This window comes from Oryctolagus cuniculus, chromosome 10 (assembly GCF_964237555.1).
Source record: "Oryctolagus cuniculus chromosome 10, mOryCun1.1, whole genome shotgun sequence".
Classification (NCBI taxonomy): Eukaryota; Metazoa; Chordata; class Mammalia; order Lagomorpha; family Leporidae; genus Oryctolagus; species Oryctolagus cuniculus.
This window is the reverse complement of record NC_091441.1, coordinates 58833710-58905798: the sequence shown is the minus strand read 5'-3', so window position 1 is coordinate 58905798 and position 72089 is coordinate 58833710. Positions and strand designations below refer to the sequence as shown.

The 72089-nt window shown below is 37.9% G+C and overlaps 1 long non-coding RNA gene and 1 pseudogene across 1 annotated transcript in view; one reads left to right on the top strand and one right to left on the bottom strand.

The window, feature by feature from the left end:
* Window positions 1-12680, top strand: part of LOC138844046 (uncharacterized) — a 23436-nt gene extending 10756 nt beyond the window's left edge. Inside the window, exons 2-3 of the long non-coding RNA XR_011379412.1 lie at window positions 901-946; window positions 11261-12680. This is a non-coding gene — a long non-coding RNA (uncharacterized lncRNA). The remainder of the gene's footprint in view (window positions 1-900; window positions 947-11260) is intronic.
* A 23423-nt stretch (window positions 12681-36103) lies between these two features.
* On the bottom strand, window positions 36104-36194 carry LOC127492514 (U2 spliceosomal RNA; annotated as a pseudogene).
* Window positions 36195-72089: the final 35895 nt, after the last annotated feature.

Below are 72089 nucleotides of genomic sequence, written 5' to 3'. Positions count from 1 at the left end.
GTTTACTTCTCTCCCAGCGCCATATTGTGGGAGAGCAGATGCATAGAATAAGTCTTAATTCCAGTAACAGTCTAGTCCGGTTTGCTCCCCACATAAGTAAAGCAATTTGTTGTCTGAAACCTGTGCTGTTTACTGTTAGTTAGAGATTGGCTTTACATTTATCTGGTAGTGTAATGTTTAGGACATTATACCAACCAGTTTATGTCCTAAAATTTTTACCACCAAATACTAAGTTTTATTCAAAATACAGCAGTGATATTGTATGTTGTTTCATAGCAATTCACATGGTTTAATTGAGATAGAATGTAAGTCAAGTGCTTTTTTAAAGATTTTTTAATATTTATTTATTTATTCTAAAGTCAGAGTTACACAAAGAGAAGAGAGGCAGAGAGAGAGGGAGGTCTTCCATCTGATGGTTCACTCCCCAATTGGCTGCAATGGCAGGAACTGCGCCTATCCGAAGCCAGGATCTTCCAGGTCTCCCACACGGGTTTAGGGGCCCAAGGACTTGGGCCATCTTCTACTGTTTTCCCAGGCCATAGCAGAGAGCTGGATGGGAAGTGGAACAGCTGGGTCTCGAACAGGCGCCCATATGGGATGCCAGCGTTTCAGGCCAGGGCGTTAACCCAGTGAGCCACAGCACTGGTAAAGTCAGTGTTAAAAGTGATTTTAAAAATCCTATTCCATCTAACAATTATTTAATATTTTATAAACTTAGAAATTATAAAATAAAATGGATGGCTGTTAAATTTTTTTAACTATATTTTTCTTTCTGTAACTCATTGCTTCTTTATTTGGTTTAAATGGAGTTTTAAAAAAATCATTGCATTAAACAGATATAATTAGATATAATTGACCATATTTCTAGTATTGAATTATTTCTTTCTTCTTGGCAATCAGGTTCTGATTTCCCTGGATTTGAACTACTTTGGAAGTGATCCTATTTGTAAGTCAAGAGTAACCTTTATTAGTTAGGTGATGATCACCTATCTCTTTGCTTTTGATTAATAAAAATGGATGTCTCATCTTCTTTTGGCCAGTGAAATCATAAGGGATCCTGTCTGGTTTAGATAATTTTGGTGATGTTTTTCAAAGGTCCAAGTGTTAAGGGTTGACCTCCAGACTCTTACATTAAAGAATTAAGGATGGAACTTAATTTAATTGTGTTGCCTGAAGGTAGGGGTGTTGGAAAGTGAATCAACTGGATTAAATCATAGGGGTGGAGCCCTGTGATTAAATAATGGTTGTTTTACATGGAGAGACTATATTGAGGGTAGACAAATATTTTGCTCCCTGTCTTTCTGCTCCTTGGCTTGCTAGGTGTTTGCCCCTTAATCATCTATGACCTTACCAGATGCCTGAATCAATGAGGCTGCCCAGTCTGGGTTGTGAGCTTCTAAAACTATAACCAAAATAAACCCCCTTTCCTCATAAGTATCTCCTTATATTTTGGTTGTAGTAACAAAATACCAATACAGATGTTTGATTGGAAATATTTCATTATTAGAGTTAGGAAATATACCCTGGGAGGGAGGGATTAATACTGCGCATTCTTGTGATGATAGCTGCGTGGTAGACCCAAAAAGCAGCTGGCTTAAATTCGACCAAAGAAATGGAGGTCCCTGGAGAAGAAAAGAGGTTAGAAGGAATTAGCGAATTTCCTTGAGAAATTGGTTTTATGAAGCAAATAATAGAAAAGAAAAAGGCAATTAGAGAATACTTTAAAATGTATTCAGAGTTTAATGAGTTCAAGAGCATCACTGGGACATCGCTTATGAGTCACTTCCTTCTTGAACATGTTGTCAATAGGTTTGTGACCCATTCACGGAAATAACCCTCTCTAGATTTTCACCAGATCTGATTTTTTTTTCACTCTGAGATAAAAATGGCTGAGATTATCTATTGTTTTGCTCCTGTGGTGAGGCCATCTTGGTAGTTTCCTGAAGCCTAAATCAATGTAAGACAGAGAAAAAAGGCAAGAGTCACAGGGAGATGGAAAGGGGCATAGTACCCTGCCAAGGGGTCTGCTTTTCCCTTAGGTTGATTATTATGTGAGATTAATAGTTAGCTTATCATTTATTCCAATTTGAGTATTGGCTTTCTGTTAGTTGCATCTGAAAGATTCATTCACAAAATCAAACTTCTGTTGAATTTCACAGATCATGTGGACGTGCTGTAACTGATGAGAAAATTAAACATATAAAGAATCGCTTAGGTGTATTTGAGTCCCATTCTCTTTATCCTGTTCCTCCAACTCCCAAGTCTTTGGGTTGGCAAGTTGGGTACCATTCTCTGTGGCTTTTTCTGATTCCTTCCCCTCAAAATATACATACTCCTTCTCCATGCTCACAGCACTCAGTCCTTGGATTTCTTATTTTTTTAAAAAGGGATGTTTTTCAAACATTTATTTTATTTATTTGAAAGACAGAATTACAGAGAGAGGTAGAGACAGAGAGAGAGAGGTCTTCCATCCGCTGGTTCACTCTACAGATGGTCACAATGGCCAGAGCTGCGCCCATCCGAAGCCAGGAGCAGGAGCTTCTTCTGGGTCTCCCACGTGGGTGCAGGGGCCCAAGGACTTGGGCCTTCAACTGCTATCCCAGGCCACAGCAGAGAGCTGGATCAGAAGAGGAGCAGCAGGGACTAGAACCGGCACCCATATGGGATGCCGGCACTTCAGGCCAAGGCTTTAACCCGCTGTGCCACAACACCGGCCCCTGGATTTCTTATTTTAATAACCTATGTCTCCTCTCCAGAAATTTCCATCAAAATTCATGATTTAAATGCTAACTACAAAGTAACAACTTCATCCTGGAAGACTTCTCTTAAATCCAGAATGCTGAATTTTTCTAGAATCAACAGATTTCTTGACGTCTCCACTTGGATATCTCATAGGCTGCTCAAACTTAGCAAATCAAAAACCATACTCTGACTCCCTCAAACCATCCCCTACAACACCAAGCAAATAAAGTTGTCTTCTATAACATCCTTCTCAGTTAATGCCAATACCATCCTTTCAGGTGCTAAGACCAAAAACCTTTGAGCCACATTTGACTCCGATGCATTTCTCTCATACTTCACATCTAAATCATCAATATATCCCATAGGCTTTATCTTCTACAGGTAACTGTAACCACGCATCTTCCAATAACTTGTATATTACTGCTCTTAACCCAGGGCCCACTTTCTCTTGTAAGTGAAAACTGGGCTCATTCATGTTCCCTCTCCAATCTCATCTTTACTACTCTCCTTCACACACTGCAGCCCAGACTTGTTGCATTCCCTGTATTTCCTGAGACATGGAGAAGCAGGGAGGCTTCTGGGTCTTCCTTCAGGGTGTTTTGCACTCACTCTTCTCTTTGCCTGTAGCTATTCACCCTCACTCCCATAGCCACTTGCTTGCCCCCCAACTTCCTTGCTCTTAAACTTCTAAATATTAATAAGTGAGGTTTACTCTGACAGTGTTTTTGAAATGACATTTTTTTATTTTGTCCTCAGATTCTGTACCTGTGCCTGTTTGATTTTACTTTTTAATAATTATCAACACCTGATATAGTACATATTTTCCAAATAATTTATTGTCTATTTCCCTTTCCAAAATGTGAGCTCCATGGGGGCAGGATTTATTCCTGTTTTCTTCATTATTGTACCTCCATCGTCTGGGGCAGTATTAAGTGCATTGTAGACATTCAGTAAATACTGGGAGGAGTCAATTCAAAAAGTTCATGGAAAAACTTTGAAAAGCTTTCAGTTTTTTGTATGAAAATAAATTTATTTTTAATTTCATTTTTTCTGTATTTTCCATGAACTTTTGATGTCTTCTAGAATATATTTAATCAAATAAACCCTGTCTCTAGGTGGTATTAAATTAATCTGACAAGTGGGTTTTTGCAAGTAAAGTAAAATGATAATATTTTGAAAATTTATGCCAAGAAATATGGCTCAATATACTTAAATATTAGATATAAACATGACTTATAGGTCAATATTTTAACAATTTAATAGTGTATATTTTAATAATTCTGAGAAAGTGGGCCTGCCATAAACCTTTGTATCAGATAGCATTCTTTCAGTTGTAAGTTATAGCAACCCAACTCTAACTCAAATTAATAAAAAACAAAAAACAAACAACATCAAAAATCCAGTATTGTCCAACTTAACAAAAGGTTTACTTATTAGTATTGATGAAAGTTCCTGTAATTTTGGCTTAATTTCTGTTTTTGAGTAGTCTCTTTTGTCTGTGTCTTTGCAGATGCTTGCTTTTTTGCAGGCTGGTGAAATGTCTGTTGACGATATGGTTCACGTCTGTGCAGGGCAGCATGCAGGAAACTAGAAGGGTTTTTTTTTTTTTTTGCCTTTTTTTTTTTTTAGAAAATTTCCCAAAAAATTCAGAAAAAAATTTTCCCTAGAAACTCCTAGTAAACCATTCCTTAGGTACCACGGCACATGTAAGTCACACAGCTATTTCTGAATGAATTATTGGCAGGCAGTTTGGGATTAGTACAGGCTATTAAGCCCTTCCCAGAGCTGAGGATAGAGAGCTTTCTCTGAGGCCCAGGATGTTTCTGAGAGAGTGGAGGGATTAGAAGCTTCTGATGAATTGGGTTCCACGAGGAAGGAGGAATTGGGGACTAACAAAATGTAGGAAATGTCTTTTATATATTAAAGTCCAGTTATTTCTATTCACCCAGGCTTAGGAACATTTCATATATTCAACATAACATTGGTAAAGTGTTTTCTTTTTTAGACTTCCTTTGAAATTCAGCTAAATCGATGTGTCTATGTAGTTGAAGAATTTAACCATTTTTCCCCTAAATGAATGTAATGTTACCTAGAGAGGAAACAAAAACTTTATTTTCCTAATTCTTCAAATGATTGGCATTACACAGCAAGTGTGATATAAAATGGTAAATGAATTTATCAATTCCTAAAACTAGGATTTTAACACGTTATTGATATATTATAGGTTTATTAGAATGATAAATGTACTTAGTAAGATTATGAAATAAAATGTGGTAGATGTTTTCTGTCTTCTCATCCTGAAACTTATACTGTGTATTCTTTTAAAAAAGATTGTATTGAAAATGTGTATTTGGATCCATTTAAGGACAACTAAAATAAAATGACTCAAATCTGTCTTGCTTCTTAAAATCTAGGATATAAAAAGAATTTTTTAGAGCATGTAATTTCATTTCTCATTATGAATTCAAAACCAGATCCAGGTTTAATGGAAATCTTCCAGGTATTTATAAATCAGTTAAAGTCCCAAGCGTTTTCATTCAGCCATTATTTGATTATGTCTGCACATAAATTTGACAAGGAATTTCTCCTTGGTTTCACATGGCAAGCCCTAGAAAATTGGTCTGTAGGGAAAGAATTCTTCCTAACTACATTGTCTACAGCTAACTCTGTGACAAGACCATTACCACAGCAGGCACTGAGGTCATCAGAAGTATTGCCAGGCACCCAGACTGGATGAGGACATAGGCTGTCAAAATGGAGCAGAATCACTCTCTCTCGGACTCTGTCTAAAAAGGAATTTGCATAACCTATGAATCTCACCTTTAGTGTATTGGTGAGCTAGCTTCCCCCCTATTACTTAGATTTCTCTGTAAAGAATCAAGCTTTACGTAGAGAGAGAGTATGTAGGACACTGGAAGAGTCCTTTGTGCAATTTCCCTCTGTAAAATCTGAGAATGAGGCTGGTGCCTTCTTTTGTCCTTATCTCTGTCGTAGTTAATGAACTCTGAAATATTAGATAGACCAGAGCTGATGACTAGGGATTCAGCCGATCACTAAAAGATGAGTGACTCCTAGTCTAAAACTCACACTTGAGATGAGCACCATTAAGCTAAACTCTCTGACTTCTTGTCTGACAAGAGAGACAGACCTGAATATGAAACAGAATGCTCCTGAAATCATGTCCTTTTGCTAACAGGGTCATTATCTTGGAAATAGACTGAGAAATTAAATATCATTTGCCTGATTAAGGACCACCTGTTGGGTCTCCTGAGAATTCGCATTGAGAAGTTTCTGAAGACTTGTGAGCATTTTACTGTAAAAATGGTCTCTTCCTTGCAGCTTCCTTCTCCCATTTCTTGTGGAATAGAGCTTGTTTACATGAACTATTCAGCAGACTTTGTGTACTCTTTGGTTGAAGGAAGTGACTGAATCTGATATTGGAATAGATTGAATAATCTGGGGCATGAGAAAACACTCATTCTAATAATTCAAATCAGCTGATGTAAGAAGTGGACTTCTTTTAGTCTTCACAACAATGTTGGTCTCTGGTGCTACTAGATTGGTTAAGTACTGGGAACTGATTTTCTGAGTGATGTGAAGATCTCTGTAGGAGCAAATGGGATGAGTACAGAGAATAGTCACTATATTTTTGCTTCATGAAAGCAAATTAAAAAATATATGTGAATATATATATATATATTTCATAGAAGGATACATGGATAGCCAATGATAGTTTAAAGTTTGCTGATTCTTAAGTCTGCTAACATTTTTCAGTTTCTTGTCAAGGCTAGAAAACCTTTTCAGTGAACAAGGAACACAAAAAATGAACTGAACATGCATTTCTCAAGATAGGAAATTCAAATGGCCAATAGACACATGAAAAAATGCTCAGGATTGCTAGCCATCAGGGAAATGCAAATCAAAACCTCAATGAGGTTTCACCTCACCCCTGTTGGAATGGCTCACATACAGAAATCAATAAATAACAAATGTTGGTGAGGATGTGTGGAGAAGGTTGTCTTAATTCAGTGTTGGTGGGAATGTAAACTTGCACGGCCACTGTGGGAGATAGTATGGAGATATCTCAGAAAACTGAATATAGACCTACCATATGATCCAGCCATCCCACTCCTGGATATTTATTCAAAGGAAGTGAAGTCAGCATATGAGAGTTATCCATACCCCCATGTTCATTTCAGCTCAATTTATGATAGCTAAGATCTGGAATTAATCCAGATGTCCATCAACTGAAGACTGGCTAAAGAAATTATGGTGTATATACACTACAGAATACTACACAGCCGTAAAAAATGAAATCCTGTCTTTTGCAATAAAATGGATGCAACTAGAAATACTTATATAGTGAAATAAGGCAGTCACAAAAGTACAAATACATATGGCTTCTCTGATCTGTGGTAAATAATAGAATACTTGAAGTGTAATCTATAAGAATAAAACTGACACTTTGAGATGGAACAATTTTTAGCAGTTCTTGCCTTGACTGTCATGGAACAATGTTTTTATTGCTTGTTTGTTTTTGTTCTTTTTTTTCTTCATACTAATCAACCTGAGCTCTCTACCTGATGTAGGGTTAATGTTATGAATATAAAAATTAACTGAAAAATGATCACTGTAAAGAATAAGAATGGGAAAAGAAGAGGAAGGGGAAAAGTGGGAGGAGTATGGGTGAGGTAGGGGTGGAGAGAAGCATCATGTTCCCAAATATGTGTATATTAAATGTATGAAGTTGTATTCCTTAAACAAAAATTTTAAAAAAGGATAATAGATAAGCTATCAAGAAGAAGAGTATTAAGCTCTCACGGGAATGTTGGCTCCCATGAGGACACGGCAGCTACTTTCCCAGATTTGCTTATGTAGTCAACCAAGTCACAAGGAGCCACACCAATGTGATAATCATGTTCTGAAGATTATCAAGTAATGTTACAAGCAATCTTAGAGTTATATAAGCTCATGTAGGCACTGTACAAATGGCTGATGTAATCCTTGTAAAAAATAAAAGCAGCATGCTGGGAACTTGCTGGCAGTGTTTCACAGAGGAAGAGCTCCCGTGTCTTGTGTCTCCTTGTGCTTGCTACACCCCAACATTCTGAGCAGTCTAAACCGATGCAGTGGGACATCTGCAAAACTCCCTTCTTTATATAATTCACTGAACCATACAACAGAGTAGAGCTGAATGATTGTGATGGGATCTGGTTGAAGTTTGTTACCAACCCTACTCCAGGTTCTTTAGCTCACTTGTTAATAACAATCAGTAAGAGGCCAATGTGCAAATCCTAATGTTTATCTGGGGTTTGTGCTAGAGCATAAGGGGGAACAAAACAGTGAGAAGAGGTTTTGTCAACTGCCACCCCAATAGGAGCTGAACATGTACTTTTACTGCATTGGGGAGCCATGTTAGTTACATTCCACCACAAGACACTTCATTTTGCACCTGGCTCAATGGTCTGCATGGACACTGTGGTTTTCTTGCACAGAACATGCTGAAAATAGCAGTGTTGCTCACTACCAACAACTCTGGAAGGTCCCACATTGGAAACACTGGACTATCCTGGGCATGCATGCAGGTTGGGGAAGTCCTTTACAGCCCATAGGGGAGGTCCTTTTGTAGTTAAGATCCTGATGCACCTTGCTTCTGACTGGTTTGGAGCTATAGATGGATACATACATTGGGAGAGGGATACATGTAAGGGGAGAATTTGATTAAGGAGTCCTGTGTCTTGTCTCAGTGGTAAAGGCAGCCTTCAAGACAATTCTTCAGGATCCCTAGTACTCCATGGTTTAAACTGGAAAACTAGCTTTCTATGATCCTTTCTACTGTTAAGATTTGGTGGCATTAATTCCTATATGCTTTGTGAGGTTACTTCTCTGTTTGACTTGACATTGTAAATTTTAACGTGATTCATATTTTGGGAAACAATTCTAAAATCAAAATATTTGATTTATTTTATGGACATAGAAATAATCCTATTGGATATGTGTGTGTGCATGTGTGTGTGTGTAGTAATGGATTAAATTAAAAGCTTTTTAAAAGCAAAGAAGTGAGATGTGGGCAGTCTTTATCTTACCCACTTAATAAGTGGGTAATAAGTGCTTAATAAGAAGGAATTTCAGCTGATAAACTTCTCAGTTTAGCAGTCCAGACAAATAATGAATTCAATAGTTTCTGAAACCTTGTGCTGTTCATCAGGAAATATTATTTCAATGATAATTTTCCCTTTTTAAAGAAAAGTCCCTAATTAATTCTTCCATCTTCAAATATTACAAGAAGTCAAAACAGTTTGAAGAAGGGTGAAAATTGTAGGACAATGTTAGCAGGACAGATGTTAAATTTGAAGATGTTGGCAATAGACATATGTCCTCATGATGCCCCCTTACTACTAATTATTTTGCATCTTTCATTATTGTGTTTTGTGTACATTTTATATAGACTTGCATGTGAAATTATGGTACAATGAGTACTATTTAGGAAAGTAATTTATTCATGATGGCAGAAGACAATCTTTACTATTAGTGATAAAATTATGTCAGTTTTCATTAAGAATTATATAATAAAGAAAAGACCTCACAAATGAGCTTTTCTCCTTATTTTAAAGTGATAAACTTTCAGGCAAAAAAGTTCTAGCAATAATTAACCTTTTTTTATGAGAGTCATAACTAGTAATAAGGAGTGCTATATAGTTTAACATTGCCTTGAAATATCTTTAAAATATGTCATAATATGGGGAATTCCCCAATAATTTATAATAAGGGTACATAAGTAATGACATACCATTGGAAGAGAAAAGAACTTGTTCTTGAAATATTTAATTTGTAAGAACAGCAAAGCCTCTTTCTCACCCATAGATGTATAAGTATAATGAACCAGTGCGTTACTGTCTTTCTTGAAGCAAAGCTTGTTTATGGCAAGTGACAATTTCTCTCTAATTTCCAATTTGTGAAATAAAATTTCTTGACTTCTGTAGACCATTTACCTTTTCTGTAAAAGCTCTATGTGTATCCCTTAAATTTACTGAGCTAATTGTAATTTGGGAAACACAAAAAAAGGGTTTGTTTATTTTACCACTACCATCATCATGAAACATGATCTCCACTGTTCCAAACTGCACCCTGGGGAGAAGATATGTTCCATGACTTCCACTGAAATTGGATGCTCCTCTTTGGACAAAATATCTTTACTTTTTCTTTGCTTACTCTCTCTTGATTAAAATGTATGTTTTCTTACATATAACTCATAAGAAAGTATTCTTAGAAGCTAAGAGCTTCTTGCTAATTGAGTTACCATGGGAGTGACCATGTGAGAAACTAGCAATTTGATGTTCAGTGGACCGACCAGTAAACTAATCTAAAATTAGTATTGATGTCTTACCTTTCCTTCTGTATTGTATATTCAGAAATGTGCAGGGCTCTAGCTATAAATTTTAAATAATAGATCTAAATGAGCATATTAACAGAGAAACAGGATTAAGATACAGGTAAAAATGTTGCTATGGCTCTAAATAGGCTGGCAGTAAATTGAAAACAGATGTTTTTGGGTTGGAAGTGGGGGCTGTTAATTACTATTCATAAGCATATGATACGTTTATGGAATACTTTTCTAACATTGCACATGATACTGTAAATCAGGATTCCTGAACAAAAACATTGGATAGATAAATGGATGCATTTTTATAAGATGACATTTTTCAAAGATAGTATCAAAATTAAAAAAAAAAACAGAATAAATATCCACATATATTTGAATGGAGGCAAAGTCTAATTTTAATGAACACATTCAGATGATGATCTTAAATCTGGAATAGATATAATAAAAAGAAAACAGGATATTTTGCCATGGGGGTCCTTGCTTGGTCTTTCAGGAGGTGTGACACAAATCCTTCAGGATATTTTAACTGAAACTGCAATCTATAGAAGTAGAAAGTCCAGATGTCTAAGGACACTGTAATGACAATGAGGCCCAGGAAAATAGCCAGCTTTCTTCACAGAACTGGGTTTCTGTGGCACTGGGTACATGACAAGAACAATGTCTGTAAGAGACTTCCCTGGTTGTGACCTGGTGAGCAGGAAAAGAATGGCCTCAGAGGGCAGAGGAAACAACACATGGACATGGAGCAACTGTATTCAGGACAAAGTAAGAGCAATGACCATTTCTAACAGAACAATAAGGTGTGCACCACTGACACAAGCCAGGTGGCTCTGGGGACATGGATGTCACTAAAATAAAGTACCACATTCTTTACAAGCCTAGCTGTTGACAAATTAGCACATAATGAACCCATAGCCAAGAGAACTTTTAAACTCAGTTCACTTAATTCAGTATAGCATCTAATAATCTTGAAGTGTAGTGCTGGAGTCTTTGATGAAATTCATGTTTATGGAAACAAACTGGTAGCAATTCGTGTTTATCATTGAATTGCTGAAGGCAGCAAACATCAATTAGAGCATCAGACTAGGAGTCATAAATATAGAGTCAAGTTTTCTTTCTTCTATTTCTTTGCAGGTAAGCTTGGTGACCACTTCATCATCATCATCATCATCATCATCATCATCATCATCTGCATTTATCATCATCACTTCCATGAGTTGAAAATTAGGCTCTGTGCTAACAATTGAAACCTGTTATTCCATTTAATCCTTGCAAATGAATTATGCGGCTGTTATGGCCTCTGGTTATCTAAGTGAAGAAAATGAGACTCATCCAGTTTAAATAACTTGCCTGGTTTCAATTAACCAGTACATAAGCTGTATGCCCAGGGCTTAGAGTCTAGGACAAGCAGATCCAGATTCTGACCGGACAGAGAACAACTCAGAGCCATTTGTGGGTTTGAATCTCCTTTACTCACAGTGGCAGTGAGAAACGCACAAGGAACAGCCACTTGCCTCCTGATAGCAGTGTGGCCACAGGAGATGTCCTCCTTTGTGTTTACGGTGGCGGTTTGCCACACATACAGACATGTACACACATCCACACATAGGCAGCTGCATACACCCACACATCCATCCCCAGGCAGCCGCACCTAGCCGTGCTCCCCAGTTGCTCATGTGAGTTTATAAACAAAGGTGGCTTAAGCCCAAACTGTTACATACCAGTCTTGTGGGCAGTGAGTCCAGCAGGTAGACCTGTCAGTTGCCAAGGAGAAACAGAGATATGGGAACACAGAGATAAGGGGGCAGGGGCAAAAAGGTGTGAGAATTTAATATCTCCACCTTCCCAGATTCATCATCTCAATAGCAACGACAGCATTTGATTGACTCCAAAAGTCCATGCTCTTAGTCTCTCTACTATAGTGTTTTACTTTTCCCTTCTCTGAGCTTCAGTTCACTCAGCTTGGTGAACGAGGAACAGCTTCTCTCTACTGCTAAGTCTGGTTCTTAAGTTTCTTCCAGCTTCCCCGCCACTACCCTACAACAGCCCTGAGGATATCTCAGATCCTGGAAATACTTCCTGCCCTCCAGTGCACCCCCTCAATTTTCATTTTTTTACAAAGATTATTTTTATTCCCTTGATAGTCTTTCTAGTGTCCACTTAGGCCTTATTATAATTTTTAGGACTGCCTCTCACTCCTAGGGGCTACAGTTAAATTATGAGATTTATATAGTTTTAGGGTCCATCTTTGGAGCAATTTGGATACTTTGGCAGCTGTGGAAGTTCGTGTGCTAACCCAGCGAGTCCCAGAGGGCCAAGGGCTGAGGAATGCCAGGATGGAGCACATCTGTGTGTCCTGCCAGATGTGCAGCCAGGAGAGGCTGGATCAGTGATTCATGGTAGTGTTTGTAATGAAACTAAGACACTGGAGAAGCAGGTAATTCAGGTACAATGAGCTGAAGTCAAGGAAACGATTATGAATTATTATAGTGAATTTAGCTACAGAAAGTTCTGAAAAGTCTAAATCATAGCATCATTTTTATAATTTTATCAGTGTAGATTAGCTGAATTCACAGCACAAATTTTCTCAATGACACTTAAGTGTCGTTTGGCTGTGTAGACTCTACCGGGGGAGTCTGGACAATGTCATTTGCATATTTTATATATGATTATGCTAAGAAATGATGGCTTGGGGAATCTCTTATGTGTGCTTCAAATTACCAACTATCCTTGAAACATATGGTGCTATGTAATTTCCTGATGTTAGAACTGAAAAATACAGATGTGATAGTCTATACAATTTGCCTGAGAATAATGAATACAAATAATTATAAAATGAGATTTTCTTAATTATCACACTAGACTCTAAATTGAAGATTGATTTCATTAGATGTTTTTCACTAATCAGACAAGATTATATGAGAAGTGGTACCAGACACTACAGTTTATAACCTATCATGCTAACAGAAAGTCCCAGGGCAATGAAAATGTTCTGAATCCACTAGGTACAGGTGGCTCTTAAGCATTTGATAGGTGGCCAATGTGATTAAGAAAGTGAGTTTTTAATTTTACTTAATTTAAATTTAAGGACTCACATTCACATTTAAACAGCTTATTAGCTACTGCATTGTGAAGTGCAAAGTTAAAAAAATGCTCATCTTAAATCTGTATCTGAGCTATGCTTTGGATTCAAATTGAGAAAGCAATTCATTATTTTATTGCACTGACATGTGTTTACAGATGATATCAATAATAATCTTGAAATCAAACAAATAATCCTACATTTCAAAATAGCCAGTAGAGAGAATTGTGAAAGTTCTCAATACAAAATATAATAAACATTGGAGGTGATGTGTATACCAATTACCCTGATCAGTTCCTTACATAATGCATGCCTGTATTTAAATATCACATTGTACCCCATAAATAAAATTATTTTGTGTCAATTAAGAAAATTAAGCAAACCAAAAAGAAGCATAAAATGCTTTTAATTCAAGACTTAACTGCTTCATGCCAAAACAGCTAATCCCTACATGCACCTCCAAGTTGGTCTTGCAAAATCTGCTTTCTCTTTACAAAACACAAAGAAATTATTTGAAATCATATGATTAAAATGGTTGGTTGAAAGGACCTCAGATAATCCGACTGTTTGCATCATGTGGAACACAGAACTTTTTTTTTTTTGAAAAGTTATAACTTCTTTCAGAAAGAAGAATAATAGTATTCTTCAAAATATCAGATGTTTAGATAACCTATGAAACAGCTAATGTTTATTGAGGGCTGCCCATTTTCTTGAGCACTGCAGTTTCACAACAACCCTATGAGGGAAGATTTTTCCCTTTTGATAGATAAGGCTGCCAATGTCTAAAAAGAATACTTTGCCAAGGGTCAAAAAGCTGTTAAGTGGCAAGGCCAGGATTCTGAACTCAGGAAGTGTGGCGTCTGAGGCCAACCTCTTAACCACCAAGCTATTGTGCTTTTCACCTCAGGGTAGCTATTTCTATGTATTTTCTACCTTCTATTCTTTTCACCTCCTCTATCTTCGAGTATGTCAGGTAGAGAACGATAGTAATATATCTAAATATTCTAGTACTTGCGCCATCTATTCACCATATTGATGAGTTTATAAGCCTATTTCCACCTTCTATTTTTTTTTTTTTTTATTTTTTTGACAGGCAGAGTGGACAGTGAGAGAGAGAGACAGAGAGAAAGGTCTTCCTTTGCCGTTGGTTCACCCTCCAATGGCCGCCGCGGCCGGCGCGCTGCGGCCGGCGCCCCGCGCTGATCCGATGGCAGGAGCCAGGAGCCAGGTGCTTTTCCTGGTCTCCCATGGGGTGCAGGGCCCAAGCACCTGGGCCATCCTCCACTGCACTCCCTGGCCACAGCAGAGGGCTGGCCTGGAAGAGGGGCAACCGGGACAGAATCCGGCGCCCCGACCGGGACTAGAACCCGGTGTGCCGGCGCCGCTAGGCGGAGGATTAGCCTAGTGAGCCGCGGCGCCGGCCTTCTACCTTCTATTTTTAACATATGAAAGGAAAGTTGTACTTGGGGTTATCCTGGATGCCAACATGCCAACTGGAAATACTTGGGGATATTCTGTTTACATTGCTGCTTGGTAGAGGTATTACTGTATTTCCTTGAAGTGAATGTAGCTGACCTGCTATCTCAAAGGGCTGTGGGAACCACAGGTTTGGTGTCTCAGCTAAGATAGCCTGGACTGTATTTGGTGTTCAGGTTTTGTGGTTCAGGCAAAGCACAGAACCATGTTTCTACATAATGGTACCCTGCCCATAGTGTTAGTGGAGCCTTCAATAAGAGTCCTGTTCTTTGTTTGTTTTTGTTTTTGGAGATTTGTTTATTTATTTGAAAGAATTATAGAGACCAGGGAGAGACACAGAGAGAGACAAAGGTCTTTCGTCAGCTCATTCTCTCTCCAAATGGCTGCAACAGCCAGAGCTGGACCACTCTGAAGCCAGAAGCTTCATCCGGGTCTCCCATGTGGGTGGCAGGGGTACGAGCTGTTGGGCCATCTTCTCTTGCTTTTCTCAGGCCTTAGCAGGGAGAGGAATTGGAAAGGAAGCAACCGGAACATGTGCCAGCTGCCATAGGGGTGCCAGCATTGTAGGCGGAGGCTTCTCCTGCTACTCCACAACACTGGCCCCATCAATAAAAGTTCTTCACTACCTGCATTCTGAGACTGAAGATTTCTTTAGCAAACGGAGATAAGTTAGTAGGAAGAAAACAAGATGCAGGGGGAAAGGAACCAACATAATGATATTAAATCAAAAAGAGCAACAATCTTGTTATCTGAGTTAATGCTGTGGGAACACCACTTTCATGACTGATGTGCGTGTACGAATTCCTCTCTAGGTGGCAGTAGGTACCACCCTTCTCAAGAAATCCAAGCAATCCAAGGAGAAGGGCCAATAGGCTTACATCAATTAATTAGGAATTAGGGAAGAAGCGATGTTACTCTATAGTACTTTTAAAGTACTTGGAATTTTTAGTTTCTGATATTGAACTGTGAAATGGCTAATTTTAATTATTTTTGACTTGGGATAAAGGCTATGATATACAGCCCAAAAACTTCTCATTGGTCCCAAGAGAGAACATGACATTCAGCAGAAAATCAAGGGTTTAGTTTATGTATCTGAGATAGGAATAAGATGTGATGGGGCAGTAAATGCATACAAGATTATTTATGGTCAGAATCATCCACTATTTATTTTTCTAGGTTAAGAAAAGTCATGTTTATAGTGGTTCAGAGGCAGGTAAGTTTGATGGTAAATTAGAGAATGTCTGCTCCTCTGGGTTTTCTCAAAATGATTGGATTTTTAAAGATATTGGGCTAAAATTATCTTAGTTAAAAAACATAAAAATTCTGTCTTTAATTAGAATGTATAAATCAATTAGGGAGGAAAAACATAAAGAGCATCAAAATTGGAAAGGAAGAAGTCAAAATATCTATGTTTGCTGTTGTACATAGAAAAACCTAAACATTTCATGAAAAAGCTATTAGAACTACTGATTCAATTCAGTAAAGTTACAGGTTACAAAGTGAACACACAAAACAGTACCTATTTTATACTCTAATGAAGAATTCACTGAAAATGATTTTTTTAACTTTTATTTAGTGAATATAAATTTTCAAAGTACAGCTAATGGATTACAATGGCTTACTGCCCATAACGTCCCTCCAACCCGCAACCCTCCTCTCTCCCACTCCCTGTCCCTTCCATTCACAACAAAATTCATTTTCAATTATTTTTATATACAGAAGATCAATTCAGCATATATTAAGTAAAGCTTTCAAAGTTTGCACCCACACAGAAACATAAAGTGAAAAATACTGTTTGAGTACTGGTTATAGCATTAAATCACAATGTAAAACACATTAAGGACAGAGATCCTACATGAGGAGTAAGTGCACAGTGACTCCTGTTGTTGACTTAACAAATTGACACCCTTGTTTATGGCGTCAGTAATCACCCTAGGCTCTTGTCATGAGTTGCCAAGGCTATGGAGGCCTTTTGAGTTCTCTATGGTCTTATTAATACAAGGTCATAGTCAAAGTGGAAATTCTCTCTTCTCTTCAGAGAAAGGTACCTCCTTCTTTGATGACCTGTTCTTTCCATGGGATCTCACTAGCAGAGATATTTCATATAGGTCTTTTTTTTTTTTTTTCTTTCCCAGAGTGTCTTGGCTTTCCATGCATGAAAAACTCTTATGGGCTCTTCAGCCAGATCCGAATGCCTTAATGGCTGATTTTGAGGCCAGAGTGCTGTTTAAGGCATCTGCCATTCTATGGGTCTGCTGTGTATCTCACTTCCCATGTTGGATCGTTCTCTCCCCTTTTTAATCTATCAGTTAGTATTTGTAGATGCTAGTCTTGTTTATGTAATCCTTTGACTCTTAGTCCTATCATTATGATCAATTGAGAACAGAAATTGTTCACTGGACTGGTTAGATGGCATTGGTACATGCCACCTTGATGGGATTGAATTGGAATCCCCTGGCAAGTTGTAACTCTACTATTTGGGGCAAGTCCGATTGAGCATGTCCCGAATTGCACATCTCTTCCCTCTCTTATTCCCACTCTTATATTTAACAGGGATCAGTTTTCAGTTAAATCTCAACACTTAAGAATAATTGTGTATTAATTACAGAGTTCAACCAATAGTATTTAGTAGAACAAAAAGATAATAAAGTGGATAAAGTGTTAAGTTATTCATCAACAGTCAGGACAAGGGCTGATCAAGTCACTGTTTCTCATAGTGTCCATTTCACTTCAACAGGTTTCCTTTTTGGTGCTCAGTTAGTTTTCACCGATCAGGGAGAACATATATTTGTCCCTTTGGGACTGGCTTATTTCACTCAGCATGATGTTTTCCAGTTTCCACCGTTTTGTTGCAAATGACTGAATTTCATTATTTTTGACTGCTGCATAGTATTCTACAGAGTACATGTCCCATAATTGCTTTATCCAGTCTACTGTTGATGGGCATTTAGGTTGATTCCAGGTCTTAGCTATTGTGAATTGAGCTACAATAAACACTAAGGTGCAGACAGCTTTTTTGTTTTCCAATTTAAGTTCCTTTGGGTGAATTCCAGGGAGTGGAATGGCTGGGTTGAATGGTAGGGTTATATTCAGGTTTCTGAGGAATCTCCAGACTGACTTCCATAGTGGCTTAACCAGTTTGCATTTCCACCAACAGTGGGTTAGTGTCCCTTTTTCCCCACATCCTCACCAGCATCTGTTGTTGGTAGATTTCTGTATGTGAGCCATTCTAACCGGGGTGAGGTGAAACCTCATTGTGGTTTTGATTTGCATTTCCCTGATTGCTAGTGATCCTGAACATTTTTTTATGTGCCTGTTGGCAATTTGTATTTCCTCTTTTGAAAAATGTCTATTGAGGTCCTTGGTCCATCTCTTAAATGGGTTGTTTGTTTTGATGTTGTGGAGTTTCTTGATCTATTTGTAGATTCTGGTTATTAATCCTTTATCTGCAGCATAGTTTGCAAATATTTTTTCCCATTCTGTCTGTTGCCTCTTCACTTTCCTGACTGTTTCTTTTGCAGTACAGAAACTTCTCAATTTGATGCAATCCCAATTGTTAATTTTGGCTTTGACTGCCTGTGCCTGTGGGTTCTTTTCCAAGAAATCTTTGCCAGTGCCAATATCTTGCAGGATTTCCCCAATGTTCTCTAATAATTTGATGGTTTTGGGTCGTGATTTAGATCTTTAATCCATGTTGAGTGGATTTTTGTGTAAGGTGTAATGTAGGGGTCTTGCTTCATGCTTCTGCACATGGAAATCCAGTTTTCCCAGCACCCATTATTGAATAGACTGTCCTTGCTCCAGGGATTGGTTTTAGATTCTTGATCAAATATAAGTTGGCTGTAGATGTTTGGGCTGATTTCTGGTGTTTCTATTCTGTTCCATTGGTCTATCCATCTGTTTCTGTACCAGTACAATGCTGTAAGATTACAACTGCCCTGTAGTATGTCCTGACATCTGGTATTGTGTTGCCTTCAGCTTTGTTTTTGTTGTACAAGATTGCTTTACCTATTCGAGGTCTCCTGTGTCTCCATATGAATTTCAGAATCATTTTTTCCAGATCTGAGAGGAATGTCTTTGGTACTTTGAATGGTATCGCATTGAATCTATAAATTGCTTTTGGTAGAATGGTCATTTTGTTGATATTGATTCTTCCAATCCATGAGCTTGGAAGATTTTTCCATTTTTGGTATCCTCTTCTATTTCTTTCTTTAAGGTTTTGTAATTCTCATTGTAGAGATCTTTAACATTCTTGGTTAAGTTTATTCAACAAGGTATTTGATTGTTTTTGTGTCTGTTTTGAATGGGACTGATCTTAGTTCTTAATTCAGTCATGGCATTGGCTGTGTATACAAAGGCTGTTGATTTTTGTGCATTGATTTTATATCCTGCTACTTTGCAAACTCTTCTATGACTTCCAATAGTCTCTTAGTAGAGTTCTTTGGATCCCCTAAATAAAGAATCATATCGTCTGCAAAGAAGGATAGTTTGACTTCTTCCTTCACAATTTGTATCCCTTTAATTTCTTTTTCTTGCCTAATGGCTCTGGCTAAAACTTCCAGAACTATATTGAATAGCAGTGGTGAGAGTGGGCATCCCTGTCTGGTACCAGATCTCAGAGGAAATGCTTCCAACTTTTCCCCATTCAATAGGATGCTGGACGTGGGTTTTTCATAGATTGCTTTGATTATATTGAGGAATGTTCCTTCTATACTCAATTTGCTCAAATTTTCATCACAAAAGTGTGTTGTATTTTATCAAGTGCTTTCTTTGCATCTATTGAGATAATCATATGGTTTTTCTTCTGCAGTTTGTTAATGTGGTGTATCACATTGATTGATTTGAGAACATTGAACCATCCCTGCATACCAGGGATAAATCCCACTTGGTCTGGGTGGATGATCTTTCTGATGTGTTGTTGTATTCTATTGGCAAGAATTTTATTGAGGATTTTTGCATCTATGTTCATCAGGGATATTGGTCTGTAATTCTCTTTCAGTGCTGCATCTTTTTCTGGCTTAGGTATTAAGGTGATGCTGGCTTCATAGAAAGAATTCAGGAGGATTCTCTCTTTTTCAATTGTTCTGAATATTTTGAGAAGAATTGGAGTAGTTCTTTAAATGTCTGGTAGAATGAATTCATCCAGTCCTGGGCTTTTCTTTGTTGGGAGGGCCTTTACTACTGTTTCAATTTCTGTTTCAGTTATGGGTCTATTTAAGATTTCTATGTCTTCCTGGTTCAATTTAGGTAGGTTGCATGTGTCCAGGATTCTATCCATTTCTGTTAGATTTCCCTGTTTGCTGGCATAGAACTCTTTGTAGTAATTTCTGATGATTCTTTTTATTTCTGTGGTGTCTGTTGTTACATTTCCTTTTTCATCTCTGATTTTGTTGATTTGGGTCTTTTCTTTTTTAGTAGTTGGGCTAATGGGGTGTCAATTTTATTCATTTTTTCAAAAAAACAGCTCTTCATTTGACAGATTTTTTTTGATTTTTTTTTGAATTCAATCCTGTTGATTTCTTCTCTGATTTTAATTATTTCTCTTCTCCTACTAGATTTGGGTCTGGTTTGCTGCAGTTTTTCTAGAAATCTCAAGGAAAAATCCTTGAGATGCATTGAAAGCTCATGTATTTGGTGCCTTTCCCATTTCTTGATGTAGGCACCTATTGCTATAAACTTTCCTCTCAACACTGCTTTTGCCATATCCCATAAGTTTTGATATGTTGTGTTATTATTCTCATTTACTTCAAGAAAATTTTTGATTTCTCCCTTGATTTCTTCTACAACCTTGTGTTCATTCAGGAGCATGTTGTTTAATCTCCATGTGTTTGCATATGCTCTAGGATTTCCTGAGTTGTTAATTTCGATCTTCATTCTGCTGTGGTCTGAGAAGCTGCATGGTATGATTCTAATTCTTTTGAATTTGCTGAGACTTGCTTTATGGCCTAGTATGTGGTCAATCCTAGAGAAGGTTCCATGCACTGCTGAGAAGAATGTAATTGTTTAGATGTCGGATTGAAAGTTCTGTAGATATCTGTTAGATCCATTTGGGCAACAGTGTCGATTAAATCTGCTGTTTCCTGGTTGATCTTCTGTCTGATTGATCTCTCTATTTCTGAGAGTGGAGTATTGAAGTCCCCCCAATACTATTGTATTGGAGTCTAAGTCTCCCTTTAAGTCCCTTAACATCTCTTTTCAATAAACCGGTGCCCTGTAATTAGGTGCATATACATTTATAATAGTTACATCTTCTTATTGAATTGAACCCTTAATCATTATATAGTGCCCCTCTTTGTCTCTCTTAACAGTTTTTGTGTTAAAGTTTATTTTGGCTGATATTAATATGGCTACACCTACTTTTTTTGGTTTCTGTTGGCATGGAGTATCTTTTTCCAACCTTTCACTTTCAGTCTGCATGCATCTTTGTTGGAAAGATGTGTTTCTTGTAGGCAACAAATAGATGGGTTTTGTTCCTTAATCCATTCAGCCAGTCTGTGTCTTTTAACTGGAAAGGTGAGGCCACTAACATTCAATGTGACTATTGAGAACTAGTAACTTTGCCCTGCCATTTTCCCGAAGATATTTTCTAGTATATGCTTTGAGCTTTCTGTTTTTTTTTTTTTTTACTGGTAGGTTTTCTTCCTTTACCTTCCTACATATTGATGGCTGTGTTTCTATGTTTCTGTGTGTAGCACATCTTCAAGCATTTTTTGCATGGCTGGACGAGTGGAGACAAATTCTTTCAATTTCTGTTTGCTATGAAAGGTCTTTATTTCACCTTCATTCACAAATGGGAGCTTTGCAGGATATAATATTCTGTGCTGGCAATTTCTCTCTCTTAGCACCTGGGCTATATCTCACCATTCCCTCCTAGCCTGTAGGGTTTCTGATGAGAAGTCAGCTGTGAGTCTAATTGGAGATCCTCTGAGAATAATCTGACTTTTCTCTCTTGCACATTTTAGGATCTTTTCTTTCTGTTTCACTGTAGTGAGTTTAATTACAACATGTCATGTTGAGGTTCTCTTTTGGTCATGTTTACTAGGGGTTCTATGAGCCTCCTGTACTAGGATGTCTCTGTCCTTCTCTAAACCCAGAAAATTTTCTGCTAGTATCTCACTAAAAAGGCATTCTAATCCTTTCTTCCTCTCCATGCCTTCAGGACTCCTAGAACCCAAATGTTGGGTTTTATAATAGTATCCTGTAGATTCCCGACAATATTTTTTAGATTTCTAATTTTCTCTTCTTTTCTTTGGTTGATTGAATACTTTCCTGTTCTCTGTCTTCTAAGTCTGATATTCTCTCTTCTGCTTCACTCATTCTGTTTTTAAGGCTGTCTAATGTTTTTGTCTCTCTCTCTCTCTCTCTTTTTTTTTGACAGCAGAGTGGACAAAGAGAGAGAGAGGGAGAAAAGTCTTCATTTTGCCATTGGTTCACCCTCCAATGGCTGCCGTGGCCAGTGCGCTGCAGCCGGTGTACCGCGCTGATCTGATGGCAGGAGCCAGGTACTTATCTTGGTCTCCCAATGGGTGCAGGTCCCAAGTACTTGGGCCATCCTCCACTGCACTCCCTGGCCACAGCAGAGAGCTGGCCTGGAAGAGGGGCAACCGGGACAGAATCCAGCACCCCGACCGGGACTAGAACCCGGTGTGCCGGCGCTGCAAGCTGGAGGATTAGCCTAGTGAACCACGGCACTGGTGTGTTTGTCTCTTGATCTATTGAATTCTTCATTTCATTATGATTTCTCTTCTCTATCACCGTTTCATGTTCTACTACTTGCTTCATTTCATTTTTATTCCTCCTTAATATTTCATTTTTGTGAGAGAGATTTTCTACCCTGTCCAATATGGATTTCTGTAGTTCAAGAATTTGTTTTTGAGAACTTCTTAATGTTCTTACAAATTTTTTGAGTTCCATTTCTTGCATTTCTTCTATCTCATCATCTTCATAATCTTGAATTGGGGTATGTTGTTCACTTGGGTGTGTCATAATGTCTTCCTTTTTCTTGTTTCCTTGGTTTCCGTGTTTGTTGCTTGGCATTGTGGAGATATTCTTTGGTTTCTTCTATGTAGTGGTTTTTCTCATTATACTGTGATTCTAGATTAACTAGACTGTCTGCTTTTGATGGATCCTTAGAGGCTTATGATGGATGTGGCCAGAGAGCTCTGTTTGGTTCTTCATGGTTAAGGGTGTGCCAAAGGTGACTCACCCAGGTTGGGAGTGGTAAATCTTCTCTCTCTCTCTCTCTCTTTTAATTCAGAGTGGAAGAAATTCCACACAGCTGAGCAGAATTGAGGGTAGTCAATGTATGAAATCTGGCCCCTGTGGACATAATATTCATGTGCTCTGCCCCAAGGACCACACAAAGTATCTATGCAGTCCTCAGTGTAATCTCAAATCTTTCTGCAGTCTCCCACCGGGTTGCCAAGTTTACCGAGTTTGTGTGAGCCGTGAGTTCTCTCCCACACCCTCAGTTTTTCACAGTCTCAGTTCATTAGCTCCATACCTTCACTAGGTCCTAACCTCCTGTTATTTCTCCCCACCAGAGTCAGGTTTTTCTGCTTGGCTGATGGCGGGTTCTGCTTTACATATGTCCAAAATGGCTCCTGCTCTTTGTCTTGCTTGCCTTTGTAAGGTGAGTGGAGAGAGAGACTCGTGTCCATGCTGGTCCCTTTTATTTATTTATTTTCTCTCCTATAGTTAGCCTGGTGAACTTTCCCCAACGGGGCTTTAAGCCTCTTTCCCTCTAGGCTCTTTCTGCCATTTCCCCGCCAATGTCTCAGGCTATTGAGGTTTCGCCTCACCTCCCTTTCCAGCGCTGGTGCATAGACTTTGTGTCTGGGCTCCCAAGCCGTGGGCACCCTTCCCCTCCACGTAGGTCCTCCGTGTCACATTCACTAGATCTGGAAGAGTTTCCTCTGCAGTTTTTTCCCTGAAACTTTCCCTGAAACTGGGAGTTCCCGACAGCTGCAGCAGCCCGGACACCCCGAGACTGGACTTTGAAAAAGAAATTTTTAAAAAATTCCATTCACAATAGCCATCCAAAAAAATCAAATATATAGAATAAATTTAACCAAAGGAGAGAAAGACCTATACAACGAAAATTATAACACTAATGAAAGAAATCATCAAGGACACAAAAATGGAAAGGTAGTGTATGCCTACGGATTGTAAGAACTAATGTAATTAAAATATCTATACTATATAAGGAAGTATACAGATTCAATGCAATCCATTTCAAACTACAGATATTATTTAAAGAATTTTTAAAAATCCTAAAGCTCACAATCATAAAAGACCTAGAATAGTCAAAGTGATCTTGAGCAAAAATAATCAACCTGGAGGCATCACAATACTTGACTTCAAAGTATTTTACAAATTACAAGCGGGTAAGGTACAAAATAGTTTAATGAATCTTTTTATGTTAGTAAATGGGTGGGATTCTGGAAACACTGGAAATTTGTTTCTAAACATGTGTATTCATAACATCTGAGATATGTTTCTCATCATTTCTTGTTAACAATATGTTTAGGCCAATAACATTGGAATACACATATGTAGAGTTTATTGGATATTATATTTGAAGTGGGCAGTCTAATTATCTGACAAAATTACAGCCTTGCTTCTTCCTTTTCAACTTTTTGTGCATTTTTGTTTTTGTCTTTTCTTATATTTCTTTATTTATTGGAAGTCAGAATTACACAGAGCGAGAAGGAGAGTCAGAGAGAGACAGCTTTTCCATCCGTTGGTTCATTCCTCAACTGCCCGCAAGGGCCAGAGCTGTGCCGATCTGAAGCCAGGACCAGGAACTTCCTTCAAGTCTCCCATGAAGCTGCCATCCTCCACTGCCCTCCCAGGCCATAGCAGAGAGCTGGATCAGAGTGGAGCAGCTGGGACTTGAACTGGTACCCATATGGGATGCCGGCACTGCAGGTGGCAGCTTTACCCGCTGTGCTACTTCACCGACCCCTGTTTATTTTCTTATATTACTGCACAGTACAGGATCTCCAGCACACTATTGAATGTCAAAGATGATATGCATTTTTAGTTATTCTCGATTTTAAAGGAAATTCTTTGAATATCATATGTTTAACCTGTTTTCAGAGGATTTTGTTGCACTAGGAAAGAACTCTTCTATTTCTTTCCATTCCTATTTTATTAAGTAGCTTTTTTTAAAAAATATAGTATATTGACATTGGCTATTATAGGAAGCATTTGCTGCATCAGTGTGATCAAATGAGTAATTGATCTTTTAATCTGTAGTTGATTATTGTGGAAATATTCATCAACTGATTTTTTGAAAAAGATTTACTTTATTTATTTGAAAGACATTGTTATAGATGAAGGAGAGGGAGAGATGGAGAAAGAAACTTCCATCCCCTGGTTCACTCCCCAAATGGCCACAACAGCCAGGGCTGGGCCAGGCTAATGCCAGAAGTCCCCTCCTGTTCTCCCACATGAGTATAGGGGCCCAAGCACTTGGGCCATCCTCTTCTGCTTTCCCAGGGAGCTGGATTGGAAGTGGAGCAGCCAGGACTCAAACCTGAGATGGGATGCCAGCACTTAGGGCAGCAGCTTAATCTGCTGTGCTACAGCACTGACCCTATTAATTGATTTTTTACTACCAAATCAACTTTGCGTTTCTAGCATAAATTTAATGTATTCATGTACTATTTGATTTTTTTAAAAATATGTATTTATTTTATTTGAAAGACAGAATCACAGAGAGGCAGAGGCAGAGAGAGACAGAAGTCTTCCATCTGCTGGTTCACTCCCCAAATGACCGCAATGGCTGGAGCTGGACCCATCCATAGTCAGGAGCCAGGAGCTTCTTCCAGGTCTCCCATGTGCCTGTAGGGGCCCAAGGACTTGGGTCATTTTCTACTGCTCTGCCAGGCCATGCAGAGAGCTGGATTGGAATTGGAGCAGCTGGGACTTCAACTGGCGCCCATATGGAATGCTGGAACTGCAGGTGGTGGCTTTACCCACTATGCCACAGCGCCGGCCCTGTACTATTTGATATTTTAAAAGCACTTGTATGTTAGTGTTTCTGACACTCATGGTTTGGTTTTTGGCCCATAAATTTATAAAAATATGTTTTGAAAATTCATATGCATTCTAAATTTTTACCTTGATCATTGATGTCTTACTTAATTATAGTTTTTTCCCAAATTAGATATCTTTTGTACCACTTAATATTAGAATAGTTCTAAATTTATAAAACAAAAATTGTGAGATTGAAATACAGAGTTCCCATATGCCCCACCCCATTTCCTCTATTAATAATCTCATGTTAATATAATTTGTTACAATTAATGAACCACATCCAGCTGCACCCAGTTTTTGATCTGAACTCCTTTTATCCCTCTCACTCTTGTAAGCCTCTAGTGATTAACATTCTATGTTCAATGTGAGTTTTATTTTTCTAACTTTAACTCTTACATACAAGAGAGAACATGAAGTATGTGTCTGTCTTATTCTCTCAACATTGTGTCTCAAGGTCTATCCATTTTGCTGCAAATGACAGGATTTAATTTTTTATAGTTGAATAGTAATCCATTGTGCATCTACACCACATTTTCTTTATCTACTCATCTGATTTTGAATACCTCCGTTGATTCTTTGTTTTTGACTGTTGTGAGCAGTGCTGCTATAAACTTGCTGGAGCAGATATCTCTGATAAAATGAGATCATGTCTTTTGGGTATATACCTAGTAGTGGGATTACTGAGTCATATGGCAAGTCTATATCTATTTCATTTTTTTTGACAAGCAGAGCTAGACAGTGAGAGAGAGAGAGACACACAGAAAGGTGCTTCCTCTGGTCTCCAATGAGGGTGTAGGGCCCAAGCACTTGGATCATCCTCCACTGCCTTCCCCGGCCACAGCAGAGAGCTGGACTGGAAGAGGAGCAACGGGGACAGAATCCGGTGCCCCAACCAGGATTAGAACCTGGGGTGCCAGTGCCGCAGGCAGAGGATTAGCCTAGTGAGCCGCGGCACCGGCCTATTTCTGTTTTTCAAAAAGAAATCTTCATACTGTTTTCCACAGTGGATGGACTAATTTACATTACTATCAACAGTGTATAAGAGATCCCCATTTTCCGCATTACACTAATGGCTAATACTATTAGCATTTTACCATTGTTTTTTTTGCCATTTGTATTTCTTCTTATGAAAACTATTCAGTTGCTTTGTCTATTTCTTAACTAGATTGGTTTTGTTGCTGAATTTTTGGAATTGATGATGTATTCTGGATATTAATCCTTTTACAGATAGCAGACTTGTAAATATTTTTGCCCATTCTGTTGGATATCTCTTCACTCTATTGATTGTTTCTTTGGCTGTACAGAAGCTTCGGAGGTTGATGTAATCCCATTTTCTAGCTTTGCTTTTGTTGTCTGTGCCTTTGGGACCTTATCCAAGAAGTCATCTGCTACACCAATGTCGTGAATTGTTTCTGCTGTTTTCTTCTGGCAGTTTCATACTTTTGAGTCATACCTGATTAGAGACAGGGATCTAAATTTTTTTATTCTACATATGTACATTTCCTTTTGCCAGGCCATTTATTAAAAAAAAAATCTATTCATTCTTCAAAGTATGTTCTTGGCTCCTTTGTCAAAAATCATTGACTTTACATTTGTGGATTAATTTCTGGGTTCTCTCTTGTGTTCTGTTGATCTATGTTCCAGTTTTCTTACTGGTACCATACTGTTTCAGTTACTGTGGTTTGTAGGTTTGTAGCTTTGACATCAGGTAACTTAAAGGATGATTTTTTTCCCTTTAGAAATATTTTGGCTGTTCTGGGTGTTTTGTGATTCTAAATGAACTTTAGAGGCTTTTTTCTACTTCTGTAAATAATCTCATTGTTACTTTCAAATGAATTGCATTGATTTACGTAGTATAGACATTTTGATGGTATGTGTTCTGTGAACAAAGAATATCTTTTCAATTTTTGTATCCTTAATGATTTCTCTTCATCAAAGTTTTATAATTTGCATTGTAGAGATCTTTAACTTCTTTGCATAAATTTATCCCTAAATATTTGATTTTGTAAACTGTGTTTTGATCAGAAAATATGGAATGTATCATGCTTATCATTAATTTGTTAAGGCTTGCTTTGTAACTTGGCATTTGGTAACTTTTAGTATATATTGCATGTGTGCTGAAAAACTTATAGTCTCTAGTTTTTGAGTATAATGTTAAATATACTCTTCTGAATAAGCTAATTAATAGCATTATCCAATCCTTATAGATTTTATTGTTTTTGATTGAGACACGTCTAATCATTTTCTTTCATGTAGTTGGAATATATATATATCTCCCTTGAAGAGCTGTCAATATTTGGATGATATAATTTGATAAAATTTTATTAAATACATAAATATTTAAAACTATTTTTCCCAATCAGTTGACTCTTTAATGCAATAGCAGTTATTTTTCTTATTATAGTAGTGCTTTATCTCCAAATCCATTTTATACAGTATTCACAATGAAGCATCAGTTTTCTTCTGGTTTTTATTTGTCTGTTTTTTTAAATATAAATTCCCATGTCTACAGGTGACAGGCTCTCATCAATGACTTATAGCTGAATTTTCAAAGAGCATGGAGAGATAGTTTTGTTTTTCAACAGAAATGCTTGTGTTTTTATAATTACTGATATACTTGGATTTTTTTTTTGCATTACAATTTATACTTCCTATCTTTGACTCTTCAAAAATTTCATATTTATATCTTTTCTTTCTTTCATTTGGATTGTCTCATTGCTTTGATTTGTTTGTTAAGGATTAAATTTTTTTTTCTGTGAACATTATATTGTAGCTATCAGTTTAAAATCATTTTTTCATCTAAGGCTTCTGTAAATATCATGTTTGTACTCTGTGTCATACAATCTCACCAAAAATTAATTATGTAAATTGATTATATAAGTATTTTCTATTTTCTCAAAAATTAATTATATAAATTGATTATATAAGTATTTTCTTTGTAAGAAAATCTCTGGTTTTCATAGATTTTGTCTTTCAACAGTTTAGGAAATTATTTGCTTTGTTTTGACTATTTTCTGTTATATCTTTGAAATTCTCTAATTGGATATGATAGTGCTTCTTACTTCATCCTAACCTCTTTCATGTTTTCCACATATTTGCATCTTTCATCTACTTTCACGATAATCTTTTAAAAATCTATTTAATTTATTTTCTAATTCACTGAGCTTTTCTTCAGCTACATCTAATTTCCCCCTTAGTAACCAAGTTCTAAAGTTTAATTATTTTATTTTTCATTTGAAAAAATATTTCAATATTTCAAATTTTGTTGTTTAATTTCTATACTTTCTTATCCCTTGCTCACGTTTCAATAACTATTTTACAGAAACATATGAAACATATTCATTTTACATACTTTTTCTGATAACGTATAATATCTGAAATATTTGCTGATATCTTGTTTTTGCTAGCCGTTACTAATTTCAGCCTACATGTTCACATATATCACAGTTTTCTTCTATGGATTGTGTTTATAGAATGTCAGCTGTAATAATTCTTTAAAGACTAGATACAATTACAACCTTAGAGGCTTCTATCAGTTGCCTGCAAAGTGAATTCTATTTACAAATCGTCATTGACTGCATAATAATTCACATAAAAATGCAGATTATAACTACTAAATTTTGTTTATTGATCAAGAAGCTTTAGAGAGGTAAGTTTACTTTCTGACCCTTCTGCTTAGAAAAATTGGTTCATACTCATTCATCTTCTACAATTTTTATCAACTTTATGTAGAAGTCTTCTATTAGACTTCTCATTTTGAGTAGTCCTTGATTTTATTTTCTATTTCCTATGTTATATGGTGGCATCAAAAGAAAAGCTAAAAATCATCATTGTTGAGTAGCAGTTTCCTGGGGTAAACCTGATTTCATGCCTGTTTTATTTCCCAGGTGTTTTCTGGGCATTTATAGCTTTTGGGCATTCTTTACTGTATTACTCCCTCAGGCAATCATTTTAAAAGATATTTCAACACATTATTGTCTTTAGTTATTTTTAAATGACATATGAGCTGTTTATTCCTAGAATTGAAATTTCTTTACAGAATTCTTTGGGTTTTGCATTAATCAATGGCCAATTGTGTTAGGACTCACCCTGATGTACTATGACATGACAAAGACAGATGATTAACTCATTGACTGGTAGTCTTCAAAATCAGTTGGGTAGTGATCCAGATATTTCATTAGAGCAAAAGTATCCTCAAGGAGGATAGTATAAGATTGAAGGAGTGACATGTATACATTAAAAATGAGATAATGGCCTCAATACTTACATTGTGGGACGATCCATTTGGCTGCATTTATTTTTATTTTTTAAAATATTTATTTATTTATTTGAAAGTCAGAGTTACACAGGGAGAGGAGAGGCAGAGAGAGAGAGAGAGGTCTTTCATCCAATAATTCAATCCCCAGATGGCCACAACAGTCGGAGCTGGGCCTATCCGAAGCCAGGAACCAGGAGCTTCTTCCAGGTCTCCCATATGGATGCAGGGGCCAAGGACCTGACCCATCTTCTACTGCTTTCCCAGGCCATAGCAGAGAGCTGGATCAGAAGAGGAGCAGCCGGGACTAGAACCGGTGTCCATATGGGATGCCAGCGCTTCAGGCCAGGGCATTAACCCACTGCGCCACAGTGCCGGCCCCACATGTATTTTTATTTTTATATATGCATTAAAGTATTCTTTGAGTACATATTCATAGATTTGACATGTAGCTTTCACCTATAACCATGCTTATATAATACTGACTACAAGGTATCTGGAAAACCTTTGTTTTTTGATAATATTGTGACCCAAGAAAAATCTGAAATTTCTCCCTGCAGATTCCCCAAATTAATCTATAATATTATTTTGATACTGTAATTGGTTCTTAGGAGAATTCTGTGTTGTTTACAAAACCCAAACCAAAAGTCAGTGAATTTTGAATGGGGACAGGAAGTAAGCAGAAAGTGCTTATGGACTGCAAATATAAAAGATTCTCTGTTAATACTGTTAGAGTGTCACTACTACCTCGTTACCATGAGTCAAATGTTAATGCTTGTGTCTACCAAGGGAACTCGCTCTTGCTCTTGTCCTTGTTTACTCTCTTTAGGTTAATTATTTTCAAATACAGAATCTACAATAGATCTTTTCCAGCAGCCCTGGGGTTAGACCCAGCTGTGGAAACATTCCCAGAAAACTGGAAAGCACTTTGGGAGATATGCTAGATATCATAATATCAGAGTAATGGTTAGGACATTTTCTACATTGAAAATGTTATTTTTCCTATTTTCATAGAAATGATTATCAACCTCTAAATTTACACATGGCATTATTGGAGATTATAAGTATAAAGTTACAATTGTGGGGTGATTATAATCAATTTTGAAAATGGTAGGATAAAATTATATGTAAATATATTATTTTGTAATAATACATTATTTTGTAATAAAGTTAAAAAATGAAAACATTCTTTTAATTGTAAATATTAACTAATTTCATGACACAATTTTAGGGTTGCTGTTATATTTAAGTGAATGGAAAATCCAAGACATGAAAAAATGGTGTACATCATTGAAATACCTCTAGAGTTAGAGCAGAAAATCTGGATTCTCATCCTGGCTCTGCAATGTGTTGATGCTGTAATCTTGAATAAGTCATTAATCCCTCTAAATTTAAATTTTCATTCATAAAGATGAAGTTAATACTGGTCATATGGTAAGTTAAAACATGAATCTGGGAAAATTACATTCATTCAACAACTTACTCTGCTACCAACAAGCCTTGGGTTTTAGGTTTCTAGTGCCTCAGAACAGGGTAGTTGTGGCGAAAATGCAAAGAAGGTGAGAAAATACTCAATAAAGGCAGTATTCCTTGCACTTACAAGAGACTTGAAAGAAAATGTTCCGGATCAACACTCTCTGATCTTGTTCCATAAGGTTAAACATACCTGGCCTGGGGAATGTAGAGGCAAGTTGGAGGTCCTTAAGTGATACTTTAGTCAGTGTTCTGTCAAACAGGCCTGGCTCCCACCTTGAGCACATTTGAGGAGAATGGTGGAACTGTGTGATGAGTTTATTAAGTAAAGATCAGATAGGAGTCTTCTGTCACTTTTTGAGGGACAACTTGAAAAAACAGGTGCCTTCACACATTAAAAGAACTCAGGAAATGGTAAAGTACATAATATGCATTTTTAAGAAACTTATTTATTTAATTATTTGAAAGGCAGAGTTAGAGAGAGAGAAAGAGATTTCCCACCTACTGGTTCACTCCCTAAATGGCAGCAACAGCCTCCTGGGCCATCTGAAGCCAGGAGCCAGGAGCTTCTTCTGGGTCTCATATGAGAGTGCAGGGGCCCAAGGACTTGGGCCATCCTCCACTGCTTTCTGGGGCCATTAGCAGGGAACAGGATTGGAAGTGGAGCAGTGGGGACTGGAATCGGCTCCCATATAAGATGCCGGCACTGCTTCATGTTTACTCTCATTTTGTTGCAATTCCTTGAATTGCTCTCAGATTCAACCAGTTGATTCATGAAATTGCCTCTATTATCTAGAATGGAATGGTCTGTCACAAGTCCCTTTGTATCTTCAACATTGAGGGTCAGGCAGTAAGGAAACCGGTACTTGATCAGGTTTGGAACAATAAGAGTGCAGGGGCAGATGGCCTTTCCCATGGTAGAGCACCCAATATGGGGAAAAAAAAAAAAAAAAAAAAAAAAAAAGCTTAACACTGAGCTCCATCTAAATGCCATGCTATTCATTCAGCTTTATTCAGTCTTCGTGAAATATTTTGATTCAAACACTAAGCTGTTGACAAAGTGCATTAACATCTCAGCAATGTTTTCCTGCTTCTACCTTTGGCTCGCTACAGCAACCAATCTTTTTTAAAAACATGAAAAATCATGTTGTTCCTGTTCTCACAACCCTCCAATGGCTTCTCATCCTTTGAGAATAAAAATCAAAGTTCTTTTGTCACCTACAAAAGTCTTTATGGTTTGGAAGGCTGCTGCCTCTCTAATCTCATTTCCCATCCTCTCTTGCTGTCTCTTGCTGGCTGCTTTCCAATGCCTATGTTGCCATTCTGTTCCTGTCTCAGAGGCCTTGGACTTTTCTTCTCCCTCATCGAATTTTCTTTCTCCTTGTGGCCACAAAGCTCACTCTTTCATTTTATCCAGGTCTCAGCTCAGACATTGCGCTATCAGAGTCCTCTCCCAACATCCTCTCCGAACAGCACTGCTCACAATCGTTGAACTTTCTGTTCCATGCCCTCTGGTTAATTTTTTTCAAAGCATTTTTATCCTTACACACTAACAAAATCTAGATTCTCAGGGGGCACAGTGTCCCGTTCCGTGGGACAGCAACTGGGGCCGAGCACCTAGAAGGAGAAATGAAAGGGACAGGAGACACAAAGATGGCAGCAAGACAGGTGCTGATCAAGCTGCAACTTTATTTTTCAACCACACACTTATATATCATAGAGGCAGGGTGTTGGGCGGGGGAAGGAAGGGGAGTTTATCTTGTAGCTGCAATGCTTGTGCAAGTAGGGGAAAGGTTACAAGGTCTTAAGGCATGAGGTCACACAAGGTTGCATTATCAGTACTATCTGGTCTGGCCTGTCTAGCCCTGTCTTTCCACTAAGAGGTCACATGCTGCGTGGTCCCCGACAGCACAGTAATTAGTTTATTCTGTTCCCTGCTTCTCTGCATCTCCAGGACCTGGAATTGTTTCTGGCTTATAGAAGCCACACAATACAAATTTTTCTTGATTGAATGAGTGGACTGCCCATTATGTGACAGCAAATTTTCTAGCCATCACACACACACACACACACACACACACATAGTACTAAAAAAAGTTCATGAGAAAATTGAATTATAATATCTTTGATGCAAAAAAAGTTTGAAATCCATGTATAGATTTTTCATACTACATATTTTCCATTAACTTTGGGAAGACTCTCCTCATATAATATGTTATTTACAACTATTCATCAAATGTGATTGTGCCTGCTTCCTGGTTAATGAAACAGAAGCACTAAAACCATTTGGTGAAAGGACCTGATCTGGCTACAGATAGATTGTTTGTAAGCACTATGTCAGGCTATGAAAACCACACCTATCTGTAATTCTCTTATATTCCTATAAATCATAAGATTTCCTTCAGGTCATAATGTTTCTATTAGTTCATAAAATTATTGAATCCAGAAACTGTATCCTGTTTATTCACTTAACAAATAATTATTGAGTGTCTACTTTTCTATCATTGGAATAGAATAATGAACAAACCAGCCAAGGTTTCTGTTCAGATGGAATCTGTAACTCAGGGTTCTTTATATTTAGGCTTTATTTGCAGTAGTTTTCATCTTGCTGGCCCATAGAACACACATACAGGATGCACGTTGAATAAATGGTAAAAGAATGAGCCCTTCTTACACCCAGATTGTATTGTCAGTCGGGAGAGCTGCTCTTCTAATAAAAAGAGAGATAAACTTTATTTACATGAAGGTGAATCTATGAAATTGTATGACAAGTTTGAGATGAAATTAACAAGTTTTCTTTATTATTCTACTTCTTCCTTCTAAATTGAGGATCTATGCCTCATTGGTATGGTCTATGAATAGATATTCTACTTGACTTTTTTATGAATGACCAATCACTACACCACAGGAGACTTGACTATAAATAAAGATTAACTTCAAAATTGCATCAGTAGTTCAAGCATCTTATGGTGTACTAAAAAATAGATTAAAGTAATTATCATCACTGTGCCATTTTAAGCTATAAGATAAATGGACACACTGTCATTTTGATAGATAATACTGGTGTGAGGAAGGTGCATATTTTAATTTTATCCTTAGGAGTTGTAAACCCACATCCATTTAAAGTATTCTGGGATGATACAGTAGGCTTGTTGTTTGCCAGGAGAAAATCATTATAATCTCTTTTAATAAAATTGCTGACAGCTACTGCTCAGCAACCCTTCTTAAGTAACAGATCTGTGGCTTCAACACAGATTTATAATTGATTATCAGCATTTACCAGTCTTATTAACCATAAAATTGTATTGAAAATAGTTCCAAGTTGTAGGTTTAAGATATTGGGAGACAATGCATGTCTGCAATAAATAGTCCTCTTACCAGGAAATACCCAAAGCAAATGTATTGAGAAGCTTAATGCATTTGCCGTCAGGACTAAAATAGCTTCTATTTCAATTTGTACATCAGTTTAAATACGGACATGAGTTTTTGCCTGGAAAGAACTTTGAAACATCATCTAGTCTGTTCCTTTATTTCTAGAAAGAACTGTGGTTGTCACCACTTTGGTACCAGGAAATTAATTTTATTTTTTAAGTTCCCAAAGAAGAAGAAATGTCACAACTTTCTGGATCTATAAATTACTGGACTAAGTAAAACAAGACCACTTTATTTATTTATTTATTTATTTATTTATTTATTTATTTTTTACTAAATCCTTGAGGATTGGGTCAGATGGGGAACCAGCAATCCTCTCCCCATGGAAGGCTGCCCTGCCTCCAGAACTAGACTACTGAGCTTCCATGACCCAGAGTATTTCTTGTCCTGTGCATCTTCTTCAGCCACAACTTTGCTCTTGTCATATGGAATGTACGCAACAGTTCTAAAACATTAACCTCACTTCATAACTACCCTTCCTGGAGTCATGGTTGTCATTGAGTAATCAAATAAGTTGGATTCTTTAAGAAGTAGCCTCTGAGATTCTGAGAATTATATGCAGAAAGTTTAGTAGGGAGTTGCTATTTGGGATCAATACCAGTGAGCCAAAGAGAAGTTGAACAGTATACAGCTGCAAACAGCTTCTTGACTTATTCTACAGGTTGCTTTGGAGCTGTAATGGACAAGCAATGTTACCCTGAATGCAGAGAATGAGAATCAGCATTTTACCTATTTATGTACCAATTATTTGGTGTGGTCTTGTCCTGGAAGGGGAATAAATGTTGGGAAAGCCAGTTCCCTTTCACAGGGTTTAATTTTTGGACAAGTTGCAATGATCATTAGCTACCGATATTTCTTGAAAGTGTGGTAATGAGTGTGTAGGTTCTAAAGGGAGGTGTGGTGGCATATCCAGTATCTACCAAAAAGAAGTATTTGTGGAATGGATTAAATGCTACATTTTGTAAAGGTAGGTGCTTCCAGCATGAAAGAGAGGAGGTAAGAAATGATGAAATAATTTTAAAAATATTATAGTTAGAAAGGGGGAGTAGAGAGAAAGAATCTGCTTCTAGTGATACAGACGAAGAATTTAAATTTTGTGATTTCTACACACCTGATAGTAGAGGAAGAATCAAGAATATTAATAACAAGGGTCACGTTGGAGAAATTTTAAAATGTTTCTATTATTTGTAACTGACCATGCTAGTGTCTATTTATGATATGATGACCTGTTTTTTTAAAATATTTGTTTATTTATTTGAGAATTAGAGTTATTACACTTGATCTTAGCCAAAAGGCTGAGAAGCGATGAGAATTAGAGTTACAGAGAGAGGAACAGACAGAGAGAGAGGTCTTCCATCAGCTGGTACACTCCCTAAATGGCCACAATAGCTAGAACTGAACCAATCTGAAGCCAGGAGCCAGGAGCTTCTAAATATAGATTTAGATGGAGAATCTACTCCTTCTTTAATCTCTGCCTGTTTATTCTCCTCTTGGTACTGGGTAGGATTTGTAAACTCCTTCTTTCTGTTGTCTCTCTATTACTCAGGCAATAAACACTTTCAGAAGAGAGAGTTCTGTATCTCTTTGAATACCCACTCATTGATGTTGTGTCTGACAAGTGCTGGTTACTCAAAAGTATCTTTTCAATAGAAATGGGGGTATGACTGTTTGCAGGAGGCAATGTGGGAAGGTAGCAAATAAGTGACAGGAAAATGGTTGCATTAGTTCTTGGTGAGTTGCCAAGAGATGATCCTTCCTTTCACTCTCTGGGATGTCTTTCAGGTAGGTAGAACAAGACTTCAAGTTAAAGAAGCATGAATAGGACTCCAGTAACTAGGGAGGATTGAGGGGATACTATAATTTACCAGACTGTAATACTCAAGAGCAAGAAAAAGGGGATATGTAAAGCAATTTTAGAAAGTCATTACCAAGGCTTTTCTAGCAGGGGCAGAGGGCTCATGTAGGTAGAGGGGAAGGCAGATGAGTGTCAGATTGAGAGGATTTTGAACACCTGGATAAGCAATTCAATCTTTTTTTTTTTTTTTTTTTTTGGACAGGCAGAGTGGACAGTGAGAGAGAGAGACAGAGAGAAAGGTCTTCCTTTGCTGTTGGTTCACCCTCCAATGGCCGCCGCGGCTGGCGCGCTGCGGCCGGCGCACCGCGCTGATCCGATGGCAGGAGCCAGGAGCTAGGTGCTTTTCCTGGTCTCCCATGGGGTGCAGGGCCCAAGCACCTGGGCCATCCTCCACTGCACTCCCTGGCCACAGCAGAGCTGGCCTGGAAGAGGGGCAACCTGGACAGAATCCGGTGCCCCAACCGGGACTAGAACCTGGTGTGCCGGCGCCGCTAGGCAGAGGATTAGCCTAGTGAGCCGCGGCGCCGGCCAAGCAATTCAATATTAGCTATTTTAGCTAAAGCTTTTCTAATATGGCCATGTTCCCAAAGTCTCCTTTAAAGACTAACAGGGTGATTCATCAGGTGAACAAAAGGGCTGAGTGATCTGGGATGTCAGAGATATCAGTGAGGCAATTATTGTCATTACTTGGCATAAGGTGGGAGAGAAATCATCTTAAGTGAAGAGTGTGATAGATAGTATAAAGGACAGGGAGAGAAGGGTACGCTGATTATCCAGATAGGTCAAGTATGGGGTGGATTAGAAATGGAACATGGCAGGATGCAGCAGGCAGTGTGGGCTGGTAGTGAGTAGGTGACAGGAAGAGAGAATCATCTTCTGGCAGGACACCAGCAGGCACCATCTGGGAGGTCTACTTTCAGGTGGATGTAACAAGAATTCACAGGACTTGGCGGCAGGTAATAGGTAGAGTCCAGCAAGCCAGCTGCCAGTGGAAAAATTTGGCAGAAATGACAAACCAACCATAATATCAAGATTTAGGAGATAGATTCTAGTCCTTTGGAATATCAGAGACAACAAGATAGAGATAGATTCTAGTCCTTTGGAATATCAGAGACAAGATAGAGATCTTAGATTTAGATCTTGGATCTAGGATTCCAATACCAGACAAAGCATCAAGATGGTGAGTCAGTTACTGAAATTTGTCTACCAGAGCTGAGGTGATCACAGTAAGAAGTAGCATTAATTGTGTAAGCTTTGTCCTTAACCATTGCAAAGAAGGAGGCACAAGGTCATATGGCTAGACAGTGATTAAGCCAGACATTGAACACAAAACTTCTTTACTTTGATTCACCTGTCCCCAGTAAATCATCTTCTTTTGCACTCAAAGGAGCTAGATAAAAGGGGAAATAAATGATAAAGTATTGGCAGCACACAAAATACTTTCTACTTCATTAATATGTGTCAAATGTAATAATATTCATAGATTTCATGAATGTAAGTGAATTTAACTGTGGGGAGCAACTCGGACTAGACTAAGTTACTGGAATTAAGACTTATTCTATGCATCTGCTCTCCCACAATATGGCGCTGGGAGAGGAGGAAACAGCTTCTACACAGCTGCCTCCAGTTCAACCAATAAACAGCAGGACCTGCTTCTGATTGCAGGAGGGCAGCGTACTCAGCGTGTGGGTAGCAGAGTTGGGATTGGCGGAAGAGGACTATAAAGGAGGAGAGAGACAACATGCACCAGGAACATCTGTCTGAAGGAACACCTGAGCAACCCCTGAGAGAGCCGGCCGGCGGTGTGCTGCTCCCCCGTGGAAGTGGGGAAAGTGGCAGGGGGAACCGCCCTTCCACGGAGGTGGAAGGGACTGTAGCCAACCTGGGAAGAACCAGCAGCAAACCCGGGGAGGGCTGAGCAGACAAAAGAACAGCGCAGGGTCTAGTGTCGCTCCTCCACGAAGAGGGGGAGCGACATTTAACTCTTGTATGAACAGCAACTCCTTCCTTGGCTTTTCGGTGTATTTTTTCTTAAGAATACCTGGAATGCCAGCAGAATTATCTGGATGCTAGAATGATCTCTTCTCTTTGGACTCTTTTAGCAGTAACAATACTCCCTTAAGACATGGTCTGTAATTTACAAAGATTCATACACATACAACCTAAACAAAAGCAAGCCTAATCTTTATTCCTACTCTTCTCTTAAATGGGAGCTGTTTTCATTAAAAGTGTAACAAATAAGTAGGATAAGACTGTGTAAACATTTTTCTTTTAACACATTTTAAAACTTTTCATAGTTCTCTAAATATATGCCTATTAGGTTCAGCCTCAATATTTTCTTGGAAATTGTCATGTAAAACATACACACACTCAGATTATCTTGTTTTTAAAAGCATAAGTTAGAGTTACTTCGACTGTTAGACTGATCTCAATTAATTTGTAGTCATTAAGTCCTATATTTCAGGTGCTGTGCCAAACACTGACTGTATATAATAATCAGCAAAGTAGGTGTGGCTCTGTCCTGAAAAAGGTTATGTCATGCTAGGGAATTAGTAAGCAAATGAATAAAAAATAGATTCAGGGCTATGAACAAAATGAATGAGTTTTTATACTAGGAAATGGAGTTTTCTACTGGTCAGAGAATTTCTCTGTAGGTGTGTATCACTTGAACTGGGACGTGAAAGAAGAAATACTGAAGGGTTGGGGAAAGATATTCCAGAAAGAGAATAACTAGTGGAAGAATGAGTCAGAGAAGGGCATGGCACTGGGAAGCCAAAAGAAACTCCTGTGTCAGGCACTTAGTGGGTGTGCTGGGAAAGGAGCCAAGTGCTATTCAGAGCCCTATAAGGTAGGAGTCACCACTGGAATTTCAAGTGGGTTGGAGTCCACTGAAGGAAATGCAGAACATGAAGAATCATAGTGTTACCTTGAGGAAAGCCTCCAAAGACCCAATGAACCCCAAGAAATGGGTGCTGAACTGGACAAAACACTCTAGAAGTTCAGTGAAGCTTTGTGAACTTTCTGACTCCTTGGCAACATTGCCCTGGCAGAGTCCAATGTCCCGTCCATGGCCTCCTCAGTAGCCTCAGTGAGCTTGAATCAGGTGTCTTCTGCTACTCCTGCTGGCCAGGGAGATCAAGACAGGAACTTATCTTATTTTGCGTTCAGCAAGGGGGCTCAAGAAAGATGGGTGGCTCAGGAGCAAACCCAAACATATACAAAATTTAGAAATGAATTGCCTTATAGAATTTCTCCTTCATAAAGAAAGAATTTGTGGTGTCCCCATAAGGAATATTTGTATGAGCTGTGTATGGGGTCGGGGAATTGCACCTCCTCCTCAAACAGATCTTTAAAACGATTCTGGAATTTACTAAAAGTATTTTTCCTGTGCTAATATCTGGATTGCCAGCATTGCCATTTAGATTTTTAAGGAGATTTCACTCAGATTTTAAAGGTGGTTTGAGAATGACAGTAGCAGCCAGAACAATGCTACCCTTGAATACTTTTTTTTTCCTTTCAGGTTCCCATAAACAAGCAGACTCTGGAATTGTTCAGAACGTATAAATCAGTGCAGGATCTCCCTTGTGCATCAGCTTATCCCGAGCAGCTCAAAAAGATTTGTAACTATGGAAACCGAAGTACAGAAATAATTTGTGGGCTCTTTTAAAAAGAGTAACTAAAGTATTAATCTTATTGTTTAGGTGATTTGTACACGCTATCTAACTGAACAGGATAGCGAATAGCTTTTTATAGTCTCTGTTGAAAGATTAACTGAACAGAATGACCATTAATTTTTGTTAATGACTGGGCAGATTCAGAAGTATTTAACGCATGTCCAACTATTAAAACCTCTGTCTGTAGAGAAACGAAATGGTGTAGATGAAAGAAATAACGCTACATTTGCACTAGGAATTCAAATCTCCTTACTTCTTGTTAGCTCTTTGTATTCTCAAAACAACGAACAAGAGCAAAATCCTCACATCTTTTGCCTTCGCCACAAACCAATTCTAAATTGGCTGATTAAAGTTTTTTCTCAAGTGTTTTCAGTAAGGGTTTAAGCAGGCAATGAATCAGTCTGTCATTTAGAAAGAAAAGAACCAAAGATGAAGGAAGAGGGGAGAGAGTGAATTAAAATCTCCTGGGGGGTGTAGTAGGTAGTTTGTGGCATGGATCCCAGTGAATCCATCCTCTTGGGACTCACATATGTGTGTAATCTCCTCCCCTTGAGTGCACTCTCAATATTGTGACTTGCTTGTGAAATACGGAATGGGGAAAAGTGATGAGATGTCATTTTAGTGATGATGTTATAAGAGATGATGACTTCCATCTGCTAGCACTCTTTCTCTTTCACTGGACTCTCTCTTGCCCTCTCACTTCCTCCCTTTGAAGGAACCAACTGCCCTATTTTGAGATGCTCTCTGGAGAAGTTTATATGGCGAGGACCCTCCTGAGCAACTGAGCCCTAAGTGCAAGAGCACTCAGAAAATGATTCCTGCTGACAGCTGTTTGAGTAACGTTGGAATCATCTTCCCCAGTCAAGACTTCAGATGAGACCGCAGCTCTAACTGACACCTTAATTGCAGCCCTGTGTGAAATTCTCAAGCAGAGAACCCAGTTAGGCTTACACTAAGAAACCATGTAAACTGCAGTATAATAAATTCATGTTGTTTTAAATAGCTAAGTTTGGAACAGAAGCTTTTGAAGTTTCTCTCATAAGCATGCTCACAACCCACTCTTTATTCCAGTACCTTGGCTCAGTACCACAGATTTTGAAACATTTGACCATACTCCCTAGAAGATGTTGACCTAATCACCTGTCCCATTCGTATCCTTCATCAGCTTGAAAATGGATCATCTTTACATGAAAAAATAACTGTAGATTGTCCCTAACTTATGAAGCTTGTCCTTTGACTTTACAATGATATTAAAGCTATGTGTATTGAGTAGAAACAAGACTTCAAATTTATACTTCAATCTCTTATGCTTTAATCTCTTCCTGTGATAGAGATGTGCAGCAATAGATAATGAGCCACACACAACTCCCAGTCAACCACATGATCCTGATGGAAACAACTAATATTCCACAGTGTACTTGTGTAACCTGTGTTTTTACATACAGTAGATGTGTTAAATGCATTTTCAACTTATCATATTTTCAATTTATGATGAATTAATTGAGATGTAAACCTATTATAAATCAAGGAACATTTGTGCTTAAATAACTCAGAATATATGGTCTAAACAGGTCTCTAGAGATGTATAATTTGGGACATGCTCAAGCTGATTTGCCCCAAATGGTAGAGTTAGAAACATACCAGGGGATTCCAATTCAATCCCATCAAGGTGGCATGTACCAATGCCATCTCACTATTCCAAGTGATCAATTCCAGTTCACAATTGATCATAATGAAAGGACTAAGAGTCAAAGGGAGCACATAAACAAGTCTAGTACCTGCTAACACTAACCGATAGAATAAATAAAGGGGAGAGTGATCCAGCATGGGAAGTGAGATACTCAGCAGACTCATAGAATGGCAGATGTCCTAAATAGCACTCTGGCCTCAGAATCAGCCCTAAAGGCATTCGGATCTGGCTGAAAAGCCCATGAGAGTATTTCAGGCATGGAAAGCCAAGACACTCTGGCAAAAGATCTCTGTGAGTGAGATCCCAGTGGAAAGAACAGGTCTTCAAAGAAGGAGGTACCTTCCTCTGAAGGGAGGAGAGAACCTCCACTTTGACTATGACCTTGTCTAAACAAGATAAGAATCGGAGAACTCAGAGGGCTTCCATAGCCTTGGAAACTCATGGCTGGAGCATAGGGAGATTACTGATGCCATAGACAGGAGTGTCAATTGGTAAAGTCAACAACAGGAGTCACTGTGCACTTACTCCTCATGTAGGATCTCTGTCCTTAGTGTGCTGTGCATTGAGATTTAATGCTATAACGAGTACTCAAACAATATATTTCACTTTGTGTTTCTATGGGGGTGCAAACTGTTGAAATCTTTACTTAATGCATACTAAATTGATCCTCTGTAAAAAAAAAAAAAGAAATTATCAACTCCCAACTTGACTCTCACTGGGATTAAACATGATAATAGGTCTGATCTGATTTCATCATCATTTAAAAAAAATCATCTATTATTTTTCACTTTATGTTTCTGTGTGGGAGCAAACTTTTGAAATCTTTACTTAATGTATACTAAGCTGATCTTCTGTATATTAAGATAATCGAAAATGAATCTTGATGTGAATGGAAGGGGAGAGGGAGTGGGAAAGGGGAGGGTTGTGGGTGGGAGGGACGGTATGGGGGGGGAAGCCATTGTAATCCATAAATCGTACTTTGGAAATTTGTATTCATTAAATAAAAGTTAAAAAAAAAAACAAAAACAAAAAAAGAGTGAATTAGAGGACAGAAATCTCAATTTGTTAAGTCAACAACAGGTGTCACTGTGCACTTACTCCTCATGTAGGATCTCTGTCCTTAATGTGCTGTACATTGTGATTTAAGGCTATAACGAGTACTCAAACAGTATTTTTCACTTTGTGTTTCTATGTGGGTGCAAACTGTTGAAATCTTTACTTAATATATGCTAAACTGATCTTCTGTATATAAAGAGAATTGAAAATGAATCTTGATGTGAATGGAAGGGGGGAGGGAGAGGGAAAGGGGAGGGTTGCGGGTGGGAGGGAAGTTATGGGGGGAAGCCATTGTAATAAATAAAAAAAATAAAAAAAAACAAAACAAAAAAATAAAAATTGAATTTTTGTGGCTTTAAATATTCTAGTTATATAGTATATCCATTTATCTTCTCAGTTAATCTAGGTATATGGCAAACCTGTATATAATAAAAGAATAATACTTTATTAATGGCAGAACTAGGCAAGGTGGTAGGTAGAATCGACCAGTATGAAATGGGAAAATTGGAAGAAAGGGCTGGAAAAATGATAAAAAGTAGAAATTTTGGAGTTGGACAACTCAGAGTCTCAGCACAAGCTAGGCTACGTATAAGCTACATGGTTTAAAATGAAATTATTTATTTTCTAAGGACTCAATTTCCCACATTCATATAAAAGTGAAATAGATTAACTAATGTAAATGAAAGAGCCTAGCACTTGAAAGACATTACAGTATTTCTCATAATGGTGCAGGGTGCTACAGTTTGGGTATTAGTTTGGATATCTTCCAAAGGCCCATGTGTTGAAAGTTTGTTCTTTAAAGTTAGAAGATTAATTAACTGGATCCAATTATGGCATGCAGGAGGAGGAGTTGGTGGGAAGTCTTCAGATCATTGGGGCATGTCGCAAGAAGGTAGTTGTTGAATGAGGGTTGATTATAAAAGCCAAGTTGTGCCAAACTCTCTCTCTCTCTCTCTTCTCTCTCTCTCTTGCTCTGGCTCACCATGTGATTCTTCCTCTGTCCTCATTCCGTTCTCTACTGACCTCATCAGGTACCAGACCACTGGGGCTACTCTACCTAAGTTTGGACTATGATCCTTCAGAACTGTGAGCTAAGATAAACTTTCTTCTTTCATAAACAACACTTGGATCTCTATTATAGAGAAAAGAAGCTGACTAATATGTAAGACAAGCACAAGAAGAGAAGAAACTGTATCTGCACGAATTGATGTTGTTTGCTTTGCTCATCTTATACTGTGCCTTGTTTATATGTGGAGCCTGAAAGTCATTTTTGCCTTTCTCTATCAGTCAATGAATTTTGCATCTAATCTACAAAGGAAGGAAAATATACATTATTTTTAATTTTAGAAAGACAATTGTCACTCATTGTATATAATATTTATGTAATATCTATAAGGTTCTTGTCTAAATTTAGCAAACTTCCCCCACCATCTCTATCTGGTACTTGGAGAAAACGCAGACATACATAGAAAGCTAACTTGACTTTGAGATATCTGGTACTGTGTTTAAAAACAAGCAAACCCAACTATATTGAGGTGGGAACAGGAATTAATTTGGATAAAAGAGATTTCTCACTAGTTGCAAATACTAAGTCTTATAGAAGATTTGAAACGTGGGTTCTTCTGATTAATACATTGCCCAATGCATCCTCCAACAACATTCAATGTTGGAGTGGAAAGAAGTGTATTGTAGTGTTTTGTTGGGCCTCTGATTTATACCAGTGAGTAAATTGTCTCACAGAATTGGACAAACTAAATAGTCATAGTACAACCAGGATTCTCAGAGTCATTAGTTTGGAGGTAAGTTGGAGAATTTCTTTGCTGTAGACATTTAAAGAAAAAATCTTTGGCCGGTGCCGTGGCTCACTAGGCTAATACTCTGCCTTGTGGCTCCGGCACACTGGGTTCTAGTCCCGGTTGGGGTGCCAGATTCTGTCCCAGTTGCCCCTCTTCTAGGCCAGCTCTCTGCTGTGACCAGGGAGTGCAGTGGAGGATGGTCCAAGTGCTTGGGCCCTGCACTCCATGGGAGACCAGGAGAAGCACCTGGCTCCTGCCATCAGATCAGCGTGGTGCACCGGCCGCAGCGCTGGCCGTGGCGGCCATTGGAGGGTGAACCAACGGCAAAGGAAGACCTTTCTCTCTCCTCTCTCTCTCACTGTCCACTCTGCCTGTCAAAAAAAAAATAAATAAATAAAATAAAAAAAAATCTTTAAAAAATTGTAATCAATAGGCCGGTGCCATGGCTCACTAGGCTAATCCTCCGCCTGCGGTACCGGCACCCCAGGTTCTAGTCCTGGTTGGGGCACTGGTTTCTGTCCCGGTTGCTCCTTTTCCAGTCCAGCTCTCTGCTGTGGCCTAGGAAGGCAGTGGAGGATGGCCCAATTGCTTGGGCCCTGCACCCGCATGGGAGACCAGGAGGAGGCACCTGGCTCATGGCTTCAGATCGGTGCAGCATGCTGGCTGTAGCGGCCATTTGGGGGTGAACCAATGGAAAACAGGAAGACTTTTCTCTTTGTCTCTCTCACTGTCTAACTCTTCCTGTCAAAAAAAAAAAAAAAAAAAAAAAAAAAAGAAAGAAAAACAGAAAGAAAGAAAGAGGAGAGTGTCGGGGACAAAGGGGTAAAAAGTAACCTGGAACGACCTCTGTAGGCCTGGGTCTACCTATAAAAAAATTCTAATCAATATAGTAATCATACATGTTTATGTATTACAATCTGATTTTCAATACATATATACAACATGTAATAATCAGTTTAAGATATTTGATGTATCTATCATCTTAAACATTCATCATCTCTTTGTTTTGGGAACATTCAAAATCCTCTCTACTAGCTATTTTAAAATGTACAATCTGTTATTATCACTACAATGATTTAGAACATTACAAGATTTTCCTCTATCTAACCATCTTTTCTCCATTCCACCCACTCCCCTCATCATTTCTGAGCTTTGGTAACCACTATTCTACTTGTCAAAACTTGACTTTTTATCTTATGCATTTAAGTGAAAACACATGGTACTTCTTATTTTTTATTTAAGGTAAACAAACAATGCATTTCATACAAGCAGATTTAGGAACATAGTGATACTTCCCACTCTAACTTCCTCCCCACCTCAAGCTGCCATGCTTGCTTCCTCCTCCTTCTTATCTATTCCTTCTCTTACTTTTTACAATGGTCTACTTCAGTTTACTTTATACTCATAAGATTAATCCTACACCAAGTAAAGACTTCAACAAATAGTAAGAAGAATAAAAACACTGTTCCTAAACAGTAGAGACAAGGACTATAAGCAATCATCACATCTGAAAATGTCAATTTCATTTCTATACATTACATTTTTGGTTCATATCCTGGCTGCTTCACTTCCAATCTAGCTCTCTGCTAATGGCCTGAGAAAACATAGTCCAAGTACTTAGGCCCTCCCACGTGGGAGATCCAGAAGCTTCTGTCTCTTGGCTTTGGTCTGGTCCAGCCTCAGCTGTTGCAGCCATCTGGGGAGTGGAACCAGTGAATGGAAAATGTCTGTCCTTCTCTCTTTGCAACTCTTTCAAATAAATATGTAAATATTTTAAAAAAAGACCAATAAATCCATGATTCAACAGTAGGTGCTTTTACCATGCAATGAACTTTAGAAAGCTTGGGATCTCAGTAGCAATCCCACTACTGGATGGATATATAAGTGAAACACATATATAAATGAAACCAATATGACAAAGAGACATCTATACCCAAGTAATAGCCAAGATACAGAATCAATCTTATGGTGTTCATAAATAGATGAATAGAATTTTAAAAAGTGGCATATGAACACATTGTAATATTACTAATCAATTAAAAAGAACTAAATTCTGTCATTTGCAGCAACATGAATTAAATTTGAGAACATTATGTTAAATACAAAGTCAGGCATAGAAGTATCATGTGCATGATAAGATATAGAATCAACTCACATGCCCATCAACTGATAACTGGATAAAGAAATTATTTATGTGTGTGTGTAACATTTTTGAAACAAAATGGATGCAACTGGGAACCATTATACTTAGTGAAATAAGCCAGTCCCACAAACACAAATACCATATAACTGATAGAGTACCAAAAATGTAATGTATAGGAGTGAAATTGACATTTTCAGATTTGATGATTGTTTATAGTCCTTGGACATATGGGCTACTGGCATTGCAGGCAGCAGCTTACCCACTATGCAATAAGACTGGCCCCCATTAATCTTCTTTTTTTTGTTTTCTTGAGAGACTCTTACTCTAGGAGTTGTTTCAGAACCCCTAACACTTGCTGTTTGGGGCCTGTCTTCTGGTAGAAACCCTTTTCTTTAGAGTATGTTTTTACTGTGCACATGTTCCTAGGGGTTTGAGGTTCTGCTTCTCTACCTGGAGAAGGTCACCTCTTCCTGAGCACAAGACATCCCTGCCTGTCCCAAGCTGACTCTTGGCCTGCCTTTCATCTGGGAAGGCAGAGCTGGTCAAAATGGAAATAAAACACTTCCACTACAGAGTTGGCCAACTCAGTCAATTCAGCAGGGAAAACTTTTTATTGCATGTCATTAGACTAAATGGTTATCTGTTGGTATGCACGTTTTAACTTTCCTATCTGATCTACACACTTCTTTAGTCTATGTCTTATTCAGGTCTTTGTCCTCCTTATCTCCCCGAATTTCCACCATAATGTTTGAGTTTGTAGTGCTTAATAGCTGTGTATTGAAAGAGAGTTAGAGAAGCAAAATAGATCACCATTTAAAGGATGCTATGTATCAGTATTTTCATATATGCTATCTACTAAATGCTAAAAAAGATTTTTTTTTCCATTTTGCAGATGAGGGAACTTAATTATCTGTAGCCAGGTAGCTAGTATGTAGCAAAACAGATTTTGGAATCTAAAGTTGTCTGACACAAACCTGTATAATTTCTTTAAAATCTCAGCATTGTGGTTTGCTGCTGCAATTTAGTGAGACCTTTCCTTCTGCAATTTTTATCAAAGAACCCTGTGTGGACCTTTTTGATTACAGGACAATGGCAGTGAGAAGAAGATCGCTGGAAGATTAAGGAGTAGATTTTTTTAAAATGGATTGGTAGAAACAGCAAATGGTTATAATTTAAATCACTCATTTTGTATCCTCTGATTATGATCCTCTGTTCATAGTGATAAAGAAGTATTTTTCAAATTTTGGAAACAGCACTGGCAGTATATTAGGGTAAATAATATCAAATATATAATGGTAACTCTGATTATCAGCAGAGAGCTGGATTGGAAGTAGAGGAGCTGGGATATGAACCGGTGTCCATATGGGACACTGGAGTTGCAGGTGGCAGCTTAACCTGCTACTCCACTACGCTGGCACCATTGGTAATTTTTAAATAAGGAATGCTCCTTAAATATAAATGATGCATACTAAAAATGGTGAAAACATTGTTAAATAGTTAAAATTGGCATTCATGAATGGAAATGAATTTTGCATGAAATATAAAATAAGAAAAATTCAAATATCATATAAATACTAAAAACACTTTAGGGTACAGAAAAATTACTAATACATTAACCATTATTTGAAAATACAACTAAAATCTGAAAAGAAAAATATGAAATTCATGAAGGCATTATTAACTGAGCAAAAGGTGAATTGGAGACCATTCTGAAAAGTAAACTGAAACTTGCTCAAAGACTCAAAAAAACAAAACAAATATAATTATGGGACATGTACTCTATAGAATACTATACAGCAGTCAAAAACAATGAAATCAGGTCATTTGCAACAAAATGGAGGAATCTGGAAAACATCATGCTGAGTGAATTAAGCCAGTCCCAAAGGGACCAATATCATATGTTCTCCCTCATCAGTGAAAACTAACCAAACACAAAAAAGGAAACCTGTTGAAGTGAAAGGGACCTATGAGAAACAGTGACTTGATCAGACCTTGTCCTGACTGTTAATGTACAATTTACTACTTTACCCCTTTTAGTATTTTTTTATTCTACTTAATACTATTGGTTGAACTCTGTAATTAACACACATCTATTCTTAGGTGTTGAAATTTAACTGAAAAGTGATCCTTGTTAAACCTAAGAGTGGGAATAAGAGAGGGAGGAGAGGTACCATTTGGGACATGCTCAATTGGACTTGCCTCAAATGGTGGAGTTAGAAATGTGCCAGGGGATTCCAATACAATCCCTTAAAAATTGCATGTACCAATGACATCTCACTAGTCTAAGTGATCAATTTCAGTTCAAAATTGATCACACTGATAGGTCTAAGAGTCAAAGGGATCACACAAACAAGACTAGTGTCTGCAAATACTAACTGATAGAATCAAAAAGGGAGAGAACAATCCAACATGGGAAGTGGGATACACAGCAGACTCATAGAATGGCAGATGTCCTAAACAGCACTCTGGCCTCAGAATCAGCCCTTAAGGCATTCGGATCTGGCTGAAGAGCCCATGAGAGTATTTTAGGCATGGAAAGCCAAGACATTCTGGAAAAAAAAAAATGGACCTAAATGAAAGATCTCTGCAAGTGAGATCCCAGTAGAAAGAATAGGCCATTAAAGGAGGAGGTACCTTTCTTTGAAGGGAGGAGTGAACTTCCACTTTGACTATGACCTTGTCTAAATAAGATTGAAATCAGCGAGCTCAAGAGGCTTCCATATTCTTGGAAACTCATGACTAGAGCCTAGGGAGATTTCTGACACCATAAGCAAGAGTGTCAAATTGTTAAGTCAACAACAGGAGTCTCTGTGTACTCACTCCTCATGTGGGATTTCTGTCCTTAATATGTTGTCCAATGTGAATTAATGCTATAACTAGTACTCAAACAGGATTTTACACTTTATGTTCTGTGTGGTGCAAGCTGATAAAATCTTTACTTAATATATACTAAATCAATCATCTGTATATAAAGATAATTGAAAATGAATCTTGATGTGAATGGAATGGGAGAAGGAGCGGGAGATGGGAGGGGTGCGGGTGGGAGGGAAGTTATGGGCGGGAAAGCCATTGTAATCCATAAACTGTATTTTGGAAAATTATATTTGCTAAATAAAAGTGTTTATAATAAAAAAGTAGATATCCATATAATTTAAGCTGAATTTTCTGCTACATGCACCCAAAACCATTTCTACTTAATAAACTGCTTATACTTCTAAAAAAAAACAAAACAAAACAAAACAAAATAAAATCTTTTTCAAAACATTGCAGATGACAAAGTCTAGACAAAATTCAGAGGATAATTCCATGTACAAAATTGACCAAATACAAAAAATCAGAGTAAAAATAGCCCATTTAAATTCATTGGATTTTTGAACACCCAAGGTAGAGAACTTTAATCTTTTCCTCAACAAACATGGGCTTGCTTTAGATTATAGTAGAAGCCATCCATTGAACTCATCTGAACCTTAGTCTTCTAGCTAGACTAAATTCCAGGGATATAGAATTTTGAATGAGGTTGGAATCACTCCTCTTGGGTTTTGTTCCCAAATCTTTTTTTTTTTTTTTTTAGCTGCTTAAACTCCATTTCAAGGTCTGATGAAACTATTGAATTCTTATCATATTCCTGTTACCCAGCAATCTCTCCTCTACTACTCAAGTGTTGTGTTGTCTGTGTAGTTGAAATAGACAGACCTTGTGTTAGAAACTTGTCTCTGCACTCAGACACATTCCTGGGTGACTGGTTCCTTTTTAGAATCGTAGGTGATTTCATTCTGTTAGATTAATTTCATGCTTTTTGTCTCAGTTCACTTTGTCCTTAAGAAGTCATTTAAGTTTTCTGGTATCTTCATGAGAAATAAATGCTTTATTTGCAGACTAAGGACAGTGGTGACTGTTTCACGACCTATGAACATATCCATTTGCAAGCCATGCCTTCTTTTAAGAGCCCCCAACAGCATGTGACTTTTGTAACTCACATAGATTATTTGTTGTTATTTTAAAGATTTAATTTATTTATTTTAATATCAGAGTTATAGAAAGTGAGGGGGAGAGAGATTTTCCTTCAGCTGCTTCACTCCCCAAATGGCTGCAATGGCTGTGGCCGGGCCAGGTGAAAGCCAGGAGCGAGGAACTTTGTCCCAGTCTCCCACATGGGTTGTAGGGGCCCAAACACTTGGACCATCTTCCACTACCTTCTCAGGTGTATTGGCAGAGAGCTGGATGGGAAGTGGAGCAGTTGGGACTCAAACTGGAGCACATAAGGGATGCCAGCCTTGCAGGCAGTGGCTGGCTTAACCTACTATGCCTCAATGCCGATCCTGAATTGTTATTGGAACATTGGTATGTCACACTGATGACTCGATTGATTGTTTTTTCTTTTTCTTTTTAACTTTTATTTAATGAATACAAATTTCCAAAGTACAGCTTATGGATTACAATGGCTCCCCCCCCCCATAACGTCCCTCCCACCCAAAACCCTCCCCTTTCCCACTCCCTCCCCCTTCCATTCACATCAAGATTCATTTTCAATTCTCTTTATATACAGAAGATCAGCTTAGCATACATTAAGTAAAGATTTCAACAGTTTGCTCCCACACAGAAACATAAAGTGAAAAATACGGTTTGAGTACTAGTTACAGCATTAAATCTCAATGTACAGCACACTAAGGACAGAGATCCTACATGAGGAGTAAGTGCACAGTGACTCCTGTTGTTGACTTAACAAATTGACACTCTTGTTTATGGCATCAGTGATCACCCTAGGCTCTTGTCATGAGCTGCCAAGGCTATGCAAGCCCCCTGAGTTCACCGACTCTGATCATATTTAGACAAGGCCATGGTCAAAGTGGAAGTTCTCTCCTCCCTTCAGAGAAAGGTACCTCCTTCTTTGATGGCCCGTTCTTTCCACCTTTCCACTGGGATCTCACTCGCAGAGATCTTTCATTTAGGTGTGTTTTTTTTTTTTTTCCAGAGTGTCTTGGCTTTCCATGCCTAAAATACTCTCATGGGCTTTTCAGCCGGATCCGCATGCCTTAAGGGCTGATTCTGAGGCAGAGTGCTGTTTAGGACATCTGCCATTCTATGGGTCTGCTGTGTATCTCACTTCCCATGTTGGATCGTTCTCTCCCTTTTTTGTTCTATCAGCTAGTATTTTCAAAAATGATGATTGCTCCATATTATGACATGAATATGTTTAAAATAAAACTTTGTTATTTAATTTAAGGTGCATGGATTAAGTTAAAGGTGATCAAGAGTTGTGATGATGATATACTCCTGACTTAAACAATTTAGAGATGTAAAATTGAGTGAAGGATGTCCCAAACAGCTGTATTTTTCTTGCATTGTCTCCCATGACAACAATGGAACCAGGGACTTTTTGAAGAAGTTACAAAGTTTTCCATTGTCAATGTCACAAGGTAAATCTTGTTGTAGTAGTCATGTTTTACACCAGGTGTATATGGCTTCAGAACCTGGAATATGGTATGGAGAATATGCTAATTTTTTTAAAGTGCTGTCCACCTTATTAGTGCTTCTCTTAAGAAGAGGCTTATTGAATTCCTCTGCTCCTATTGTGGTGGGAGTTTATCTCTCCCTTCAAGTCTAATAACATTTCCTATATGTCTTTCCATTTGATTATTGTTTATGGCTCTTGCCTGTTTTCTTGCTGGCTTATGGTCTTTTCATTTTTTATTTGTTGAATTCTTTGTTTAGTATGGCCATTAAACCTTTCACTATAATGTATACTAAAATGTGTTATCTCCAAAAAATAAAAGTCTTACAGACTTACAAAAAGAAGAGTCTCACTAAGCGATGAGATAATTCATTTGGAAGAGTTACAAGATTTACCTGGAGACTGAACGTGGTGTCAACACTAGTTTGGGTCCAAGTTTTTGCTTCAATGACAGCAATGTATGAAAGGTGTTATGATGTCATAAAAATCAAAAGTTTTCAGTTGTGTCAGTAAGGCTATGCTTTAGGCTGTTGTACAAACAAGACATGTATTTCAGTGGTTTAAGATAATAAAGGTGGGGCCAGCGCTGTGGCATAGTGGGTAAAGCTGCCACCTGCAGTGCCAGCAATCCATGTGGGTGCTGATTCGAGTCCTGGCTGCTCCACTTCTTATCCGGCTCTCTGCTATGGCCTGGGAAAGCAGTAGAAGATGGCCCAAGTCCTTGGACCCCTGCACCAGCGTGGGAGACCTGGAAGAAGCTCCTGGCTCCTGGCTTCGAATAGGCACAGCTCTGGCCATTGCAGCCAATTGGGGATTGAACCAGCAGATGGAAGACCTCTCTCTCTCTCTCTCTCTACCTCTCCTTCTCTCTTTGTGTAACTCTTTAAGATAAATAAATAAATCTTTAAAAAAAGATGATAAAGTTTATTTCTGTCACACATCTGTAATGGGTTTGGTGTGTATTCTCTCCCAAGAGGCCCTTAATCTGGGACTTGGGCTGATGTGGTAGATGTGATATGGAGTACTGGTGGTCTCTATGACAGTAGGAAAGAGAACATAATATATTGAACATCAGCTCTTCTTTCCGTTTCTCGATATTTTTTGGTTTTAAAATTTGTTCAAAACTGTCCATGATCAAAACATACCTTAATGTCTTTGTGAGATAATTCTATTATCATTGTGTCATCTTGGCTTGGCATCTGCTGGTAGTCTTTTTCACATGAATAATTTTAGATTTTATCCTGAACATTTTGAATACAGAGTTAGAAAGCTTGAGTTTGTTCCTACAATGTTCATGCTCTATAGAACTCTCAAAATACTTAATTCCTTAAAAATGTATAAATAGGCATATTTATTCAGTACTTATTATGAATATAAGGCAATAGCAAATGGAAGTTCATAGGTAAGGAACTGCCATTATTGATAGATTATTTAATTATTTATTTTAGTTTATATAGCTATGTAACTAAATATATAGCAGATACATGACAAATATTTAAAATATTTAGCCTTTTTTATATGATTCTTCTGATATCAAAAGACACAAAACCCAAGGAGAGCTTAAGTGGAAAAAAGGGAACATATTGTCTAATGTAATCCAAAACCTCAGGGGACAGAGACATGGCTTCCCAGTGGCTTACTCAGGGCCTTAACCTATACCGTACAAGCCCACATGCCCTGATTGGCTATGGTAGGCAGTGTAGGCTTTCATTTCCATTGCTGTAGGCAAAAGGCATGATACTTCCAATCTCATCATTACCCAATCCAGAACATGAGTGAAAGCTTCCTTTCCACAGAGCTCCAGGAGATGGCTCACTATGGCTTTTTAGGAGATTTTGTGTTTTCCATGGTTGTAGGTGGGAAATCCTCACGTTGGTGGAAGACTTCAGACACTGACTATTATAGGCCCCTGGAACTGAAGATGGGAGTCAATGTGCTCAACTCTCATGGAGGTGCCTGGGGAGAGCTAATTCTCCAGGGTGACCTGGGAATAAACTCAGCAAGAGAAGGCTCAGTGACTATCAGATGGCAAAATAGCTGGTGTCCACTAGAACCTTCCTCAAATTTTTTGGACCTCAAGCATATTTAATGATCACCATCCTAGTTGGATCATAAAACTTTGGCATTTCCTAGGACACCACAGAACTCCTGGAACCACGTGGAGCTTATCTTCACGATGAGGCTTTTTCTTCATCTCATCTACTGTTCTCATCTCTCTATGCTCTTATTGGCTTAGATTTCAGTATCCTTTCCATACATTTCTAGGATTTTAAATTCTCTGGAATTCCTTTTCTGCATATGTGGAAGCAACAACTTTCTTTCCTGAATATTCACCACTTTTCAATCCACTCTATGGCCATATATAGACAAAGAACACCAAAAATGTTTAATCATTCTTTTGAAATTGGAAAATGCATGAAAAGAAAATTGTATATGCCAAGAGCATTTCAATTTATTTAAAAATATTTGCTTGAGATGAGATATACAGGTAGAGCTATAGCTATAGCTATAGCTAGAGTGAGATAGAGATAAAGGAGATAGACATAGAAAGAGAGAGGGAGAGAGAGAGAGAGAAAGAGAGAGAGAGATAGGTGCCAGCGCTGTGGCATAGTGGGTAAAGCCACTGCATACAGTGCCAGCATCCCATATGGGCGCTGGTTCGAGTCCCTGCTGCTCCACTTCTGATCCAGTTCTCTGCCACGGCGCAGGAAAGCAGCAGAAGATGACCCAAGTCCGTGGGCCCCTGCACACATATGGGAGACCTGGAAGAAGCTCCTGTCTCCTGGCTTTGGATTGGTGTAGCTCCAGCCGTTGTGGTCAATTGGAGAGTGAACCAGCGGATGAAGACCTCTCTCTCTCTCTCTCTCTCTCTATGCCTCTCTTTCTCTCTCTGTGTAACTCTGACTTTCAAATAAATAAATAAATCTTAAAAAAAGAGAGATGAGAGAGAGAGAGAGAGAGAGAGAGAGAGAGAGAGAGAGAAAGACTGTTCCCATGTGCTGGTTCACTCTTCCAGTACCCATAATGGGCAGGCTGGGCTGCTGTCAAAGATGGGAGCCAGTACCTCAATCCAGTTTCCTGCATGGGTGGAAGAAGCCCAATCACTTGAACTGTCACCTCTACCTTCTCGCACTGTAGTGGCAGGAAAAGAGTCAGGAGCAGAGCCAGGTATCACACCCAGGTATTCTTAGGTGGGGTTAACTACTGGCTAACCACCTGCTTCCAAGAGTCTTTTGAAATGCAACTAAAGGAAAAATGCCAACTTAATTTTACTGATCTTCCCAGTGGTGCCTATTTTCTGTTCCCATCACTGTCCTCATATCATGTCACATGCTGCAACACTTACCTGCTTGCAGTTCCCACACTCATTATATGGTTCATGCCTCCAAATCTTCTATTGTTCAGTCTCATCTTGTAGGACTCCATTCCTACCTTTCTTTTCCTGGCTAAATGTTCATGTCTCTTCCACCCATAGTTCAGGCTTTAGAAACATTAAGCTTAAGGTAGCTTCCCCTGAACTCACTTCTTTCTTTCCTTATCTCCTATACACAACTCTCTGAGCAATCACCACATTATGTTGACATGTTTGGTTTGTAGATCAATCTCCACACTACCGCACATACTCTTTGAGAATAGAAATTGTCATGTTGATCTCTTAAAATAATGACGGACAAGGAGTATACAGCCATAAAGTACATATTTATTGATTCATCTGCTGTCACCACTTTATTTACTTATTAAATTGTAATTTGTTTCATTTATTTGAAGTGAAGAGAAAGAGAGACAGAGATACCCCCACCCCATCTTTTGGTTCTCTTCCCAAATTTTTACAACAGCCAGGGCTGGAATGGGTCAAACCTAGGAGCTGGTAACTCAACCTGGGCCTCCCACAAAGGTTGCACGGTCCCAACTACTTGAGCTATCATTGCAGGGAGTGCAATAGTAATGCATTAGAATTGGAGTGGAGCCAGGACTATAACCAGGCACCCTCACATAGAATGTGGATGTCCTAAGTGGTATATTAGCCCCTAGGTGGGATACCAGCTCCTCTGTCACTATTTTAAATAATCTGTTTCTTAAAGGTGCAGTTGCATTGTAACTTGGTCTAGCATTGAGGATAATACCTGTAACCTATCAATGTGTGATAAATAGCTGCTGCTGCTTTTATCTTTGAAAATATTTTCATGAGTGATTTATGGAAAGAAGATTTAATAATAAACATAAGCTTTTTGGTATTCAGCCTTACCCTTTAAAATATATTATGGGAAAGAAAAAAATAGTGAGATGCAGGGAGAATGGGCCAGAGATGGAGGAAATAAGAGAAAGAGGGAGCAAGAACAAGGAAGAGAATAATACAAGGAGACAAAAAAATTGAAATAGGATTATTTGAAAAATTGATTTTTAGAATTGTACACATTTTTAACACTGTTTACTTGAAAGTAAAGCTAAAAAGAAATTGTCTCAACAATGACAAATGAGGAGCATAAATACCCACATTTTCTGCAGCCAGAACACCATCCTGAATGTCTGCAAATGATTTGTATGCCATATGGCAAGCACGCCCCATTGGGTACAATTATATGATTGTTTATTGAATAATTGCTCTCCTTGTCAAATTTTTGATTGAATATTTGCCTGCTCCCTGTAATATTTTCACTGAGTAATTGTCTGCTATGGGTAATACCTTCACTCAGTAATTGCTTGTTCTGAATAATATTTTCACTGAATCATTTCCCATTCAGCATATTTTATTGAATGATTTTCTTGTTGTGAGTCATGTTACTATAAGTTCGTTGAGAACTGCTTGCTGAATTAAATATTTCCTTTGTATTACTTGGAAACCAGATCTGAGTCTGCCTGAGTCCTTGCCCAGTACCTTTTCTGGGCTGTTGAGTGATTTTGTAATAACTTTCTTTTCTAAGTTGTTTTCTAGTGGTATGGAGCTTAGGAACTGTATGCTATGCTCAAAGTCAAATAAAAAGAAATTTCTGTGTCAGTAGGAAAAAATATGGAGAAAGTTAATTGACATCAGTGGATAGTTGTAAAATATCATGGGTCTGTCCTTACGGCTCATTTGGAAATGTCTTTAATCAATTTAAAGAGACTGTTTTATTATCAGTTTTACTAAACAATAGGGATTGAGGGATTACGCATGAGGATCCACACACACACACACACACAGACACACACATTAATGTAGCTCAGTGCCATAGAGAAATAAGATGATTTGAAATTGAAACATCTAGGCCGGCGCTGTGGCTCACTAGGCTAATCCTCCGCCTTGCGGCGCTGGCACACCGGGTTCTAGTCCCGGTCGAGGCGCCAGATTCTGTCCTGGCTGCCCCTCTTCCAGGCCAGCTCTCTGCTGTGGCCCGGGAGTGCAGTGGAGGATGGCCCAAGTGCTTGGGCCCTGAACCCCATGGGAGATCAGGAAAAGCACCTGGCTCCTGCCATCGGATCAGCGCGGTGCACTGGCCGCAGCACGCCGGCCGCGGCAGCCATTGGAGGGTGAACCAACGGCAAAGGAAGACTTTTCTCTCTGTCTCTCTCTCTCTCACTGTCCACTCTGCCTGTCAAAAAAAAAAAAAAAAAAAAAAGAAAGAAAGAAAGAAATTGAAACATCTAGATTGAATTTACAAATCAGTCCCTTACTCTCTGATCTTTGGTATTCTCATCTAAAGTGGATATAAAAGTATTTTCCTTCCTTAATCATTGAATTAATTAAGATAATGTCAGTAAAAACACTTCAACTATGACAATGGATTAGGCCATAGATGAAATGGGAGCGTATATTGTTCTCTACATGTTTTTACTGTAGCATGCATTATTTTGAATTCTCTACTAATGAGTTAATACCTCTTTCAGTATTCCAGCGGTCTCTTGGGAACAAGAACTTTCATATTTTTTTCTGTGTCCCCTGTTAGTCCAGTAATTTTTTGAGAAGACACATTATGTCTATTTCTACTGGCTAAGTGTTAATGAGAAATGACAATAAGTGTAGGAAGGGAATGACCCTAGAAGCTAAATTACTTATGCCTGTCTATTGGATTTTCAGATGAAGAGACGGGACACAGGAGCCTCCATGAAATGAGTGCTGCTGGATAGCTCTCAGCCAGCACTTTTTATTGAGGGAAGACAAACAGGTGCACAGGACCCAAAGCACATAGGCCAGGTAAAACTTTAGCATACATCATTAGGAAGGAAATACCGAATAATTAGGGCTTGTGTTCCATGACCAGGACAGTATCATCATCACAATCAACCATCTTGGTACTATCACAGGTTCTGGAAACCAGCATTCTTTCATTAAGCACACTAATAAATGATTGCCCTTCTGCCCATTGCTGCCATATTCCATTGAGAGGGTGTGCCCTCACCCTGCCTGCATGACCAGAGACAGGACTGCCACCATGCCCTATTCCAGAGGACTGTGCCCCTCTGCGGATTCTTAAGCATTATCCTCTACACCTGTCAATCACCATTTAACTTCCTCATCCTTTCTCTTTCCATGCCCCTTTCCTGGAGTTTATTTATCCATATTTCCTCTGGAGAGAGAATAAGTAGCTTGCTATTAATATTAAGATATTGATTATTCTCATGGTTTTATATTTAAATGGCTTAACAGATTAAAAAATTATGGAATAAAAATTTGTAAGCTGCATTGTAATTAAGGTCACCATACTCTGAAGTATAAACAGAAACTCCATACTGAATTTTTAGCCTTTGCAATCTGTAAATATTACCATGGGCACTTCAAAAACTGACATCATCTTTTAAATTTTTATAGGTCTTTAGTGATATGTAATAGACAAGTGTACTTTGAGGCCTCTTATTTAAAAATGTGATTTTTACAAATCAATGGAGTAGAATGATAGGCAGGAAATAATTGCTTTAGAATTTCCCATGTCTTCTTTAAGGTAAGAACCTCAGAAACTGTCTTATTAAAAATCAGTCTTGGATAAAACATTCCTCACTAGAAACAGAAATTTCCTCTGGTACATTTTAGACTGACTTTGGTCTCACATCGTCATATGAATCATGTTTGTGTGCTAATACGGTCTTGAATAAAACAACTGTTCACTGGATCCCTGCTGCCATGATTGCAGGATAATTTTAATAATGCAGCATTTAGTTTTAAGTTCCCACAATGTTCTTGCTGTGGTTCAGTTCTTTCAGGAGGCTGCCACCCTCATGAGTCCCGCCTGCCACTTACAGGAAGAGCTTCCTCCCAGGACGCTCTAGAGTCATAGCAGAGCTGATAAGTCTCACCAGGGGAACTCCTCTGATCATTCCAAACTCTGGATCCATTTTGTTTTGCTTTAAGTTTAATCCCTGGAGAAATATTGCCCGAGGTTTTCCCGTTAAAAAACAAGAGAGCCAGACATTTGGTGTGGTGGTTCAGACGCTGCTCAGGATGCCTGCATCTCATATCAGAGTGCCTGGGTTTGAGTTCTGGCTCTTCATTGATTTCAGCTTCCTGCTAATATGCTTGGGAGGCAGAAAATGATGGCTCATGTGATTGGGTCTCTGTCACTCACAGAATATGGGTTTCTGTGTCGCCGGGCTGTTGCAGGCATTGAGGAGTGAACCAGCAGATTGAACATTTCTCTCTCTCTCTCTCTCCTTTTCCAATAAAATGAAAATGAATAAATAAAAAATAAAAGTAAGCTATTATACCACCTATGGGCTATAATTGGCAAACATTTTTTAAGAAGTAAGAGAAATATTTCTTTTGTTCTTTTTTTACTTTTTAAAAATTTGGATAAGGGAACAAATTTCATGTATCTCATATATACAGTTTTAAGAAGATAATACTTCCTACTGTACCCCCTTCTCCCACCCTCCCCCTTCCTTCTTTTCTTATTTTTCTTTTAATTTTTACAATGGCATAATTTCAAACTTATACACAAGCCTAACCCTCCACTAAATAAAGAATTCACCAAGTAGTAAGTAGAAAAACTATTCTCCCTCAAAAGTATGTAAGTGCAGTTGCTCCACATTACTATATTACTTTATCATAGTCTTAGTGAGCAGGGAGAAGTTATTTGAGGATCACTCAGGTATTATGTTAGGAAATTAATACAAGAATAAAATATTTCATCTGAAATAAAATAGAAAGGATCTCTTTTCTCATATGAACTTCATCTAAGTATGTGAAATTTCTATATAAAATAATTAATTCAAACTTTAATAGTACTCTGTATGGGATTTTTGATGATATTTATTCACACTTTGCCATGTCTGTTAGTAACCCATTTTATGTGTCCTCTCTCCTCAAATAAATTGTGAATTTGTCAAGGTCATAGATGATGCTTTTAAATTATTATTCAATTATTATTCTATTTCTTCTTCCTGAATACATGAATTAATCTATCATACTAGATGCAAAGCATATATCTGTTGACTATTTTGGAGCTATATTTGTACCATATCAGTTCAAGGCATTTACAGCTTGTTTGATGATAGAAAATATGAATACAATTTTAGTGAGATGATGTGAAGTGTACACCCATTGCTAGTGAAAATACAATGAGATAAACTTTTTATAGTGCCATATAACTATATATTTCAGCAGCTGGCCTTAGTCTGTTTTTTGCTGTAATGGAATATCCGAGACGTGTAACTTATAAAGGAAAGAGGTTCATTTTTGGATCACATGTTCTGGAGGCTAAGAATTCCATGACCAGGTGACTGCAGCTGCTGAGGGTCTGGTACTGTTTCAAGTCACGGTGGAAAGCAGAAGGGCTAGGTGGGCACTTGCAGATGATAAAGAGTGCCTGGAGTAGATTTGCTTTGTAACAACTTGCTTTCAGGATAACTAATTCCAGTCCCAGGAAAGAATGAACTCATTTACCCAGAAAAGGCATAAATTCATTCTTGAGGATTTTTTCCCATTAACTGAACAACTTCCAGTAGGCCCCACTTCCCAGAACTGCTGTACTGGGAACCAAGACTCAATATCATTTTTAGTGTGTGCAAATCTCACTCTAGCCAGATAATGGCTCATAAAATATTTAAGATTTTTGTTTCTTCCATTGTGTAAATACAGATTTTAGTGTAAGGAAATAAATGCTACTTATTTATTCAACAAACAATTAATGAGTAGCTCCTTTAGTCCATGCATTGTTTCAGACACTTGGCATATATCATTGAACAAAATGGAGCTTGTATTCTAATAGGGAGTGATAGGAAACAAATAAACATAATAATTATGAATGAGTAAATTATATGCGATATTAAGTAGTAATGAGAGGTATGGGGGAAATGGAGATCAGAAAAGAGGAATCAAAAGGAAGTTTGGAATAAGCCTTATTTAGAAAAACATGATGATATTTAATAGGGATCACTTTTCAGTTAAATTTAAACACCTAAAATAATTGTGTGTTAATTAAAGAGTTTAACAAAGATACTAAGTAGAACAAAAAATACTAAAAGGAATAAAGTAGTAAGTTGTTCCTCGACAACTGAAAAGTGATCCCTATTAAATATAAGAGTGGGAATAAGAGAGGGAGGTGATTTACAGTTCAGCACACGCTCACTCGGACTTTACATCTAATGGTAGAGTTAGAAACGTGCCAGGGGGTCGGCGCCATGATTCAATAGGCTAATCCTCCACCAGCGGCACTGGCACCCCGGGTTCCAGTCCCAGTCGGGGCGCCGGATTCTGTCCCGGTTGCTCCTCTTCCAGTCCAACTCTCTGCTGTGGCGCGGGAAGGCAGTGGAGGATAGCCCAAGTCCTTGGGGCCTGTACCTGCATGGGAGGCCAGGAGAAGCACCTGGCTCCTGGCTTCGGATCAGCGCCGTGCGCTGGCCACAGTGCGCCAGCCGCAGCGGTCATTGGGGGGTGAACAAACGGAAAAAGGAAGACCTTTCTTTCTATCTCTCTCTTTCACTGTCCACTCTGCCTGTCAAAAAAAAAAAAAAAAATGAAAAAAAAAAAAAGAAATGTGCCAGGGGATTCCAATAAATCCCATCAAAGTGGTATGTACCAATGCCATCTCACTAGTCTAAGTGATCAATTTCAGTTCACAATTGATCATAATGATAGGTCTAAGAGTCAAAGGGATCACAGAAACAAGACTAGTGTCTGCTAATACTAACTGATAGAATTAAAAAGGAGAGAAGAATCCAAAATGGGAAGTGGGATACACAGCAGACTCATAGAATGGCAGATGTCCTAAACAGCACTCTGGCCTCAGAATCAGCCCTTAGGCATTCGGATCTGGCTAAAAAGCCCATGAGAGTATTCCAGGCATAGAAAGCCAAGACACTCTGGCAGAAAAAAAAAAGACCTAATTGAAAGATCTCTGTGAGTGAGATCCCAGTGGAAACAACGGGCCATCAAAGGAGGTACCTTTCTCTGAAGGGAGGAGAGAACTTCCACTTTGACTATGACTTTGTCTAAATAAGATCCGAGTTGGCAAACTCAAGAGGCTTCCATAGCCTTGGCAACTCATGACAAAAGCCTCAGGTGATTACTGATGCCATAAATGATTGTCAATTGTTAAATCAACAACAGGAGTCACTGTGCACTTACTCCCCATGTAGGATCTCTGTCCTTAATGTGTTGTGCTATGTGAATTAATGGTATAACTAACACTCAAACAGTACTTTATATTTTGTGTTTCTGTGTGGGTGCAAACTGTTGAAATCTTTACTTAGTATATACTAAATTGATCTCCTGTATATAAAGATAATTGAAACTGAATCGTGATGAAGAATGGGATGGGAGAGGGAGTGGGAAATGGGATGGTTACAGGTGGGAGGGAGGTCATTGGGGAAAAACTGCTATAATCCAAAAGTTGTACTGTGGAAATTTATATTTATTAAATAAAAATTAAAAGAAGAAAACATGATGATAGAGATTTTCCATGTAGATATAGATGGTAGGGCAGCAAATACAACAGACCCAATGTATGATTATCTTGGCTACAGGTAAGTTGCCTGCTGGAGAGGGCAGAATGAGAAAGGAGGGGCGAAATAGAAGATGAGGCATAGGGGAGGGTAGGTATTGTAAAAAAATTGGCTCTTAGGCTGAATGAAATGAGGATCCATTGCAAGATTTTGAGAAAACATATGAATTGATTTGACATTTTTAAAGATTCTCTCTCATTGCTGTGGCAAGAATAGTTCACAGAAAGGAAATGACTATAGTTGGATTATCAGTTAGTAAATGTAGTAGGCTGAATGTTCAAAAGATAGGACGTTCTAATTCCTGAAATCTGCAAATATTGTCTTAAATGGTAAAAATGAGAAGACTTTACAGACTTGACTAAGTTGAGTCTTGAGATTGGCATATTATCCTTAGAGTCTTAACTGTAATCCTGTATATTCATATAGAGTAGGACAGAGAGGGAGACTTGATCAAGTGTTGGTAATGCATCAGAGGGAGAAAATGTTCTACCATGACTCTGCAGATGAAAAAAGGAAGCAACAGGGCAAAGGATATAAGGAATTGTTGGAAATCACAAGAAAACAGGAAAGACTGAGGCTTGATTCTCCCATGTAGTCTCTGGAGAGAGTGCATCCTGCCAACACCTTGGTTTTGATTCAATGATATTACAGATTCGGACGTCTGGTCCCAAGAAGTGAGAAGAAATATCTGTTGTTCAAAGCCATCAAGTGCATGGTGATTGATTACAGCAGTCATAGGAAACTAGTTCAGGAAACTGTCTCTGTTTTCCAGAAAAGAGATGATAGTAGAAGAGACTAGGTAGATAAAACTAGAGATATCAACAAGAATTGAACTTTTAAATAGGTTCTTATTGCAGAACAATTAGAATTTTAAGGGAGATCAGAAGTGGAATATGAACTAAACAAAGAACTCAAAGTTTTTTATTAGCTGAGATGGAAAATAATTGCACGAGGGGGTTTTTCCAGTGACAACCAGGAGTTCTGTTTGGGACACATTGAAATTGAATTTTTTTCAGGGATCGAAATGGGTATTTGAGTGGGCAGTGGGATATAAAAGTGTGGACTTAGGGAGAAATATCCTTGCCTGTGATCCAAATTTGAGAGTTGTTGACACATATTTAACATTAAAAGCCATGAAATAAAATGAAATCATAAAGGGAGTGATCTAAATAGAGAGGAGAACTACACACTGATCCTTAGGGAACCCACGTGGTATTTCTGGAGAGAAGTCTTGTGTCTGAAGAGTTACCATTAAAATATTTATAAAAGTTTGTGAATAATATTCATGTCCAATAATAATGAAGCTCTTATTTCAATGGAATTAACCATTCACTGGAAACAATGATTATGGTTATAGTAGAAGTAATTATGATAAATTAATAAGCAAAAGAAATAAAAAATAAAAAATAAATATTATAATACATGTATATAATCTCAGAATGAACAAATAAAGGGCATCATATAAAATCAAAATAAGTGTGTTAATTTTTGATTTCTTTTTTTTAATCTTATTGCTTTTTTTACCTTTATTTAGTAAATATAAATTTCTAAAGTACAGTTTATGGATTACAATGGTTTTCCCCCCATAACTTTTCTTATACTCAACATTTTTCAACTTATTTGGTCTATAATGCACAAGATTTCCTGTGAGATAGCATTGAATCATTTCATGGTCTTTGTTTAGAAATAACACATAGAAAAGAAATGAACTATTTTAAAATAATATTTCTGTTGAGTCATAGTTACTTTAGAAGTAATTTAAAACATAATAAGTATAACACAATTATTTTTTCTTGACAGCAACAATTTTTATAGATGAAGTATTATAGAGGATGGTTCAATTACCTAATGGACAATTGGAATTAGAACTGTTCCTTCATGTTACTGCCTCAAGGAAACTGCCTGCGAGATAGACTTAAAAGAGAAACTTGTGTACGCTATTTTGAGGATATTAGACTGATAGAAAGCAAATTAGACTGATGGAAAGCACTATTTTGCCTTGTTCATATATTATTTGGTTGCAGAGCAGTAGTTGACCTGATGAGCATCTCCCTCAATTCTTTGGGGTTTCACAGAATAGCAATGAATGGAAAACCATAGGTCATTGTGGTCATGATGGAAAGTAAAATCTTTGCTATTTTACACTTAGTTGATGATTAATTTTTAAAAAAATTTGTTAATTGGTTTGAAAGAGTTACAGAGAGGCAGAAGAGAGGCAGAGAGAGAGATTTTCCGTTTGCTGGTTCATTCCTCAAATGGCCGTGATGTCCAGAGCTGGGCTGATCCAAGCTAGGAGCCAGGAGCTTCTTTCAGGTCCCAGACGTGGATGCAGAATCCCAAACACTTGGGCCATCTTTTGCTGTTTCCAGGTCATAGCAGAAAGCTGGATTGGAAATGTAGCAGTCAGATCTTGAATTGGCACCCTTATGGAATGGCGACAGTGCAGGTGCAGTTTTACCTGCTACACCACAGCACTGGCCCCGATGATTCATTTTTTGTTACCTTGAATTCTGAAAATGAATAAGCATTACTAGTCTATTTAAAAATGATTATTGGTTATAAAGAAACCCAGAGATCCTTAAAAAATTTTTTTTAATTCAGTCAATATTTACTTGAACCCTGTTTTCATCCTTATTTTGTAGTGTTTGTGTTAGGAAAATGGCACAGTTTTATCTATGGCGCCAGCTACACCCTGACACCATCCTAGGCTCTAGCCCCTGCCGCCACTGCTGTAAGCCAGGTGGCCACATGGCCCAACCACTGGTGTCAGCCCCACCCCCATCCTAATGGGATTCGCTGCTCCTGCTTCCCTGCCCGCCTTCCGGCAGTTTTAAAAGAACCTGTTCCTGAACATGTGGCTCTCTTCTCTCCTGCATTCTGCTCTCTCCTGCTCTCTGCTCTCTCCTGCTCGCTCTCTCTTTTCTCATCTCTCTCTTCTCTCCTTGCTAGCTCCTCTCTTCTCTGTCTCTCTCTTATACTCTCCTTTTCTCCCTTTTTCCTTCTTCACCCTTTCCCTTCTGTCTGCTGGATTTTCCCCCAGTAAACCCTTTCCCTTACTCCGGTGTTTGGTGTGTTTTGTGATGGCCTAACAGTGTTATTTCTATACTCAAAACACCTATAAAATTTAGGGTTTTCTATATGAAAACACAAAAATATATCATGGACATTCAAAAAATATTTTAACAGTATAAATAGAACTGTATTTAAGTTAAAGCTTAGTTATAATATTAAAAATCTACCTTAGAAGGATCAAAGTTAAACTTTCTTGACATTTATGTCAGTTTTGTATAGATCATTATTTCAAAAAAATTTGGAATGCCTTTGTTAAATGATCCTCTAAACTATTTCTTTTTTGTACTTACACTTTTGATGCAGAGACTCTTACAGCTTAATAAAATCCACTTTGTACAAAAGATGGAAAAGTAAGAAAATGATAGATGGGAGCATTATTAAAGCTTGCATTAGCTATGGGTTTGTTACCAGATATTTTTGGGAAAGATGAGCACATTGTCAAGAAATACAGTCAACTTGCTTCTGATTCCTAAGAAATATGAGTTTAGGCTGTGATGACTATGAATGAACTCCAGTCAGATTAGCTGCATGGTGGAAACTTGGTATTACATGGGCAGATGCTAATGGTTTCCTGCCCTAAGCAGGTACCAGTGGACAGTCTCTGGACTTACCCCATTTCAAGCAGATACTTGTGCCCTCAGGAGGAAGACTTGTTTGGGCATGTATCACCATCAGCTTCCTATGAACCTGATGTATATCCCCAAGATCTCAAAAGGCACAGTGACTGTGAGATCATCAAGCGCCTGCCTGTGTGGCTGAGAGAATGCTTCTGTTATCTCTTTTACAACCTTGGACAGAGGACAAGTAAGCACAGGACTGTTTTGGAACTCATTAGCAAGTGGATGAAACCAAACATTAAGCAGATCCTAATAATCCTTGTCTCCAGACCAGGGCCAGCTCCAGTGACAAGTATACCTCTGTGGTCCCAGTTCATCAGTCCCATATCCTAACCAGCGTCATCAGTGGCTGGTAGATGTACAATTTGGAAGAAAGCCCAGCTTAGTAAGAGACAGACTGTACCAAGGTGAGATCTGGTCGTACCCCCAGGCTTCACTGGTCTTGGTGGGATGTACGCTCTGTGAGTGATACAGCATTGCAACATTGATGGACATTAGACAAGGAGTCTGATCTTATGATAGACCAAGAAAGAGCCTTGTAGGGATTGAGTACTCCCTTTTAATCACTACCCCAGTTCATACTGAATGACACATCAATTACAGATTTGCAAACAATTTGAGTTTGGGGAATATAGGACTGAATCATTAAAATCATATGGACAGTGGACCTGGGAAAACCTGGCTTAGGTTGCTATCAATGCTGACAGAGCAGAAATGTCCTTAGGCTCAGAAAAAATAAAGATTGCTTAGAAATTTGAGGATAATGGCCAGAAATGAAACCAGATTACAATCCTTCAGTGCATACGTGCTGTATACCAACAAGTTCCAAGAGCTTCCAAGGAATCATGACCTCACTAAAAGACCAAAATATAGTGCCAGAAGCCAGTCATCTTGGAATTGAAATTTCCAAATGCTTGAATAAAATTTTCAAAATAGCTGTTTCAATAAAATTCAAGAGAATGTGGATAAATGATTTCATGTTCTAACAGAGGTTCTGTACAGAGATGAAACTAAAATTAAACAGAAGTCCTTCAACTGAAAAGTACACTAAGTGAAATCAAAAAATGTTTTAGAAGTTATAACTAGAATACAAGAAAGGACCAGTGAGCTATAAGAGAGGTTCTTGAAAAATATACAGTTTATATAGAAAAAAATTAAGAGGAATGAAGTAAGTATATAGGAATTTTGTGACAGCATGAACAGAGCAAATATCCAAGTGATTGGGTTTCAAGAATGATTTGAGAGCGTCAAAGGGGTAGAAAGCATAGTCCAAAAGATAATGACACAAAACTTCCTAAACAGATAAAATTCAACAATGATACAGATACAAGAACGTCAAAGGTCACCACCTATCAGATTCAATCCAACTAAATCTACTCCAAGACATATTATAATCAAGTCTCATAGTTGAAGATAAAGAGATGATTCTCATAGTTTCAAGAGAAATACAGAAATAAAACATAAAGTCATCTTAGTTGACAGCAGATTTCTCATCAGAAATATTATAGGTTAGGAGGAAATATGATGAGACTTTTATAGTACTAAAGGAAAAAAAATACCAGGCAGGAATACTATACTCACAAAGCTACCATTCAGATTGACAGAGATATAAAGACATTCCTAGACAAAAACCAACACACAAACAAACAAAAAAGAAACCAAGAAGATTTGTTCCCCCCCACCCTGACCTGTCTTACAAGAAATACTAAAATTGAAAAAGATGCTAATGAGTAGGAAGGAAATATTAGAAGGTAGAAAACTCATTGATAAGAGTAACTATACAAATTCAGAATGCTGTAATACTGTAAAACTTTCCTGAGAAGAGTACAAACAAAAACTACATTAAATGTGAAGAAATAGGTAATATACAAAGATGTAAAATATAACATCAATGATTCAAAATTGAAGAGGAATGTGGCACACATGTAGAATTATTTACTAGGATTTCTTATCTCTACTTTTTATTGGATTTTTCCTCTGCCTTAATAATCAATATTAAGTGGTTATTATATAATAAACCAACAGCTAACATTGTACTACATAGGGTAAAGCTGAAGGCTTTTTCCTTAAGATCTTGAATAAGACAAGGATATCCACTTCCACCCCATTTTTTCAGCATTGTACTTGAAGTTCTGCCCAGAGCAATTTAGGCAAGAGAAACAAATGAAAGGAATACAAATGAGAAAGCAGGAAGTCCATTGTTTACAGATGACATGGTTTGAGGTATAGAAACCTTCAAAGGTATGACCAAAAAGCTGTTAGAACTAATAAATACAGCAAAAATTTAAGATGCAAAATCAATATACCAAATAAGTAGTGTTGTTATATACTAATAGTGAATCACCTGAGAAAGAAGTCAATAATCACATTTCCAATAGCTACAACCCTCCAAATGAAAATCAAATCACCCTAGGGCACATACTCACCAAAGAGGAGAAAGATATAACCAATAAAAACTATAAATCATTGATAAAATAAATTAAAAAGACACAAACAAATAGAATGACATCCTGTATTCACGGATTGGAGCAATTGACATTATTGAAGTACACATGCTACCCAAGTAATTTACAGATTTGATACATTCTTACCAAAATTTCAATGAATGTTTTTTCACTTTTATTTAATAAATATAAATTTCCAAAGTACAGCTTATGGATTACAATGGCTTTTTTCTTCCCATAACTGCCCTCCCACCCGAAACCCTACAATCTCCCACTCCCTCTCCCATTTCATTCACATAAAGATTCATTTTCAGTTCTCTTTATATACAGGAGATCAATTTAGTATATATTAAGTAAAGATTTCAGCAGTTTAAACTCACACAGAAACATAAAGTGTAAAATACTGTTTGTGTATTAGCTATAGCATTAATTCACATGAACAACACATTAAGGACAGAGATCCTACATGAGGAGTAAGTGCACAGTGACTCCTGTTGTTGACTTAACAAATTGACACTCTTGTTTATGGCCTCAGTAATCACCCTAGGCTCTTGCCATGAGCTGCCAAGGCTATGGAAGCCTTTTAAGTTCGCCAACTCGGATCTTATTTAGACAAGGTCATAGTCAAAGTGGAAGTTCTCTCCTCCCTTCAGAGAAAGGTACCTCCTTCTTTGATGACCCATTCTTTCCACTGGGATCTCACTCACAGAGATCTTTCATTTAGGTTTTTTTTTTTTTTTTTTTTTTTGCCAGAGTGTCTTGGATTTCCATGCCTGAAATACTCTCATGGGCTCTTCAGCCAGATCCAAATGCCTTAAGGGCTGATTCTGAGGCCAGAGTGCTGTTTAGGACATCTGCCATTCTATGAGTCTGCTGTGTATCCTGCTTCCCATGTTGGATATTTCGCTCCCTTTTTAATTCTATCAATTAGTATTTGCAGACACTAGTCTTGTTTCTGTGATCCCTTTGACTCTTAGACCTATAAGTGTGATCAATTGTGAACTGAAATTGATCACTTGGACTAGTGAGATGGCATTGGTACATGCCACTTTGATGGGATTGAATTGGAATCCCTTGGCACATTTCTAACTCTACCATTTGGGGCAAGTCAGCTTGAGCTTGTCCCAAATTGTACATCTCCTCCCTCTCTTATTCCCAGTCTTATATTTAACAGGGATCACTTTTCAGTTAAATTTAAACACCTAAGAATAATTGTGTGTTAATTACAGAGTTCAACCAATAGTATTAAGTAGAACAAAAAAGTACTAAAAGGGATAAGGTATTAAGTTGTATATCAACAGTCAGGACAAGGGCTAATCAAGTCATTGTTTCTCATAGTGTCCATTTCACTTCAACAGGTTTCCTTTTTGGTGCTTAGTTAGTTGTCACCAATCAGGGAGAACATATGATATTGGTCCCTTTTGGACTGGCTTATTTCACTCAGCATGATGTGTTCCAGATTTCTCCATTTTGTTGCAAATGACCAGATTTCATTTTTTTTTTCTGCTGTATAGTATTCTATAGAGTACATGTCCCATAATTTCTTTATCCAGTCTACTGTTGATGGGCATTTGGGTTGGTTCCAGGTCTTAGCTATTGTGAATTGAGCTGCAATAAACATTAATGTGCAGGCAGCTTTTTTGTTTGCCAATTTAAAATGAATATTTTTTACTGAACTAGAAAAAACACAACTAAAACTTGTATGAGAGCACAAAAGATCCTGAATACCCAAAAACATCTTGAGCAAAAAGATCAAAGGAGAAGGCATTTGATACCTGGATTTAAAATATATTACATTGCTACATAAACAGCATGGTATTGGCATAAAAACAGATGCATAGACAAATAGAGCTGAATAGAGAACTTAACAAGTAAACCCACACATCCACAGGCAACTGAACTTTGACAGAGAAGCTAACAACATGAATTGAAACAAAGATTGTCTTTTCAACAAATGGTACTGGGAAAATTGGACATTCACTTGCAGACCAATGAGATTAGACCTCTGTTTCTCTCTGTGTACAAAACTCACTCAAAGTTGATTAAAGATGAAAGCATAAGACCTTAAGCTTTCAAAGTACCATAAGGAAACTTGGGAAAATCACTGTAGGGCATTAGAATGGGCAAGGATTTTCTGGGTTAAAGATCCAAAATACAGGAAACAAACAAAAATAGACAATTGAGTTTTTGTTAAACTGTGGAGATTCTGTATAGCAAAGGAAACAAAGTGAACAGTCAAACTACAAAATGGGAGAACATGTTTTGAGCAATACATCTGGCAAAGGTAACTCAAACAACTTAATAGCAACAACAGTATCAAAAAATCCAATTAAAATTTGGGTAGTTGAACTAAACAGACATTTTTCTTTTTTCTAAATATTTATTTATTTATTTTTGACAGGCAGAGTGGACAGTGAGAGAGATAGAGAGAAAGGTCTTCCTTTTCCGTTGTTTCACCCCTCAATGGCCGCTGCGGCCAGCGTACTGCA